The sequence below is a fragment of the Nicotiana tabacum genome, chromosome 24, assembly GCF_000715075.1.
Source record: "Nicotiana tabacum cultivar K326 chromosome 24, ASM71507v2, whole genome shotgun sequence".
NCBI classification, from domain to species: domain Eukaryota; kingdom Viridiplantae; phylum Streptophyta; class Magnoliopsida; order Solanales; family Solanaceae; genus Nicotiana; species Nicotiana tabacum.
In genome coordinates, this window is record NC_134103.1 from 4,942,839 (window position 1) to 5,003,786 (window position 60,948).

The 60,948-nt window shown below is 38.1% G+C and overlaps 2 protein-coding genes and 1 pseudogene across 2 annotated transcripts; 2 read left to right on the forward strand and 1 right to left on the reverse strand.

Annotated features, from left to right (window-relative positions):
* Positions 1 to 31,388: 31,388 nt before the first annotated feature.
* On the reverse strand, positions 31,389 to 31,841 carry LOC142177993 (uncharacterized). The gene has a single exon (XM_075247305.1). It carries the CDS (start codon positions 31,839 to 31,841, stop codon positions 31,389 to 31,391), a length of 453 nt encoding a protein of 150 aa, XP_075103406.1.
* Positions 31,842 to 43,999: 12,158 nt separating this feature from the next.
* On the forward strand, positions 44,000 to 45,664 carry LOC142178432 (rust resistance kinase Lr10-like; annotated as a pseudogene).
* Positions 45,665 to 46,995: 1,331 nt separating this feature from the next.
* On the forward strand, positions 46,996 to 52,044 carry LOC107765997 (rust resistance kinase Lr10-like). Its single transcript, XM_016584706.2, has 3 exons — positions 46,996 to 47,825; positions 50,540 to 50,614; positions 50,809 to 52,044. The coding sequence occupies exons 1-3, from the start codon at positions 47,093 to 47,095 to the stop codon at positions 51,954 to 51,956; spliced, it is 1,956 nt and encodes a 651-aa protein (XP_016440192.1). The 5' UTR covers positions 46,996 to 47,092; the 3' UTR covers positions 51,957 to 52,044.
* Positions 52,045 to 60,948: the final 8,904 nt, after the last annotated feature.

The window sequence follows — 60,948 nt, forward strand, 5'->3', positions numbered from 1 at the left end:
TCCAAACCACTCCCAAAGAACCCGGTTCATCCAAAAAGGTACCAGTGAACAGCAAAGTGCGAGCTTTGGTGCAAGAAATAGGGCTAAGGATGTTGAGATTGATAGGCTGAAGAAAATGTTAGCAGAGGTGGAGACTGAGAGAGATATTCTCAGAGACGAGCTGGCAAAAGAAAAGGAGAAGAATGATGGCATTCTTCAGGATATGCTAAAACTGCTCTAAGTCAAAAACCAAGAACCTGGTCCTTCCCAGCCTTAAGCCTCCTAGCCTAGTATAGATCAACCAGTGACCCAATTCGGGTTTTGTTTTTGCTTCTTTTGCTCATGATCCAGTGTTTTTATTTCTTTTTATGCTTTGTGGTAGGATCTTATCAATCAATAAAATTCATTGCTTTTTCTCTAACTGTTTGTTGATATTTCTTAGATAGCTAATATCCTTAGATTGATCGATGATAATTGACTCCATGATTGCATTTGAAGTAGCCCCAGTGGCCATGAGTAATTTCAATTAAAATCTAGTTATCTAACATTATTATGCAACTTTTCGATGATGCCAAAAGGAGGAATTAGGTTATGCTTTTACTTTCGACTATGATGTTTATAACCTAATGAACTTGGTCCTTGATGATAAGTGACTTTAAAAAGGCAAAATGTTCCAACATTGTGTTGATGTTGAGCTGAGTTAAAACATGGCCTACGCTTATGAAAAGCACAGAGTTTTACATCATCAAAAATGGGGAATTTGTTGGCCCAAGCGAAGTTTATTTTGAAGATTGACAAAGGAACTCAGGCATAAACCAGGTCCTTCCCCTGTGTACACAGACATGGGTAGATTCGAGTATAAGGGATGTACGTGAAGGAGATAAGCTTAACTTGGTATATCTAATAACTCCTGATCGATAAGGTTGCATAATTGATAAGGAGAATGACTCCTTACTCAAAGAGAACATTATCCAAGATAAGGGAGGAGTTAGAAGTTGAGGACAACTAGAACTCTTTCACCAAGGAAGAGTGGAATTAGAACTCTAGTTATTTACCATTATACTAACTCTATATATTGTAGGATGTTCTCATTCTATGGGGATGCACAAACACAGAAGTTAAACGTGAGTTGAGAGAAAAATAGCAAGGCATTTTGCAAGCAATTCTTGTGTGATTCAAGTGTGTGAACCTGAAGCTACATGAACCAGATAGAAGAACCAGTTCCAAGTGTTTGTCTTTTATTCTAGTTCAATTGTAGTAGGTGTTTTCAAGTTATACCTTTCAATTTTATCTAGAAGCAATTATATTAGGTACTTTGAGTATTCAAGTTAGAGTTAACTTGAAGTTGTCGTAACAGTTAGAGGCTGGTTGCTACAATGGGATTAGAGTTAATCCTTAGGTTTACAAAGAGTTTTGTAAATGCTGTTTTGGCTCATTGATTTAGTGTAGTGTTGGAAAAAATCTTATTGAGTAGTAGGTCGTAGTTTCTTTTACCTTTTGAGCCGGGTGTTTTTCACGTAAAAATACTTGTGTTCTTTACTTTTCGTATTTACTATTTCCGCAATAATAGTATAAAGATCACTTAGAAGAACTAGGTCATTCTATAATAAGTGCATGTGAAAATTGGACACCACACAAATCTCTCCACTCTTGTGTGGCATTGAAGTATAAAATATCACTAACATTCCGGAATGTCAAAAGAATGGAACAAAGGTGGTTATTGTTATTATTATTAGACTTGGAATCCAGTATTCTTGACTTTTTGTTCTCACTTTTCCAAGAAGAAAACTTCTATCATTTTATTATCATGTGGATTGCAGATTAAGGAGTGAGGATTCAAATGGTCCATTAATGTCCGGTATCTTCATCTATTCTATTTGCCAGGTTGACCTTGCTGCAAGCGAAGGCATATTAATACATGCATGCAGGTTCAATTTACTCGACGAGCTCAAAGCCTTGCTAAGTGTCGTGACAAGAAGGACGCCATGGAAGGAAACGACCAAGTAGTGTTAAAGTCGCTTAACTCGTGCATCATTGCTAAGTGTGTCAACAATTTTGTTATAATTCTTTCAGATTTCTGCATGATATCTTAGTTAAGATGATTTATTAAACAGTGGCATCAGAGCATACGGTATGTCACCCAATAATGTAAATAGGTTCTATCAAATGGAAAAGTGCGATAGAGGTTATTGGGATGTTATATGATCCTTCTTTCATAGTAGTTATGAGATTCTAAGGGACATTAAATGTGCACAAAAACTACTTATTTTGTACTTAAGATAGTGAATGAAAATGTGCTTGGAATCTCAGTTGGTACTAAAGCAAATTACAAGCTCAAAAAATATCCTATAAGTTGTAATATGTCATATCAGACTAAGAAAATACTACCAAAAAGGGAAATAACATCATTTCAAAGAGTTTGTATCTTCATTAGTCTAGCTTTCCGAGAACATTTCCATATCTACTAACAATCTTGACCCCGAATAAGCAGTGTAAATTGACTGGAAAATAATAATCACAAAAAAGAATTCATGTGAACAATTAAGTCGATATCTACTCCTTCTTCCCTGTCTTGTTTGGGACGAAGGAATATCTTAAAATTAAGTTGTCACGACCCATTTTCTGAACAAGCCGTGACCAGCACCCGATCACTAACTTGACCGAGTGAACCATCTGTGCTTACCAAATCTATTATAACCTCAAACTTTTTATGAAATAAGGCAATACTTTAACCAAATACTTTTAATTAATATGAATATCTAAAATAACCAACTCCCAAACTTTATTCGTAGTAACTACTGAAATAATGCTAAGTTATTATCAAAAACATCTGAATCTTAACCCACCGACTATGTTTATAAATCCTCTACTGATAAATTGATGCACTGATCAGGACATGAGATTGCCTGACTAGTTCTCCAAGTAAACAAAGAAATAACTAAATACAGATGACTCAAAGGAATACTCTACGAACAAAAGCGGAGCTCACCAATACCACTGAAAAAGAGGGAATTCCTAACCTGTAGCCTGCTCGCCTGCAAAATCGGTTCCTACATTGTATCGCAGACCAACATAGGTTCCCAAAAGAGAACGTCACTACCATCCATTGTACTCAGTGGGTCTCAACAATAGGGGACGGAACTTTAATAAAATATACATTACCAATAAAGATTTTGAATGCATGGAAAACATAAAGCTTCTAAGAACAATCCTAAAATAATTGCATAGTAGCAGTTTATGAATATTTTAAAAGAAATTCCTTTATTTTTCTTTCTTATAAAAAAAATAATACTTCACTTTATACTTCGGGAGTTCCAACTATCCTAATTTATTTTTGTCTTAGTCACCGTGTGATCGGCACGGGTTCGATCCCAACCTGATCGAATAGGCCCAATCCACGAGGTGCCACTCGGTTCATGGTTCTCAGCGCTCATGTATCATACCTTAGCATGCTAGGCAAATTCTCAGCAACGAGATCTTCGGCTCGTGTGCTCCCTACTTTGGCACAAGTAGTTTCAGGAAGTCAACGCCTTGGTCAGGACCCTCGGTCTGGACGATGACCTCTTCTCAGAATAGAGGATACTCCCAAAAATCTTTTCTTTCTAAAATTTCTTCTTGTGACTTTTCAAATCTAAATCTTGTTTGAAAGTGATCTATCAATATTCATAATAATATTCTTGAGTGTATACATAGCATAAACATGAAACAAAATTACTCAAAGTATCTTTAGAAGTTCTATCTAAACCTTGAAACTTTAACATGTAAGATCGCGTAATAAAGCAGAAAAATATGAAAAATATATATGCTTTAACTTTAATATACTTAGTTAACATGTATTCACACGTTCCAATTAAGCACATGTTGACTCTTTAAAATATTTTATCAAACCCTTTGTGGGCATGTTTTTGTGAGTAGAACCACTTTAGTAAAGGGTTATATCCACTCACCTCAATTTCTCCTTTCAAGCAACAATGTAAGTTCCAATTCTTGTAATCAACTCAACGATCATATAGTACAATAATAAGTCACAATAAGTATGCAACTTTCCCAAAGTATTAATATTTTCTCAACTCTAAGAACTTTAGGTTCAACTTCTAAATTTCTAAGTTTTGGGGTGAGGTCATCCAATAAAAGTAAAGAATTTATCTTGTAAAACCAAAAACCTAACTCGTACTTGATGAGTGTTCTTGAGGTTTTGTAAAACTTTCCTATGAATTCACCCCATTAGGGTGTTAGATTCTAGTGTATAATAATGTTATAGCTTACAATTCCATAAAAATAATTATCTCAGTGGTGGCCTAAAGAAGGTCCTGCCTGACTACTTCGATGGGAGAAGAAACATTGCCTCTGTTTGTTATAGGCTTTAAGCCTTTTTTGCCTCTGCTAGCGTGACTAAACAGAATCAACGTTCTGTTTTGCTCAAGGCTTTAAGCCTTTTGCTCTTTTGAAAGTTAAATATGCTTCTTGGTATTTCGTCCGAGGCTTTGAGCCTTTTATTACAACAGCCCACTTTGGGCTTTAGGTTAATCATGTGCTCTCTTTATTTGTTTTCTCCCTTTTTTTTTGACTTAACTAGTATTTAATGATATCACTATTTATAATTTATAATATTAAAATTAATAATATTTCCCTAATTTTATATTCAATTATTTATAAATAGAGAAGTAAATTAAAAGTCAATCACAAGGGTTTAAATCCGTAATAAAAGTATAACTTTGTCACGATCCAAAATCTAACCATGGTCGTGATGGCGCCTATCGTGTTACAAGGCAAGCCTACTTCCCAAAATATTACTACTAACCCGATTATAAGGATTTAATAAAACATTTCCAACATTTGAATTTTTTTAAAAACTAAATCAACTCTAAATATAATTATAGAAATACGGAAACAAGCCCCAAACATCGGGGTGTCACTAAGTCATGAGCGTCTAAACTTATAAACTAAGATATATAAACTGTCTAACTGTCCAAAAGAAGAAATGACAAAAGGAGTAACAAGGTCCTAGGGACGCTAGCAGCTACCTTGCAATCTCCACAGATAGCCGGCCTGAAATCAGCGATCACCGCGCTGTAACTCACCTGGATCTGCACATAAAGTGCATGGTGTAGTATGAGTACAACCACCTCAGCAAGTAACAGAAATAACTAAGGAACTGAGCAATAGTGACGAGCTAAGTAAAACAGTCCAATTATTCATTTTCATAATTTAAAAATAAACATAAATAAACAGGTAAATTCCATAACTCAGTAAATACCACAAAGAAGTTTAACAGATAAATGCAGAAACAACACAAATAAATACAACCTCACAGCAATGTCACTCCATCACTCATCACTCGCACTCAGCACTCAACATTCAAAACACTCAACACTCTGCGCTCACTGGGGGTGTGTACAGACTCCGGAGGGGCTCCCAAAGCCCAAGAGCTAAGCACAGACAACTTACGTGCCATCATATCAATACCTAGATCCGCACGGTCAACTAATGTGCTACGCGGACAACTCACGCGCTATGGTATCAACACCTGAACCCGCACGGTCAACTTACGTGCTACGCGGATAACTCACGCGCTATGATATTAATATCCTCACAACCAGGCCCTCGGCCTCACTCAATCCTATACCTCACTAGCCTCACCATCATCAACAATAAGGTAACACAACCCACATCAAGTATCACGGCATATTAGCAATTAAAAGATACTGAGGTAAACATGTACAATAATTTCTATGACTGAGTACAAATAATATGAGCATGAATAAAGCCTAAGCATGATCTCTAACATGAAGGCAAACAAGTTCAACAATAAATAAATACATAACCACAAATAATAGCCATTAGGCCTCACAACCTCACGGAACGGACCAAGTCTCAATCCCCCGCGGTTGACACCCACATGCTCGTCGCCTAGCGTGGGTATCACTTCCAAACAGTCACACAATATCAAATCTAAAACTAAAATTAGGAACAGGTAAAAAGACAGCTGATCACACACAACTCACTCTAGAAGAAAATATAGGAAAAATGAAAGATGAGTTGTATAAAAGGGATGATCAGGTGAGAATATTAAAGGATGATCTAAGCAAGGTCAAGCATGAGCTAGACAGACGGAACTTTTAAATGGAACATGTCCTCCGATGCACTTTCGTGGCTATAGGAACACCATAGTAGCAATAGAAGAGGACTTGGCTTTGGGAATCTGGAACTAAATGGGATCCCAAAAGGAAGTGCCTTACACTTCCTGAGAACAAGATTTGCACACACTGTGGTAAAATAGGTCACTATAAAAGTGAATGCACTGCAAAAGAAAAGTCAAGTCATAAGAACAAAGAATTTGTTCAGGGGAAGAATAGGCTACCAAGTTGGGCTAAAAAGAATTTGATTCACCCTTTTGCCTATAGAAAGGGACCCAAACTAGTTTGGGTTCCTAAGACTAACCCCTGATTTCCTTTTGCAGGTCCAAGTGAAGGGGAGCAGTCAAATATGGTACATAGATAGTGGCTACTTAAAGCACATGATAGGAAAGAAGAACTAGTTCCTTTGACTTGGACCTTAAAGGAGGTAATGTCTCCTTTGGAAATGGGAATAAAGGTGAGATCATTGGGGTTGGAAAGCTAGGTAAGACTGATTCTCACTCTATTGATAACGTCTACTTTATAGATGGACTGAAGTACAGTCTAATAAGTGTATCATAATTGTGTGATAGAGGTAACATGATAGCATTCACCTCTACCAAATGATTTGTGATTAATCTTACCACTGAAAAGATTATTTTGCAGTGAAAAAGAGTGAACAACATGTATGTTGTAGATCTGTCCACCCTTTTAGAAAATGAACTCACTTTCTTAAGTGTGTTGGATAATGATCCCCTCATTTGGCACAAGAGACTTGGACATGCCATTCTAAGTCAACTCAATAAACTAGTCTCCAAGGACTTAGTGATAGGACTACCTAACATTAAGTTCATGGAAGATAAAGTTTGTGAACTTGTGCAAGGGGGAAGCAGGTAAGATCCTCTTTTAAAAGCAAGAAAATGGTAAGCACCACCAGAACGATGGAACTGGTCCATATGGATCTTTGTGGACCAATGAGAACATTAGGCAGAGGTGGTAAGAGATATGTGATGGTGCTTGTTGATGGTTACTCTAGGTTTACTTGGGCATTTTAACATCTAAAGATGAAACATTTGACATGTTCATTTCTTTTGTTAGAAAAACTCAGAAACAACTAGGTAATCAACTTGCATCAATTAGGTCTAATCATGGTACTGAATTTGAGAATGCTAAATTTGTTGAATTTTGTGATGAGCATGGCATAAATCAAACATTTTCTGCTCCTAGGACTCCACAACAAAATGGAGTAGTTGAAATAAAGAATAGGACACTTGAAGATATGGCTAGGACTATGCTTCTTTCTAGTAAACTGCCCCATAGTTTCTTGGCAGAAGCTGTGAATACTGCATGTTATATCATAAATAGATACATGACTAGACCTCTTGTAGAGAAGACTTCCTATGAGCTACTTAAAGGGAGAAAACCAAATATATCCCATCTTAGGGCATTTGGATGCAAGTGCTTTGTGCACAATAATGGCAAAGACTCACTAGGTAAGTTTGGTCCCAGAAGTGATGAGGGAGTATTCTTGGGATATTCTTCACATAGTAAAGCTTATAAGATTTATAACAAAAGAACTATGTGTGTAGAAGAAAGTGTACATGTGGTTTTTGATGAAACTAACATTCTTTCTGAGAGGTGGGAACATGATGATGAAGCAATTGGGTTGGTGAGAAACTCAAATGAAACCGCAGCTCAGACTGAAGCTGCACCAAAAGTAGGAACAAGTGATGGAACATATCCTTCCACTCAGGGCAACTTGACAGGGGAACTGAACAAAGAGGAAGTGACCTCAAACCTTAAGGGAACCGGTCCATGAACCTGCTCCTCAGCAACAAAACATTGAAGGAATATCTAAGGGAAATCAGCTGGTTGTGAAACCTTACAAGTATCAAAGTTCTCATCCCATTGAGAACATAATCACTGATCCAAACTCTGGAATCAAAACCAGATCTTCTTTAAAGAATCTTTGCGCTATTGATACTTTTTTATCTCTAATTGAACCTAAAAATGTTGTTGAGGCTTTGCAGGATGCAGATTGGGTAAATGCAATGCAAGATGAACTCAACCAATTTGAGAGAAGTCAATTTTGGCATCTGGTACCAAGACCCAAGGACAAATCAGTAATTGGTACTACAAAGTGGGTCTTCAGAAACAAACTTGATGAAGATGGAACAGTTACAAGGAACAAGTCAAGATTGGTGGTTCAAGGATATAGACAAGAGGCGGGCATAGACTATGATGAGACCTTTGCTCCAGTTGCAAGATCGAAAGCAATTAAATTCCTTATAGCCTTTGCTTCTTATATGGAATTCACTCTCCATCAGATGGATGTCAAGAGTGCCTTCCTCAATGGCTATCTAAAGGAATAAGTGTTTGTCAAGCAACCTTCAGGCTTTGAAAGCAAGGAATATCCCGATCATATGTACAAGCTTGACAAGGCGGTTTATAGGATAAAGCAGTCTCCAAGAGCATAGTATGAAAGATTATTAAAATTTCTGCTTGAGCATGGCTACAAAAGAGATAAAATTGACAATACGTTATTCTTGAAAGAAAAAGGTAAAGATCTCTTGGTAGTTCATATATATGCTGATGATATAATCTTTGGAACAACTACTGATAAGTTAAGTAAAGAATTTGCTAAACTAATGGGGAGTGAATTTTGAAATGAGTATGATGGGTGAGCTTAATTTATTTTTAGGCTTACAAATTAAACAAAATTCAAACAAAACTATGATCCATCAGCAGAAGTATGTGAAAGAATTGCTTAAAAGGTTTAAAATGGAAGATTCCAAAGAAATTGACACTCCTATAGCAACTGCCACAAAATTAGATGTAGATAAAACCCGGTTCATCTGTTGATCAGAAGTTGTATAGGGGAATGATTGGCTCATTGTTGTATCTCACTGCTAGCAGAGATGATATTGCTTTCAGTGTAGGCCTTTGTGCTAGAGTTCAGGAAAGTCCAAAGGAGTCTCACGAGGATCCTGAGATACCTAAAAGGAACCACTGACCTTCGTCTATGGTATCCAAAAGATAGTAATTTCGACTTAGTGGGATATACTGATGCTGAATATATAGGTTTTCTTGTGGATAGAAAGAGCACCTCATGTATAGCACACTCTCTTGGCTCATGTCTTGTGTCTTGGGCCACCAAAAAGCAAAATTATGTGGCCTTATCTACTGCAGAAGTTGGGTATGTTGTTTATTGCCTCATGTTGTGCTCAATTGTTGTGGATCAAACAAAAATTAATGGATTTTGGAATTGATGTAGGTTGTATCCCCATATTCTATGATAACACTACTGCAATTAGTATGACCAAGAACCTGATTCATCATAAGAGAACTAAGCACATAGATGTTAAGCATCATTTTTTGAGGGACAACTATGAAAAGGGTTTGATCACTGTGGAATTTTGTACTACTGACAAGCAAATAGCTGAAATCTTCACAAAAGATCTAAGTAGAGATCACTTTGAAAGAAACATGTTAGAATTAGGGATGATTAAGATCACCTAAAAGGAACCAGTTCTAACTCAAAAAATTGGTTAGAAAAATTATGATTTTTTGTAAATAATTAGATTAGATTTTGCTCAGTCTTATACTTTCAGCAGTATACTCTTGTGCCATGTGCTAAAATGACTCATTAATATCTAATGATATTATCTTTATTTTCTTAGAAAATTTAGACTTACATAAGAGATTTCTCAGTGAAGAACCCGATTCATCAAGATTACTTGGTACATACTCTCCACTGTGCATATTTTGAAATAATGATATTTGAATTATGATCAAGAGGAGAGGCCCATTCAATTATAAAATCCTCGATTTTATCAGTTACGAAATGGACCGGTTTCATTCAATAGAGTCCAAACCACATTAAGTGCCTAGATTCAAGGGACTTTCTCAAACGTCTTTTCAAATAGAAATTCAGTTTGATTAGACTTCTGAAAGGATGTCGTTACCCAATTAGACACCCCTTCTTAAATTGATTAGGCCTAGTATTTTCTTCACTTCAAATTTTCAAGCCGTCAAAATTTCTCTCTTATATCATTTTCCAAAACACACACAAACCCATTGTCCCCAAAATTCCCAAACACAAAAATGGAAAACCTTCCTAAGAATCCCTCATTACCACCCAAAGAAATCATACCCACACCATCTATCACACCTTCAACCATGCCCATATCTAAGAAAAGAAGAGTCAAGATGCTTGCTCACAAGGTTGTTGCGGGTAAAGAACAACTGAAGAAAATTAATGAAAAATTAGAAGCAAGTCGAGAAGAAGAACCCCAGAAATCTGATGAATTATTCAAGTCTGCTACTGAGGGGGAAGAAACGGTTTCTTCTGAAATAGAGAAGGTAACTTCTGGCCCTAAAGTTACTCCTCAAATTATTTCTGATGTTGCTACATATCTGGAGACTAGGTTTGTTCTGGTAGGAACTGTGGCAGGTGTTGAAACTACTAAGTCTGGAAAGGTTGGTAGTAAAAATAAAAATATAAAAGAAAAAGAGAGTGAGTGTGCTCGAAGTGTTGTGAGGGATATGGGAAAAGGAATGGTTGATTCTTCACCCACTCATGTTGGTTTAACTAAAGAGTCAGGTGTTATGGTAGTTTGGAGTGAGGAATCTGATGGAGAAGAAAAGAGTGTGAGAAAAACTGGGGGAAGTGGGTCTGGAGAAGCTGATGAAGGGTTGGTTCGATTAGGGAAGGATGTTCAAGAACTTGTTCCATCTGAGCAGGAACCCCTTGAAAAATTACTAAAAAAGGTGACTGACAGTTACAATCCCAAAAAGAAAAAGAGTTCAGGAGTCAAATATCCTGGCACTGCTAGGGCAAACAAGAAGAGAAAAGCTACCTCTTCTATCCATATAGAAATTCCTCCTACAAGAGGAAGAGCTACAAGGAGTCAGAAGAAGCAGAGTGGGCCTGAACTGGAAAAGGCCTTAGAAAAAAGTAAGAGAAAAGTTACTGCTAAAGGAAAAAAGAAGGTGGTTGAGCCTATTGAGGATATTCAGATTGACGAGATGGACTTGGTTCTTCAGGATGAAAATAAGATAGAAGAAGTGGAAGTTGTGATTCCAAAGGCTAAGAAAGTCAAGACTTTCACAAAGAAGTCTATTTCAAAAACAAAGTCTACTGAGCCATCTACTTTGGCTAAAAGAACCAGGTCTGCATTGAAATCAAGAAAAGTAAAAATTATGGAGGAAGAAAAATGGAGTGGAGAGGAAGAAGAAGAAAATTCTGATGCTGAGAAGGACAAGATGGTTAAGTTTGGGAAGAGAACCATCTTGAAAGGCAGACTCCTCAGGGACTTGGAGGAGGAAGGTATGTTACTGTTGCTGGAGAAGTTACAATTGTAAGGTTGGAAGGACATGGTCTTTCATATGGATGGAAGGCTGGCCAGAACTGAGATTGTGGAGTTCATGGAAAACTGTGAGATCAAAGATAGTAGGGTCACCAGTGTGGTAAAAGGGGTGATAATGACTTTTGATGATAAAGAACTGGGAAAAATCTTAGGTGTACCTGCTGAAAGGTATAATGATTATTAGAAGCTCAAATGGTCAAGTCTAGAGAATCTCTCTACTGCCCTTGCCATTACTAGGAAGTTTGGTGACAATGACGAGGAGCTTGAGCCCAAAGCTATTTACAAAAGTGAGATGAAGCCACCTCACAAAGTGTTGTTCGAATTTGTTAACAAATGTGTGCTGCCAAGGCAAGAAAGGAGGCACATTTTCACATTCATGGACCTGGTCCTTATGGAATATTTGGATAGTGGGAGGCAAATCAATTGGCCTGGATTCATCATCCAGCTTCTTGATAGAGTTCTGAATAGCACCAATACTCATGCCATACCCTATGGCTTTATTCTCACGGCTGTACTTGCACATTTCAAGGTATCCATCAAGAAATGGGAAGTTGGTACAAACGAGGATCATTTTGGAGAAAACACTCTAACTGCTTGTGACTATGAAGTCCAAACCACTCCCAAAGAACCCGGTTCATCCAAAAAGGTACCAGTGAACAGCAAAGTGCGAGCTTTGGTGCAAGAAATAGGGCTAAGGATGTTGAGATTGATAGGCTGAAGAAAATGTTAGCAGAGGTGGAGACTGAGAGAGATATTCTCAGAGACGAGCTGGCAAAAGAAAAGGAGAAGAATGATGGCATTCTTCAGGATATGCTAAAACTGCTCTAAGTCAAAAACCAAGAATCTGGTCCTTCCCAGCCTTAAGCCTCCTAGCCTAGTATAGATCAACCAGTGACCCAATTCGGGTTTTGTTTTTGCTTCTTTTGCTCATGATCCAGTGTTTTTATTTCTTTTTATGCTTTGTGGTAGGATCTTATCAATCAATAAAATTCATTGCTTTTTCTCTAACTGTTTGTTGATATTTCTTAGATGGCTAATATCCTTAGATTGATCGATGATAATTGACTCCATGATTGCATTTGAAGTAGCCCCAGTGGCCATGAGTAATTTCAATTAAAATCTAGTTATCTAACATTATTATGCAACTTTTCGATGATGCCAAAAGGAGGAATTAGGTTATGCTTTTATTTTCGACTATGATGTTTATAACCTAATGAACTTGGCCCTTGATGATAAGTGACTTTGAAAAGGCAAAATGTTCCAACATTGTGTTGATGTTGAGCTGAGTTAAAACATGGCCTACGCTTATGAAAAGCACAGAGTTTTTCATCATCAAAAATAGGGAATTTGTTGGCCCAAGCGAAGTTTATTTTGAAGATTGACAAAGGAACTCAGGCATGAACCAGGTCCTTCCCCTGTGTACACAGACATGGGTAGATTCGAGTATAAGGGATGTACGTGAAGGAGATAAGCTTAACTTGGTATATCTAATAACTCCTGATCGATAAGGTTGCATAATTGATAAGGAGAATGACTCCTTACTCAAAGAGAACATTATCCAAGATAAGGGAGGAGTTAGAAGTTGAGGACAACTAGAACTCTTTCACCAAGGAAGAGTGGAATTAGAACTCTAGTTATTTACCATTATACTAACTCTATATATTGTAGGATGTTCTCATTCTATGGGGATGCACAAACACAGAAGTTAAACGTGAGTTGAGAGCAAAATAGCAAGGCATTTTGCAAGCAATTCTTGTGTGATTCAAGTGTGCGAACCTGAAGCTACATGAACCAGATAGAAGAACCAGTTCCAAGTGTTTGTCTTTTATTCTAGTTCAATTGTAGTAGGTGTTTTCAAGTTATACCTTTCAATTTTATCTAGAAGCAATTATATTAGGTACTTTGAGTATTCAAGTTAGAGTTAACTTGAAGTTGTCGTAACAGTTAGAGGCTGGTTGCTACAATGGGATTAGAGTTAATCCTTAGGTTTACAAAGAGTTTTGTAAATGCTGTTTTGGCTCATTGATTTAGTGTAGTGTTGGAAAAAATCTTATTGAGTAGTAGGTCGTAGTTTTTTTTACCTTTTGAGCCGGGTGTTTTTCACGTAAAAATACTTGTGTTCTTTACTTTCCGTATTTACTATTTCCGCAACAATAGTATAAAGAACACTTAGAAGAACTAGGTCATTCTATAATAAGTGCATGTGAAAATTGGACACCACACAAATCTCGCCACTCTTGTGTGGCATTGAAGTATAAAATATCACTAACATTCCGGAATGTCAAAAAAATGGAACAAAGGTGGTTATTGTTATTATTATTAGACTTGGAATCCATTATTCTTGACTTTTTGTTCTCACTTTTCCAAGAAGAAAACTTCTATCATTTTATTATCATGTGGATTGCAGATTAAGGAGTGAGGATTCAAATGGTCCATCAATGTCCGGTATCTTCATCTATTCTATTTGCCAAGTTGACCTTGCGGCAAGCGAAGGCATATTAATACATGCATGCAGGTTCAATTTTCTCGACGAGCTCAAAGCCTTGCTAAGTGTCGTGACAAGAAGGACGCCATGGAAGGAAACGACCAAGTAGTGTTAAAGTCGCTTAACTCGTGCATCATTGCTAAGTGTGTCAACAATTTTGTTATAATTCTTTCAGATTTCTGCATGATATCTTAGTTAAGATGATTTATTAAACAGTGGCATCAGAGCATACGGTATGTCACCCAATAATGTAAATAGGTTCAATCAAATGGAAAAGTGCGATAGAGGTTATTGGGATGTTATATGATCCTTCTTTCATAATAGTTATGAGATTCTAAGAGACATTAAATGTGCACAAAAACTACTTATTTTGTACTTAAGATAGTGAATGAAAATGTGCTTGGAATCTCAGTTGGTACTAAAGCAAATTACAAGCTCAAAAAATATCCTATAAGTTGTAATATGTCATATCAGACTAAGAAAATACTACCAAAAAGGGAAATAACATCATTTCAAAGAGTTTGTATCTTCATTAGTCTAGCTTTCCGAGAACATTTCCATATCTACTAACAATCTTGACCCCGAATAAGCAGTGTAAATTGACTGGAAAATAATAATCACAAAAAAGAATTCATGTGAACAATTAAGTCGATATCTACTCCTTCTTCCCTGTCTTGTTTGGGACGAAGGAATATCTTAAAATTAAGTTGTCACGACCCATTTTCTGAACAAGCCGTGACCAGCACCCGATCACTAACTTGACCGAGTGAACCATCTGTGCTTACCAAATCTATTATAACCTCAAACTTTTTATGAAATAAGGCAATACTTTAACCAAATACTTTTAATTAATATGAATATCTAAAATAACCAACTCCCAAACTTTATTCGTAGTAACTACTGAAATAATGCTAAGTTATTATTAAAAACATCTGAATCTTAACCCACCGACTATGTTTATGAATCCTCTACTGATAAATTGATGCACTGATCAGGACATGAGATTGCCTGACTAGTTCTCCAAGTAAACAAAGAAATAACTAAATACAGATGACTCAAAGGAATACTCTACGAACAAAAGCGGAGCTCACCAATACCACTGAAAAAGAGGGAATTCCTAACCTGTAGCCTGCTCGCCTGCAAAATCGGTTCCTATATTGTATCGCAGACCAACATAGGTTCCCAAAAGAGAACGTCACTACCATCCATTGTACTCAGTGAGTCTCAACAATAGGGGACGGAACTTTAATAAAATATACATTACCAATAAAGATTTTGAATGCATGGAAAACATAAAGCTTCTAAGAACAATCCTAAAATAATTGCATTGTAGCAGTTTATGAATATTTTAAAAGAAATTCCTTTATTTTTCTTTCTTATAAAAAAAAATAATACTTCACTTTATACTTCGGGAGTTCCAACTATCCTAATTTATTTTTGTCTTAGTCACCGTGTGATCGGCACGGGTTCGATCCCAACCTGATCGAATAGGCCCAATCCACGAGGTGCCACTCGGTTCATGGTTCTCAGCGCTCATGTATCATACCTTAGCATGCTAGGCAAATTCTCAGCAACGAGATCTTCGGCTCGTGTGCTCCCTACTTTGGCACAAGTAGTTTCAGGAAGTCAGCGCCTTGGTCAGGACCCTCGGTCTGGACGATGACCTCTTCTCAGAATAGAGGATACTCCCAAAAATCTTTTCTTTCTAAAATTTCTTCTTGTGACTTTTCAAATCTAAATCTTGTTTGAAAGTGATCTATCAATATTCATAATAATATTCTTGAGTGTATACATAGCATAAACATGAAACAAAATTACTCAAAGTATCTTTAGAAGTTCTATCTAAACCTTGAAATTTAACATGTAAGATCGCGTAATAAAGCAGAAAAATATGAAAAATATATATGCTTTAACTTTAATATACTTAGTTAACATGAATTCACACGTTCCAATTAAGCACATGTTGACTCTTTAAAATATTTTATCAAACCCTTTGTGGGCATGTTTTTGTGAGTAGAACCACTTTAGTAAAGGGTTATATCCACTCACCTCAATTTCTCCTTTCAAGCAACAATGTAAGTTCCAATTCTTGTAATCAACTCAACGATCATATAGTACAATAATAAGTCACAATAAGTATGCAACTTTCCCAAAGTATTAATATTTTCTCAACTCTAAGAACTTTAGGTTCAACTTCTAAATTTCTAAGTTTTGGGGTGAGGTCATCCAATAAAAGTAAAGAATTTATCTTGTAAAACCAAAAACCTAACTCGTACTTGATGAGTGTTCTTGAGGTTTTGTAAAACTTTCCTACGAATTCACCCCATTAGGGTGTTAGATTCTAGTGTATAATAATGTTATAGCTTACAATTCCATAAAAATAATTATCTCAGTGGTGGCCTAAAGAAGGTCCTGCCTGACTACTTCGATGGGAGAAGCAACATTGCCTCTGTTTGTTATAGGCTTTAAGCCTTTTTTGCCTCTGCTAGCGTGACTAAACAGAACCAACGTTCTGTTTTTCTCAAGGCTTTAAGCCTTTTGCTCTTTTGAAAGTTAAATATGCCTCTCGGTATTTCGTCCGAGGCTTTGAGCCTTTTATTACAACAGCCCACTTTGGGCTTTAGGTTAATCATGTGCTCTCTTTATTTGTTTTCTCCCTTTTTTTTGACTTAACTAGTATTTAATGATATCACTATTTATAATTTATAATATTAAAATTAATAATATTTCCCTAATTTTATATTCAATTATTTATAAATAGAGAAGTAAATTAAAAGTCAATCACAAGGGTTTAAATCCGTAATAAAAGTATAACTTTGTCACGATCCAAAATCTAACCATGGTCGTGATGGCGCCTATCGTGTTACAAGGCAAGCCTACTTCCCAAAATATTACTACTAACCCGATTATAAGGATTTAATAAAACATTTCCAACATTTGAATTTTTTTAAAAACTAAATCAACTCTAAATATAATTATAGAAATACGGAAACAAGCCCCAAACATCGGGGTGTCACTAAGTCATGAGCGTCTAAACTTATAAACTAAGATATATAAACTGTCTAACTGTCCAAAAGAAGAAATGACAAAAGGAGTAACAAGGTCCTACGGACGCTAGCAGCTACCTTGCAATCTCCACAGATAGCCGGCCTGAAATCAGCGATCACCGCGCTGTAACTCACCTGGATCTGCACATAAAGTGCATGACGTAGTATGAGTACAACCACCTCAGCAAGTAACAGAAATAACTAAGGAACTGAGCAATAGTGACGAGCTAAGTAAAACAGTCCAATTATTCATTTTCACAATTTAAAAATAAACATAAATAAACAGGTAAATTCCATAACTCAGTAAATACCACAAAGAAGTTTAACAGATAAATGCAGCAACAACACAAATAAATACAACCTCACAGCAATGTCACTCCATCACTCATCACTCGCACTCAGCACTCAACATTCAAAACACTCAACACTCTGCGCTCACTGGGGGTGTGTACAGACTCCGGAGGGGCTCCCAAAGCCCAAGAGTTAAGCACAGACAACTCACGTGCCATCATATCATTACCTAGATCCGCACGGTCAACTAATGTGCTACGCGGACAACTCACGCGCTATGGTATCAACACCTGAACCCGCACGGTCAACTTACGTGCTACGCGGATAACTCACGCTCTATGATATTAATATCCTCACAACCAGGCCCTCGGCCTCACTCAATCCTGTACCTCACTAGCCTCACCATCATCAACAATAAGGTAACACAACCCACATCAAGTATCACGGCATATTAGCAATTAAAAGATACTGAGGTAAACATGTACAATAATTTCTATGACTGAGTACAAATAATATGAGCATGAATTAAGCCTAAGCATGATCTCTAACATGAAGGCAAACAAGTTCAACAACAAATAAATACATAACCACAAATAATAGCCATTAGGCCTCACAACCTCACGGGACGGACCAAGTCTCAATCCCCCGCGGTTGACACCCACATGCTCGTCATCTAGCGTGGGTATCACTTCCAAACAGTCACACAATATCAAATTCTCCGGGTTTATACCCTCAAAACCAGAGTTAAAACTGTTACTTACCTTAGCAGCGTAAAAAACCTACTCCGGGATGCCCTTGTCTCTGGACTCTGTCTCCAAATGCTCAGAATCTATTCACAATCAGTACAATACCATCAATACGCGCTAATGGAATAAATTCCACAAGAAAAGCTACAAAATTAGACCAAAATCCAAAATTGGCTCAAACCCGGCCCACGTCTCAAAATCCGACAAATTTTACAAAACTAGAAAGCTCATTCAATCACGTGTCTAACCATACCAAATTCATCAAAATCCGACATCGTTTGGTCCTTCAAATCCTTAAATTACTCTCCAAACATTCCAAGCCCTAACCCCTCATTTTCACTAATTACAATGACTAAACAACGGAAAATCACCATATATACAATTATTAGGGCTCAAGCAACTTACCTCACTGATAGCCCTTAAATCGCCCTTCAAATATCACTCCAAAAGCTCCACAAACCGACTTGAAAATGGTGGAAATGAACCAAATTCGCGAAGGGTTCTATTTATGGTTTCTTCCCAGGTTTTCCGCACTTGCGGGCTCTTTTTCCGCGCTTGCAGGACCGCACCTACGGTCAAGGTGGCGCATCTGCGAACTCCACTTAATTCCCCAGCTTCCGTACCTGCGCTCTAGGCCTCGCATATGTGGGCTCGCAGGTGCGGCCAAATCCTTCACGCCTACGCTCCAGCCTGGCCTCACATTTTTCCGCATCTGCACAGAAAATTCTCGCGCCTGCAAAGGTGCACCTGCGCTTTTCCTCTGCTTCTGTGAAGCCTACCCAGCATCTCCCTTTCCGCATCTGCGCCCCAGGTTACACACCTGCGGGCTCGCAGATGCGACCTCCAACTCGCACCGGCGCAACCTGCCTAGCCCAGCATTGCCCGCACCTGCGAACTCCCCACGCGCACCAGCGGCCTCGCACCTGTGACTCTTTCTTCCGCAGGTGCAAAAATAGCAGTAGCAGCAGCTTCAACTGCATTTTCCAACTTCTACAAATCCGTTAACCACCCAGAATCACTCCAAGGCCCTCGGGGCCTCAACCAAAAATACCAACAAGTCATATATCAACATACCAACTTAGTCGAACCTTCGAATCACTCAAAATAATATCAAATCATCAAATTACCCTCGGATTCAAGCCTAAGAACTTTTAAATTTTCAAATTCGGGAACCGATGCTGAAACCAACCAAACCACGTCCGAATGACCTCAAATTTTGCACACACATCACAAAGAATACTACGAACCTACTCCAACTTTCAAAATTCTATTCCGGCCCCGATATCAAATTTTTCCACTGCCGACCGAAATCGCCAAATTTCCAATTTCGCCAATTCAAGCCTAATTCTACCACAGACCTCCAAATCACATTCCGGATGCACTCCTTAGTCCAAAATCACCTAACGGAACTAACAGAACCATCATAATTCAAATTCGAGATCATTTACACATAGGTCAATATCTAGTTGACTTTTCCAACTTAAGTTTCTACTTAAGAGACTAAGTGTCTCAATTCACTCTGAAACCACTCCAGTCCCGAACCAACTAACCCAATATAACATAATATACCTGAATAACACAAAAAGAAGTAAAAATGGGGAAAACGGGGCTATAACTCTCGAAATGATCGGTCGGGTCGTTACATCCTCCCCCTCTTAAACATACGTTCGTCCTCGAACGAGTCTAATAGGAGAACATACTTGAAATCACAGCATCTGAAGCAATAGCGTCTGGCTTGGCTGGGAGAGCATAAAAACAGGCCTGACCACCCCCTGATCTGCCTCCCCCTCTCGGGTGACCCATAGCTGACTTGGCTCCGCCCCTAGATGGCTGAACTCCACCCCTAGCTGGCTGGGCGGGTGGTGGAGGAACTAGTGCTTGCCGTTGGCCGAGTACTCCACTATGGAATCCCACCCAACAGTCTAGGGCAATATCTTGCAATGTGACCAAAATCCCCACACTCGAAACAACCCCTCATCTGACGAAACTGCTGCCCCTAATGCCCAAAAGAATTACCCGATGATACCTGAGCGGGCGGGGCATAATGAGAACCCTGCACTGGCAATGCACTGAATGATGACTGACTCTGCTGAAACTGGTCCTACTGAAACTGACCTCCCTGAGGAGCACCACTGAAACCACCCTGACCACGAGGCCTCTTAGCCTCCCTCTCAGCCCTATCCTGACCTTGAACCATCTCAATCTGTCGAGCAATGTCGACAACCTCATCAAAAGTAACCCTCCTGATCCTCTCTCGGTCTGTGGGAACCAACTAGACCTCATGATGAGCTAACTTAGAGAACCGCATCTCATACTGTGTAACAGATATCTCACCCTGGCGAAGCTGCTCAAACTACCTGCACAGCTCCTCTCTGCGGGACTCAGGTACAAACTTCTCCAGAAAGAGAATGGAGAATTGCTGATAAGTAAGGGGTGTTATGCCAATAGGCCTACGCCTCTCTAAGTCTCCCACCATCTGAGTGCAGCCCCAGAAAACTGAAAGGTAGTGAATGAGACCCCACAAGTCTCCAGAATACCAGCAGTACAGAGTATCCTCTGACACCTGTCCAACAAGTTCTGAGCGTCCTCTCTCTCTGTGCCACTGAAAGGTGGCGACTGGAGTCTCCCAAACCTCTCTAACCCACGCTGATCATCCTCAGGCATAGCAAGAACCACATAATCATGTACAGCTTCAACCGGCTGGGCTGGTGGTGCCTCCGGTGTCTGAAGTCCCTGAACAACCTGCTTGGGTGTGCGAGCGACGGGAGTCTGAGTGCCTCCCCCAGCCTGAGAAGTGGCTGCATCCGTTGAGATAGAGACCGCCTGAGCAAGGCCGGTACATGCTGTTAGAATCTGAGTTAGGGCCTCCTGAAGGCCTGGAATCACAATAGGCACAGGTGGTGCCTGATCTGGTGAATCAACAACTGGAACCTGGTCCTGATCTGGGACAACCGGTGGATCTACAGGTACTGCCCCAGCTGCTGTACGGGCTGCACCTCTGCCCCTACCAGGACCTCTACCGCGGCCTCGGCCTCTCGTAGCCCGAACTGGTGGCTGTCCCTCTTGACCGGCAGCACGAGCCCTCACCATTTGTGAGAGAATGAAATACAGATGTTTAGTTACTAGAATACACAGACACACGACAAGAATCCAAGAATGTGAAATTTTCCTAAAGGTTCTGCAGCCTCTCGAAGATAAGTACAGACGTCTCCGTATCGATCCGCAAGACTCTACTAAACCCGCTCATGACTCGTGACACCTATGTAACATAGGCTCCGATACCAACTTGTCACGACCCAAAATCTAACCATAGTCGTGATGGCGCCTATCGTGTTACAAGGCAAGCCTACTTCCCAAAATATTACTACTAACCCGATTATAAGGATTTAATAAAACATTTCCAACATTTGAATATTTTTATAAACTAAATCAACTCTAAATATAATTATAGAAATATGGAAACGAGCGTCTAAACTTATAAACTAAGATATATAAACTGTCTAAATGTCCAAAATAAGAAATGAGAAAAGGAGTAACAAGATCCTGCAGACGCTAGCAGCCACCTTGCAATCTCCACAGATAGCCAGCCTGAAATCAACGATCGCCGCGCTGTAACTTACCTGGATCTGCACATAAAGTGCAGGGTGTAGTACGGACAACTCACGCGCTATGGTATCAATACTTGGACCCGCACAGTCAACTCACATGTTGCACTATGGTATTAATATCCTCACAACCAGGCCCTCGTCCTCACTCAATCATGTACCTCACTAGCCTCACCATCATCAACAATAAAGGAACACATCCCACATCAAGTATCACAGCATATTAGCAATTAATAGAGACTGAGGTAAACATGTACAACAATTTCTATGATTGAGTACAAATAATGTGAGCATGAATAAAGCCTAAGCATGATCTCTAACATGAAGGCAAACAAGTTCAACAACAAATAAACACATAACCACAGATAATAGCCATTAGGCCTCACAGCCTCACGGGACGGACCAAGTCTCAATCCCTCGCGGTGCACACATACACGCTCGTCACCTAGCGTGGGTATCACTTCCAAACAGTCACACGATATCAAATTCTCCGGGTTTATACACTCAAAACCAGAGTTAAAACTGTTACTTACCTTAGCAGCGTAAATATCCTACTCCGGGATGCCCTCGTCTCTGGACTCGGTCTCCAAATGCTCCGAATCTATTCACAATCAGTACAATACCATCAATATGCGCTAATGGAATGAATTCCACAAGAAAAGCTACAACATTAGACCAAAACCCAAAATTGGCTCAAACCCGGCCCCAGGGCCCACGTTCCGAAATCCGACAAATTTTACAAAACTAGAAAGCTCATTCACTCATGAGTCTAACCATACCAAATTCATCAAAATCCGACATCATTTGGTCCTTCAAATCCTTAAATTACTCTACAAATATTCCAAGTCCTAACCCTCATTTTCACTAATTACAATGACTAAACAACGGAAAATCACCATATATACAACTATTAGGGCTCAAGCAACTTACCTCACTGATAACCCTTGAATCACCCTTCAAATATAACTCCAAAAGCTCCACAAACCGACTTGAAAATGGTGTAAAGGAACCAAACTTGCGAAGGGTTCTATTTATGGTTTCTACCCATGTTTTCCGCACTTGCGGACTTTTTTTCCACGCCTGTGGGACCGCACTTGCGGTCAAGGCGCCGTATCCGTGAACTCCACTTAATTCCCCAGCTTCCGCACCTGTGCTCCAGGCCTCGCACATGCGGGCTCACAGGTGCGGCCAAATCCTTCGCGCCTACGCTCCAGCCTGGCCTCACATTTTTCCGCATCTGCGCAGAAAATTCTCGTGCCTACGAAGGCGCACCTGCGCTTTTCCTCCGCTTCTGTAAAGCCTACCCCGCATCTCCCTTTCCGCATATATGCCCCAGGTTTCGCACCTGCGGGCTCGTAGATGCGACCTCCAACTCGCACATGCGCAACCTGCCTAGCCCAGCATTGCCCGCACCTGGGAACTCCCCACGTGCACCAGTGGCCTCGCACCTGCGACTCTTTCTTCCGCAGGTGCGAAAATAGTAGTAGCAGCAGCTTCAGCTGCATTTTCCAACTTCGACAAATCCGTTAACCACCCGGAATCACCCCGAGGCCCTCGGGGCCTCAACCAAAAATACCAACAAGTCATATATCAATATACCAACTTAGTCGAACCTGCAAATCACTCAAAACAACATCAAATCATCAAATTACCCTCAGATTCAAGCCTAATAACTTTTAAATTTCCAAATTCAGCAACCGATGCCGAAACCAACCAAACCACGTCCGAATGACCTCAAATTTTGCACACACATTACAAATGACAATGTGTGTGTACTCCAACTTCCGGAATTCCATTCCGACCCCGATATCAAAATTTTCCACTGCCGACCGAAATCGCCAAATTTCTAATTTCGCCAATTCAAGCCTAATTCTACCACAGACCTCCAAATCATATTCCGGACGTACTCCTAAGTCCAAAATTATCTAACGGAGCTAACGAAACTATCATAATTCAAATTCGAGATCGTTTACACATAGGTTAATATCCAGTTGACTTTTCCAACTTAAGTTTCTACTTAAGAGACTAAGTATCTCAATTCACTCTGAAATCACTCCGGTTCCGAACCAACTAACCCGATATCATATAATATACCTGAATAACACAAAAAGAAGTAGAAATGGGAAAAATGGGGCTATAACTCTTGAAATGACCGGTCGGGTCATTACAAACTTTTATGCACTTAAGGCAAGATTAAAAAGAGAAATTAAATTTTATATTTAGCGTGTCTTGAAACTTTTATAGATTTGAGGAGCATTACAATCTTCCTTCCTTAAAAACATTCGTCCTCGAATGTTGCTAGGGACTTATTCTTAAGCTAACAATCATTCCTTAAGTCCTTGAACTTCTTAAATGTTCTTAGCACTACTCACTTTCCCAAGGTACTCAAAATATTAGCTACTCCCTAAATTTTCAAAAATTTCGGCAGAGTCTCCCCTGTAAATTGGACTATCCAAAAAATATATCCATGTCACCAATACCACAACTACACCAACAACAACCAAATATACCATAACATGCCATTCATAGGCACTATACACAACTCATAAACTAATTACTTACACTCCAGCAAGGAGGTACTATAATAGCTAACTAAATTCTAAAGCACAACACTTTAGCAAAAAATAAATAGCTTTAATGAATTAAATGTACTCTGGCATTAAACTTAATTATTTAATAACTAAATATACTCTGACAAAAACTAAATTACTTCAACAACTATGTATAATCTAGCAAGGACATAAACACATGCTAACTTGTATTTAATAAATAAAATATAAATACCAAGCCAAACCTAGGTTCGCATACCTTGTTCCTCAAATAAATAAGGATACGTCTTCCTCATATATTCCTCGACCTCCTATGTAGCCTCTTTTGAATCATGATTATTCCACAAAACTTTTAACGATGCTTTAGTCAAGCCTTCTTTAATTTCTATGGTGTCGGCAGGTATTATATGCGACTCATCATGAATGTATTTTCTAACCATAGATACATGAAATACAGGATGAACAGAGGAGAACTCAACGGGCAACGCTAGCTCATAAGTCATATTTTCCTTCTTTTCTATAATCTCATAAGGTCCGATAAATCTTGGACCACTGTTTTAAAAGGCATTTTCGGGGCGAGGCGCACCAAAAATGCCTCGGGGCGATGTTGTGGGGCGAAAGTCTCAAGAGGCGTATGCCCAGCAATTCGGGGCGTACGTCTGGGCATTTGAGGCGAGTTTTTTTAGTGAGGCGTAATCCCCAGAGAGTTTTTCAAATTAAAACAAAATTTGTTGAATAAATCCTTCATATAATACCCAAATGTTCAAAATTCAACTTGGTAATTACTCAAAAGTTTTAAAAAGGAACTGAAATGTATTAAATTTAAAAGTCAAGACCTTTTTTATTGATTGAAGCCCCAATTCATGATCTTTTCCAATTCTTTATCTAGTCCTCTAGTCTTCTAACATCTCCCAAAAGCAACGAATATTCAATTCTTTTTTTACAAATACAAAGAGAACTCCATTCTCCTTCATAGCAGCAAATTCAAAGTTCAAATTGAAGGTTAGTTATCCTTTTTGTTCCTCCATGTAGAAAACTTTATTCTTTTCGACTCAAGTTACTTGAACTTCTAAGTAGTGTATAATAGATTGTTTTGACTACCTTTTTGTCGGGATGAAGAACATCTATATATATATTTTTTCACATATTTATAGTTTTCTTCATTTTTATGCAATTTTACCTATTTATAAATATTTACTGTAATTATATTATTTTATAAAATATTAAAAATTAAATACCTATGGGGCTTATGTCCCGTGCCTCGGGGCTTACTCCTCGCCGAGGCATATGTAAAACGCCTCGCCTTATGCCCACGCCATTTAAAATACTCTTTAGGACTAAGTTTCCCCTTCTTACCCAACCTCATAACTCCCTTCATTAGTGAAACTTTTAAAAACACCTTGTCACCAACCATGAACTCTAAGTCACGATGCCTCTTGTTAGAATAGGACTTTTGACGACTCTAAGCCGCTTTTAGTCTTTCTCTAATTAGCTGGACTTTCTCTAAGGCCTCATAAACAAACTCTGGACCAATCAATGACACCTCTGTTGGTTCAAACCAACTCACTTGAGACCTACATCTTCGCCCTTACAACGTTTCATAAGGAGCCATACCATGCTGGCCTGATAACTGTTATTGTAAGCAAATTATATAAGTGGCAAGCGATCATCCCAATTACCTCCAAAATCTATAACACATGCTCGCAGCATATCTTCGAAAGTCTAAATGGTCCTTTCTGCCTGGCCATCAGTCTGTGGATGGAAAGCGGTGCTCAAATTGGCCTTGGTACCTAATCTTTTCTGAAATGCCTGCCAAAAATGCGTCGTGAGGGCCTCTGTCAGATATGATTAAAACTAGAGTACCATGTAATTGGAATATTTCTTTGATGTACAATTGCGCATGCTGCTCTGCGGAATCTGTCATCTTTACTGGTAGGAAATGCGCGAACATTGCCAATCGGTCTACAATAACCCAAATTGAATCATGCTTACGGTATGTGTGAGGCAGGACTACTACGAAATCCATATTAATCATCTCCAATTTCCACTATGGTATCTCTATATCTTGAGCTAGGCCACCAGGCCTCTGATGCTCGGCTTTGACTTGTTGGCAATTCAAACATTTGGCCACACGATCTGATACTTGCTTCTTCATGCCTTTCCACCAATACAACTCTTTCAAGTCTAGATACATTTTGGTAGAACCTGGGTCAAGTCTAGATACTCTTTCAAGTCTAAGACCATCTACATCAGGAACACATAACTGATCATTCAACTTCAAAACTCCATCACTTCCTAGAGTGAAAGCAGTGATTTCTTTCTTTTCTGACTCATTCTTTTAACTTTACTAAGTACGGATCTTCGTCTTGTTTAGACTTAACATGTGCAACAAGAGAAGATTGCGCTAAGTCATAAGTAGTTATAACTCCTTCTTAGGTCTCATCCAATCTAGTTCCATCATTTGCCAGTTTTTGAATTTTTCGACCCAAAGTTCGCCTTTGTACTGTAAGATGGGCCATGAAACTCATTGACTTCCTACTAAGTGCATATACTATCTCATTATCTTTGCCCGCATGATAAAGGATATTGATGTCATAATCCTTCAATAGCTCGAGCCACCTTCTCAGTCTCAAATGTAATTCTTTCTGCTTGAAAATGTATTGGAGGCTTTTGTGATCTGTAAACACTTCAGAATGCTCGCCATAAAGGTAGTGTCGCCATATCATTAATGCAAACACTACTGCTGCAACCTCCAAGTCGTGTGTGGGGTAGTTCTTCTCATGATTCTTTAACAGCCTGGAAGCATAAGCAATAACTTTTCCATCTTGCATAAGAACACACTCAAGACCAACTCCAGAGGCATCACAATACACTGTGAAATCACCCGAACATGTCAGCAAGGTTAACGCAGGTGCAGTGGTTAACCTCTTCTTTTAACTCTTGAAAACTCTGCTCACAAGCGTCTGACCACTGGAATTTAACTGCTTTTTAGGTCAAATTATTTAATGGAGCTGCAAGTGAGGAAAATCCATCTACAAACCTTCTATAGTAGCCAGCTAATCCCAAGAAACTCCTGATTTTGGTTGGCGTTGTCGGCCTTGGCCAGTTCTTGACTGCTTCTATCTTCTGAGGGTCTACTTTTATGCCTTCACTAGATACCACGTGGCCTAAGAATGACACTGACTGTAACCAAAACTCGCATTTTGAAAACTTGGCATAAAGCTCATTCTCCTTCAAGGTCTGCAAGGCTATCCTGAGGTGTTCTGCATGCTCATCCTTGCTCTTAGAGTATACCAAAATATCATCTATAAACACGATAATAAAGGTATCAAGGAATGGCTTGAAAACTTTGTTCATGAGGTCCATGAATGCAGGTGGAGCATTTGTCAACCCGAAAGACATTACTAGAAATTCATAGTGCCCGTAGCGAGTTCTAAAGGTTGTTTTAGATATATCTTCTTCTCTGATTCTCAACTTGTGATACCCCGAGCTCAAGTCTATCTTTGAAAAGTTCTTTGCACCTTGAATTTGATCAAATAAATTATTAATCCTTGGCAGTGGGTACTTGTTCTTAATGGTAACTTTATTCAACTGCGGATAGTCGATGCACATTCTGAGAGACCCATCTTTTTTCTTGACAAACAGGAACGGGGCACCCCACGGTGAAACACTCAGCCTGATTAAGCCCTTGTCAAGGAGGTCTTTTAATTGTTCTCTCAACTCATTAAGTTCTGCTGGAGCCATCCTATAAGGAGGTATAGATATGGGCTGAGTGTCTGGGATGAGATCGGTGCCAAAGTTTATGATTCTTTCAGGAGGAAGTCCGGGAAGGTCATCTAGGAAAACTTCTGGAAATTCTCTAACAACTGGCACGGACTGAAGAGCTTGTGGTTCTGATTCTGGATTATTGATGTGAGCCAAATAAGCAAGACACCCCTTGCCGATCATTCGTTGTGCCTTAAGGTAAGAAATAAACTTACCTACAAGCGATGTTGAACTACCCTTCCACTCTAAGACTTCTTCATTTGGAAATTGGAACTTGACTATCTTGGCACGACAATCTAACATGGCACAGCAGGAAGACAACCAATCCATACCCATGATCACATCGAAATCCACCATTTTTAACTCTATGAGATTGGCCTCAGTGCTGCGACCTTGGACTGAAACTATACAACCTCTATAGACTCTTGTGGCTTCCACTGACTCGCCAACTGGAGTAGACACTAGGAATGACTCACTAAGTTGTTCAAGTTCTAGCCCGAGGTTAATTGCAAAGTATGGAGTCACGTACGAGAACGTTGAACCTGGATCAATTATGGCATAAGCATTATGTGAGCAGACTAGAAGTATACCTGTAATAACTTCTGCAGATGCATCTGCACTCTGACGATCAAGTATAGCAAACAAACGGGGTTGTGCCCCTCCCTGAGTAACTCGATCTGCACCTCTGCCTGCTCCATGCCCGGCCTGATTATGATAACCACGAGCCTGAGGTGGTGCAACTGTAGTAGTTGAGGAACTAGAAGTACGAGTTGATCCCCCACTAAAATTACGTTGCAACTTTAGGAAGTTTGCCTTTATATGATAAATGTCTTCGCAATGATAGCAATCGTGAAAACCGAGCTTGCACTGATCTGAATGTTGCCGCTTACATGTTCCACAAAGGGCTTGTTGTTGTGAATGTTGCTCAGCATGACTCTGGATATGTGAGGATGATGTCCTAAAATTCTGATTCTGGCGAGACTGGTTTCCATAACTCTGAGTACGTCTGAAGGAAGACCCACCACCTGACTGATGACTGGACTAGCTGGTGCTAATGAATCCTTATTGGAGGAACCCCTTTCACCTCCGCTGGATGTACCATTAAACCCGCCCGCTGTCCGGGCTTTCTTGTTATGCTCTTTTTCTTCTATCCTTTATTGTCTTTCGTTTTCTAAGTGCTTGGCGAATCCCATAACAGAGGAGAAAGTTATCATTCCTACCACAGCAACTGATGTCGTATCCTTAATGTGGTAAGCCAAACCGCCAACAAACCTGCAGATCTTTGCTTTTTCTGTCTTAACCATGTGAGGCGCATGCTTAGCCAAACTTATAAATTCCATGTAGTACTCTTGCACACTTTTATTCCCTTGCTTTAGCTGCTTGAACTCTGTAGCCTTAGCTTCCCTATCCTCTTCTGGTATAAAATTAGCCATGAAGGCCTCTTCAAATTCTTCCCAAGTAGGAGGACCATCATCTTTATCTCTTTCCTTTTCCCACATCTCAAACCAAGAGTCGGCCACATCTTTAAGCTAGTAAGCAGCCAGCTCCACAGCTTCATCATCAAATGTCTTCAATGCTCTGAGGGATTTCTTGACACCCTCCAGTCACAACATTGGATCTTCATTAACTATAGTACCATGGAACAATGAAGGACTCAGCTTTAAAAATTCATTCACTCTTGAGGACTCGAAATTGTTCTATCTATTTGATTGAGGTGGAATCCTATCTCCTCTCTCGTTCTGGTTGGCCATGAAGGTTTTAAAAATCTCCATAGCATTATTAACAGCATTAAACATATGACCCAACTCTGGAGATATAGTTGTCTGAGCCGGAACTATTATTTGGGGCGGCACTGGGTCCTGAGGTACTGGCTCATCATGCTCCACCCCTTCTTTATGTCCAACCCGGGGTACTTGAACCCCCTTTGTGGATTTACTCATCCTTTTCTGAGTTGAAGCTTTCTTAGTTCTACCTTGAGCCACAATAGTAGCAACAATTTCTTGAGTAACATCCTGAGTGTCGGTGTCAGAGTTACAAGTACGAGCCATTTCTGCGAGTTTTGGAGAAACGAATACATTAGATAATTTCTTAGAGGTAGGCTCTACTGCACGATCTAAAGTACGAAAAAAAATGAGATTTTTCCTAAATTCTTATAGCCTCCTATTTATAAGTATGGCGCATTTCATACCCATAAACAATACTCTACTAACACGGCTTCATAGACCCCTAGGACTCCATAAACCCGAGGCTTAGATGCCTTAGTTTCTCAACCTTAGCTTCACAAAATACCAGTGAATCGTCAGCATACAACAAATGTATGATCTCCAAGCTACTATCCTCCCTATTTGATGCAAAGAAACCCTTGATTCACCCATTCCTTTTGGCTTTTTGCAGCATCTGATCCAGCCCTTCCATGGCTATTAGAAATAAGAAAGGTGATAATGGATCTCCTTGTCTAAGACCTCTCTCTGATGCAAAAAATTCTTCTGGGGAGCGATTGACAAGAATGGAAAATTTCACAGTTTTAATAAAAAAGAGATCCACTTAATCCATTTTGCACAAAAACCCATATGCTTTAGCATTTTTAGAAGAAAGTTCTAATTAACATGATCATATACCTTCTCAATATCTAGCTTGCAAATGATCCCTGGATACTGCCCTTTCAATCTAGAGTCCACACACTCATTAGTTATCAATGCATTGTCCATGATTTGTCTCCCTCTTATAAATGCCATTTGATGACCATCAACCAATTTAGTTACTACTCTCTTCAATCTTTCTATCAACAGCTTGGAGATGATCTTATACACATTTCCAATTAGGCTAATTGGTCTAAAATCTCCCAGCTCCTTTGCTCAATTTTTCGTAGGTATTAGTGTTATGTATGAGCCATTGAAATTCCTTTTAAAGTATTCATTATTATGAAAATTCTTAATGGTTTTCATGAGATCCTCCCTGACTATCTCCCAATACTTATGAAAAAAATCCTATAGTGTATCCATCAGGCCCTGGGGCCTTATCAGCTGCACATAGTTTAAGATTTTCCAGTACCTCATGTTCGTTAAAGTCCCTTTGCAGCCACTCCGTTTCATCCTCTGAAATGCAAGACCCATCCATTAAATTATAGTTTGGCCTCCATGTTTCTGTTTCAGTATATAGGTTCTGGTAAAAGTCTACTATCTCCTTTTTAATACCTTCTGGATCAGTAATAGCTTCTCCTTCAACCTCCATATTATCTATGTAACTGAACCTTCTACGAGAATTGGCCATTTTCTGGAAATATTTTCTGTTTTATCTCCTTCCTTTAGCCAAAGTCGTCTAGATTTCTGTCTCCGTGAGATCTCTTCATATTTTGCTATCTCCTCAAACTCCATATGTAAGTTCGCCTTTTGAAGAAATTCATCTTCAGTAAGTAGTCTCTGCTCCTGTAAAATATCTATTGCTGAATCTGATCAAGAATGCCAATTTTCTTTATCTTCAGGCTCCCATAGTTATTAGCATACCATTGTTTCAGCTTTGTCTTCAAATATTTAAGTTTGCAGGCCAAAACATAGTCTGGTCTACCATGTATTTGAAAAGAATTCCACCAGCCTTCCACTCTTTCTTTGAAGCCATCTATCTCCATCCACCAATTCTCAAATTTAAAGTAAGACTTCGAGAATTCCCAGTCCCTGTATATCAGTAAAATGGGACAATGGTCAGAGTTAATCCTTGGAAGTAAGGATTGCTTGATGTTACTAAACTCCTCATCCCATTCAACATAGAACAAAAATCTATCAATTATAGAGGAACAATCATGATTTTCCCCCTTTGACCAAGTGTACATTCCCCCCGTTAGTGGAGGGTCAACAACCTCCAGTTCCCCTATGATATCAAAAACATTCCCCATAGCCCTAGTAGAAACTCCATTTACCCTTGTTTCATTGGCAAATCTAGTAGTATTGAAATCCCCACAAACCACCCAAGGCCCTTTGCATACCCCTCTAGTAGTGTCACCACCCGAAATTCCCACCTTCGAGACCGTGATGGCGCCTAATATTTCACTTGCTAGACAAGCCAGTGTTACAATAATTTTAATCATTTTAACAATTCATCTTAATTAAATGGTAAATAAATCAACAACTGGAATAATATCTGAATTTAGGTGAACAAACCAAAGCAAATACGATGTCTAAATACCATTCTAGAACTAGAGTCACAAGTGCAGGAGCTTCTAGAATAATACACACAAGGGTCTAAATAAAAATAAAGTTGTCTGAAAGAAAGCACACAACTAGGATAAGGTATAAGGGGACTTTAGAGCTGCGAACGTCGTGCAGCTATACCTAAAGTCTCCTCTGATAGCTGAATCCGAGCAAATCTACAGTACGCCGCTGGGACCAACTCCGGTATCTGCACAAGAAGTGCAGAGTGTAGTATGAGTACAACCGACCCCATGTACTCTGTAAGTGCCGAGCCTAACCTCGACGAAATAGTGACGAGGCTAAGGCGGGTCGCTTACATTAACCTGTACGCAATAATAATAATAATAATAATAATAATAATAATAATAATAATAATAATAATAATAATAATAATAATAATAATAATAATAATAATAATAATAATAATAATAATAATAATAATAATAATAATAATAATAATAATAATAATAATAATAATAATAATAATAATAATAATAATAATAATAATAATAATAATAATAATAATAATAATAATAATAATAATAATAATAATAATAATAATAATAATAATAATAATAATAATAATAATAATAATAATAATAATAATAATAATAATAATAATAATAATAATAATAATAATAATAATAATAATAATAATAATAATAATAATAATAATAATAATAATAATAATAATAATAATAATAATAATAATAAACAATATAAACTTAAATTAAATCTGTTGCGGCATGCAAACCGCTCCATCAATATAATTAAACAACTCTTAAATATAAAACAATACTCCAATAAATACCATATTTAATAAGGAATTATTAGGAAACAAAGCATACAATAATTATGATTTATTTAGGAAACAAGAAATGACAAGTAGCAATTAATTATGAAAATCATGAAAAAAATAGGCAATTTAATATTTAATATGCTAAATGTCTAGTAACAATTAAGACACATAATTCAAATAAGCATGTAGCAATTATAGCCTGAACTCAAGACATAATATTGGACAAGGAATATGAGAGAAATAATTAATATAATAATTAATTCATGATTTAAAATAATTTATGATTTTCAGATAAATATGCAAACAATAAATTTGACGACGTATATGCACTCGTTACCTCGCATATCATAAAACACACACTTAAATTATACTCGCTAGTCAAAGATAGTATAGTATAATTATCATCTCCACAAGGATTGGATTTAAATAGTATTCTCGTAGTTCGTAGCTCGATTGCTATCCAGGAAGATCAACGATGGATATTTATACAATTAAGAATTGAAACTAAATAAGAACCTAAACTATTGACTAATGACTATCTCAACAAAGGTAAGCAAAGAAGTTATCAATGGGAGAAAATATGGGTTGATAGGATAGGTGCAAGATAATTGTTCGGGATCTAACTCTAGATAATTCACTTCTAATGTTCAAGTGAGCCTCTCGAATTCACTTAATTATCAGTACAAATGTTAAGTAGAAACTCCTCTCTCGATTAAGTTTCAACCTCACAATATGAACCAATTTAAGCACGGTGAAGATATGCAAGAATTCGTAATGGATTGGACTTTAGGAGAACCTCTTTCGATTATCCTCCTAACTAGGTTTAATCAAGGATTCAACTAGCCTCTTTTGATTACTTAGAAGAATCAATGAACTCAACCAACAACATAGTGCAAATATATCACATGTTATGCCCCTTTCGATTACAAGAACAAGTTAACATAGATGTAACAGTTAAATCTTCCAAATGTGATTCAAATATATAAACATAGAGTTATAATCCACAAACAACCATCAATATACCAAATCCATCAAAACCCAAATGGTTCTACTCCATAGACATGGAGGAGTTCTTCACAAATGAAACAAAAATAGAGGAAAACATAAATACAATCCAAACAGGATTTGAGTGAGGAAGGAAGAATGAAATCCTTGTGCTCTTGCTTCTCCTTGACGCACATGCTAGGTGACAGGTGTGTGGGCGTGCATCGAGGGGATTGTGAATTGGTCCGTCCCGTGGAAACTGTAAAGCTAAATAACTTGTTGATAGTTATGTGCTCTCTATGTGTTGTGGAAACTTGACTATAAGTCATGCTAGAAACAATGTTTAGTCTATATGTTGGTACTGTTGGGACCCACAGAGGTCGTGTACATGTGAATTATCTGCTTAAATTATTGTTTTGTACTCAGTCATAACTTACTTGATTATTTTATCTCAATCTCTATTGTTCATTATTGATGTATCATATCATTGTTGTTTGGGCTAATTTTATGATTGTGGAGAGCCTGGGAGTCTGGAGAGCTTTATGACTGAGTGAGGCCGAGGGCTTGATTGTGAGACATTATACTATAGCACGTGAGTTGGCCGTGCAGCACGTGAGTTGGCCGTGCAGCACGTGAGTTGGCCGTGCGGATCCTTATATTATACTATAGCACGTGAGTTGGTAGTGCAGCATGTGAGTTGGCCGTGCGGATCCTTATATTATACTATAGCACGTGAGTTGGCCGTGCAGCACGTGAGTTGGCCGTGCAGCACGTGAGTTGGCCGTGCGGATCCAGATATTTATATTATGGCATGTGAGTTGTCCGTGTAGCACGTGAGTTATCCGTGCAGATTATAGCGCTTGGGTTGTAGGAGCCCCTCCGGAGTCTGTACACCCCCAGTGAGCGTGGGTACCCATTGAGTGTGAGTGCTGAGGGCTGAGAGCCGAGTGGTTGAGTTGTTGTGACGAGTGGAGTGTCTGTTGCCCTGAGAGGTTGTACTTGCTTTTCATTTGTTATTGCACTTAGTTGCTATTTGTCATTGTTGTGAAATTCTCTGAAAGATTTTATATTCGGATTACATGAACTTGAATTGTATAAATTGATTTGACTTAAACTGTTGGATTTGAAAGCATGTCTATTCTCTGTTGGAATTACTAAAAATGAACTATAACTGTGTAGCTCGTCACTATCTTCAATTTCTTATTTATTATTGTTACTTGCTGAGTTGGTTGTACTCATACTACACCTTGCACTTCGTGTGCAGATTCAGGTGCTTCCAAACATAGCGGGTGTTGATTTTCTTGCACGGTTGATTTTCCGGAGATTTATAGGTAGCTGCCATATTTTGCAGACCTTATCTCTTTTTCCCTATCTCCTTGTTTACTATATTTGGTCTTAGACTATTATAGATTGTTTTCTTTTGACTTGTATCCATATTAGATGCTCAAGTACTCAGTGACACCAGGTTTTGGGGAGTGTTCGTATCAGTATTTGTGGGATCTTGTATTGTATTTCAATATTATATTTTCAAACTTAAAGAAAATTGTGGTTTATTGAGATTATCGGCTTGCCTAGTAACGAGATAGGCGCCATCACGACAGGTTAGGATTTTGGGTCGTGACAAATTGGTATTAGAGCTTTAGGTGACATAGGTCTCACGAGTCATGAGCAGGTTTAGTAGAGTCTTGCGGATCGGTACGGAGACGTCTATACTTATCTTCGAGAGGCTGTAGAACCCTTAGGAAAATTTCACTTTCTTGTATTTTGTCGTGCGAATTTGTTGATTCTGGAAACTAAATTTCTGTTAATCTATTCTCTCACAGATGGTGAGGACACGTACTACCGGATCGGACTGTCAGCCACCAGTGTCACCAGTTAGGGCCGCGAGAGGCCGGGGCCGTGGTAGAGGTCGGGATCGAGGTAGAGGTTGAGGTGTAGCTCGTACCACAGTTGGCCAGCACCTATAGCACCACCAGTTGCTCCAGCTCAGGAGCAGATTCCAGATATAGCTAAGCCGACAAGATCAGCTCAGGCACCAGCTGTGCCCATTGAGGTTCCAAGCCTTTAGGAGACTTTGGCCCAGATATTGGCAGCTTGCACTGGTCTAGTTCATGTGGTTTCGGCTCAGCCGCACCTGCCACTTCTTAGTCCGGGAGAGGTACTCATACCCCTGTTGCCCGTACTCCAAACCAGGTAGTACAGGGACTTCGGATACCGAGGGCGCTACTAGCCCAGCCGGCTGCAGCTGCTCAGGCCCTGGTAGTTCCTGTTATGGCAGATGATGAGCAGAGGAGACTTGAGAGATTTGACAGGCTTCGACCTCCATCTTTTAGAAGTGCGGAGTTAGAGGATGCTCAGGGTTTTCTGGATAGGTGTCAATGGATTCTTTGGACAATGTTTATTCTAGAGACCAGTGGGGTCTCATTCACTACTTTTTAGTTTTCTGGGGCTGCACTCAGATGGTGGGAGACTTGCGAGAGGTGTAGGTCTGTTGGCGTAGCACCCCTTACTTGGCAGCAGTTCTCCATGGTCTTTTTGGAGAAGTTCGTGCATCAGTCCCGCAAAGAGGAGCTGCGCAGACATTTTGAGAAGCTTCGCCAAGGTGATATGCCCATGACAGAGTACGAGATGAGATTTTCTGAGTTAGCTCATCATGCAGTCTGATTGGTTCCCACTGATAGGGAGAGGATTAGGAGGTTCATTGATGGCCTCATATATCAGCTGTGGTTACTTATGACTAGGGAGAGAGTATCTGATGCTACTTTTGATGAGGTAGTGGACATTGCTCGACAGATAAAGATGGTTTATATCTAGGAATGTGGAGAGAGAGAGAGGCTAAGAGGCCTCGTGGTCTCGGTGATTACAACGGTGTTCCTTCAGGGGGTCAATTTTACCGCGGTAGGGGTCGTTCTTACAAACACGCTCTGACGGGTCGTCTAGCTCATCGTCGTTCATCAGCTAGCCACGGTTATTATAGTTCTCACTCAGGCAAGTATTCATTCAGTGCACTAACAGCGTAGAGTTCTCATCATGACTTGTCCGCTCAGGCTTCTGCAGGTAATTCCTCGGGTTATCAGGAGCAGCAGTTCCGTTAGAGGAGGGGTTGTTTCGAGTGCGGAGAATTTGATCATTTCAAGAGAGAGTGTCCTAGGTTGTTGAGTGGGGCTCCACAGCAGAGTCCTCGACTGACGGCACTAGCACCAGCAGTTCCACCACCCGCCCAGCCAGCTCGGGTAGGGGTCAGGCAGCTAGGGGTCACCCAAGAGGGGGAGGCCAATCAGGTGGCGGGCAGGCTCGATTCTATGCTTTTCCTGCCAGGCCAAATATTGTTGCCTCAGATGCAGTGATCACAGGTATTGTTTCAGTATGACACATGGAGGTTTCTATATTATTTGACTCTGGTTCCACTTATTCATATGTATCATCGTATTTTGCTCATTATCTGGATATGCCCTGTGAGGCCTTAGTTTCACTTGTTTGTGTATCTACACCGGTGGGCAATATTATTATTGTGAATCGTGTGTATCAGTTGTGTGTGATAACTATTGGGGATCTGGAGACTAGAGTTGATCTCTTATTACTCGGTATGGTTTATTTTGATGTAATCCTGGGTATGGATTGGTTGTCTCCATGTCATGCTATTCTGGACTGTCACGCAAAAATCGTGACGTTAACGATGCCGGGGTTGCCAAAGGTTGAATGGAGGGGTTCTCTAGATTTTGTTCCTAGCAGGGTAATTTCTTATTTGAAGGCCCAACGTATGGTTGGAAAGGGATGCTTGTCATATTTGTCCTTTATGAGAGATGTTGATGCAGATACTCCTATTATTGATTCATTACCGGTCGTGTGAGACTTTACGGATGTATTTCCTGCAGACCCGCCGAGTATGCCGCCCGACAGGGATATTGATTTCGGTATTGACTTGGTGCAGGGGACTCGGCCCATTTCTATTCCTACGTATCGTATGGCACCAGCTGAGTCAAAAGAATTAAAAGAGCAACTTTAGGAACTCCTTGAAAAGGGGTTTATTAGGCCTAGTGTGTCACCTTGGGGTGCACCGGTTCTGTTTGTGAAACAAAATAGTACTATGCGGATGCGTATTGATTATAGGCAGTTGAACAAAGTTACAATCAAGAATAAATATCCATTTCCGCGTATTGATGACTTATTTGACCAGCTTCAAGGAGCGATGGTGTTCTCCAAAATTGATTTGAGATTTGGGTATCACCAGTTGAAAATTTGGGATTCGGATATTCTAAAGACGACATTCAGAACTCGTTATGGCCACTGCAAATTTCTTGTGATGTCTTTTGGGCTAACCAATTCCCCAGCAGCATTTATGCATTTGATGAATAGTGTGTTCCAGCCATATCTTGATTTATTTGTCGTAGTATTTATTGATGATATTCTGGTGTACTCACGTAGCCAGGAGGAGCATGAACAACACTTAGGTATTATATTACAGAGGTTGAGAGAGGAGAGACTTTATGCCAAATTCTCTAAGTATGAGTTCTGGCTTAGTTCGGTGGCATTCTTGGGACATTTAGTGTCCAGTGAAGGAATTAAGGTAGATCCGAAGAAAATAGAAGTAGTTCAGAATTGGCCCACGACATCCTCAGTACTGAAATTCAGAGTTTTCTAGGCTTGGCCGGTTATTATCGTCGCTTCGTGGAGGTTTTCTCGTCTATTGCATCTCCTATGACTAAATTGACCCAGAAAGGTGCTCCGTTCAGGTGGTCGGATGAGTGTGAAGAGAGCTTTCAAAAGCTCAAAATAGCTTTGACTACGGCTCCACTATTGGTGTTGCCTACAGGTTCAAAGTCTTATACTGTGTATTATAACGTGTCGCGTATTAGTCTCGGCGCAGTGCTGATGCAAGACGGTAGGGTGATCGCCTATGCGTCCAGACAGTTAAAGGTACATGAGAAGCATTATCCAGTCCACGATCTTGAGTTAGCAGCTATTGTTCATGCCTTGAAAATTTGGCGGAATTACTTGTACGGTGTCCAGTGTGAGGTATATACCGATCATCGGAGTCTACAACATCTGTTCAAATAGAAAGATCTTAATTTGCGGTAGCGGAGGTGGTTAGAGTTGCTTAAGGATTATGACATTACCATTCTCTATCATCCTGGAAAGGCCAATGTAGTGGCCGATGCCTTGAGTCGTAAGGAAGAGAGTTTGGGCAGCTTAGCATACTTACCGGTAGTAGAGAGGCCTTTAGCATTGGATGTTCAGGCCTTGGCCAACCAGTTTGTTAGATTGTATGTTTCCGAGATGAATCGAGTTTTGGCTTGTGTGGTTTCTCGGTCTTCTTTATATGATCGCATCAGAGAGCGCCAGTATGATGATCCACATTTGCATGTCCTTAAGGACACGGTTCAGCACAGTGATGCCAAGGAAGTCACTATTGGAGATGATGGTGTATTACGGATGCAGGGCAGGCTATGTGTGTCTAATGTAGATGGTTTGTGTGAGCTGATTCTCCAGTAAGCTCACAGTTTGCGGTACTCTATTCATCCAGGCGCCACGAAGATGTATCAGGATTTGAGGCAACACTATTGGTGGAGGCGGATGAAGAAAGATATAGTTGGGTTTGTAGCTCGGTATCTAAATTATCAACAGGTAAAGTATGAACATCAGAGGCCGGGAGGATTGCTTCAGAGACTTGAAATTCCGGAGTGGAAATGGGAGCGTATTACCATGGATTTCGTAATTGGGCTTCCACGTACTTTGAGAAAGTTTGATGTTGTTTGGGTGATAGTAGATCGGTTGACCAAATATGCGCATTTTATTCCAGTTGGTACTAATTATTCTTTGGAGCGGTTGGCTGGGATTTATATTCGCGAGATTGTTCGCCTACACGGTGTGCCAGAGTCCATCATTTCAGATCAGGGCACGCAGTTTACATCATAGTTTTGGAGAGCAGTGTAACGAGAATTAGGCACACAGGTTCAGTTGAGTATAACATTTCACCCTCAGATAGACGGACAGTCCGAGTGCACTATTCAAATATTGGAGGATATGTTACGCGCTTGTGTCATTGATTTTAGGGGTTCTTGGGATCGATTTCTGCCACTCGCGGAGTTTGCTTACAATAATAGCTACCAGTCAAGCATTCAGATGGCTCCGTATGAAAATTTATATGGGAGACAGTGTCGGTCTCCGGTGGGTTGGTTTGAGCCGGGTGAGGTTAGAATATTGGATACTGACTTGGTTCAGGATGCTTTAGAGAAGGTCAAAGTGATTCAGGAGCGACTTTACATGGTGCAGTCTAGACAGAAGAGTTATGCCGACAGGAAGGTCCGTGATGTTGCTTACATGGTTGGGGAGAAGGTTCTGCTCAAGATTTCACCAATGAAAGGTGTGTTGAGGTTCGGGAAGAAGGGCAAGTTGAACCCTCGGTATATTGGGCCTTTTGAGATACTTAAAACAATTGGAGAGGTGGCTTATGAACTTGCTTTTCCACCTAGTCTATTAGGTGTTCATCCAGTGCTCCATGTATCCATGATCCGAAAATATGTCGGAGATCTGTCTCATATTCTGGATTTTAGTATAGTACAATTGGACGGTAATTTGACTTATGATGTGGAGTCGATGGCTATTTTAGATCGGCAGGTTCAAAAGATGAGGTCAAAAAGCATAGCATCAGTGAAGGTGCAGTGGAGAGGCCATCCAGTCGGAGAAGCTACTTGGGAGATTGAGCAGGAGATGCGGAGCAAATATTCACACTTATTTGAGACTCCAGGTATTATTCTAAACTCGTTCGAGTACGAACGTTTGTTTAAGAGGGGAGAATATAACGACCCGACCGGTCGTTTTGAGTGTTATAACCTCGTTCCCCTATTTACTGCTCAATTTATGTTTTATAATTATTTTATGACTTACCGGGCTAGTTGGTTCGGGTCAAAAAGGAATTCAGAATGAAATGAGACACTTAGTCTCATAATTAAAGATTTAAGTTAGAAAAGTTGACTGGATATGGCTATATGTAAACGACCTAGGATTTGAATTTTGATGATTCCAGCAGCTCCGTATGGTGATGTTGGACTTAGGAGCGTGTCCGAAAAAATATTTGGAGGTCTGTGGTGGAATTAGGCTTGAAATGCCGAAAAATTAATTTTTGGGAAGTTTGACCGGGGATTGACTTTTTGATATCCGGGTTGGAATTCGATTCTGAAAATTGGAATACCTCTATTATGTCATTTATGACTTGTGTGCAAAATTTGAGGTCAATCGGACTTGATTTGATAGGTTCCGGAATCATTTGTAGAAATTAGAAATTTCAAAGTTCATTAGGCTTGAATTGGAGTGTAATTCATGGTTTTAGCATTGTTTGAGGTGATTTGAGGATTCGACTAAGTTCGTATGATGTTTTAGGACTTGTTGGTATATTTGGTTGAGGTTCCGAGGGGCTCGGATGAGTTTTGGATGGTTAACAGATCAAAAATTTGGACTTGAACAGCTGCTGGAATATTCTGATATCTGATGTTGTTTTCCTTCTACGCGATCGCGTGAATGCGTCTGCGATCGCGTAGGCTTAGTTGGTCAGTGGGGGTTTTGTTCTACGTGATCGCGTGGGGATATCTACGATCGTGTAGGGTTAATTTAAGGCAGTAACATTTTATGCTTCGCGATCGTGTGAAGCAGGACGTGATCGCGTAGCTATGTGAGTTTGTTATTCGCGAACGCGTGAAGAAGGTCGTGTTCGCATAGAGGAAATGGGGCAGAAATGGAAATCATGCATTTGTGCTTCGGATCACGTGGTTAGGTCTGCGATCACGTAAGTCTGTGATGTTGTGCATCACGATCGCGTGGGGAAATCCGCGATCGCGTAGAGTTAAATCTGGGCGATGGAAAATTGTTCTTCGCGATCGCGTGGGAATGTTCGCGATCGCGTAGAGCAAATGTCTGGGCAGAGAGTTTAAGTTCTGAACAGTTTTTGACGGATTGGAGCTCGGGAAGAGGCGATTTTCGGGAATCTTTCAAGGAAAACAACGGGGTAAGTATTCTTAACTCAATATTGGTTAAATTACCCGAATCTATGGTCGTTTTTAACATTTAATCGGTGAATTAAGTTGGAAAATTGTGAAAACCATCTTGGTTTAATTTGGAGATTTGAGGGTTGAGTTGATGTCGGATTTGAGTAAAAACTATATGGTTGGACTCGTGGTTGAATGGGCTTACGGATTTTATAACTTTTGTCGAGTTCCGAGACATGGGCCCCACAGGCGATTTTTGAGCTAAATTTTGGACTTTTATGGAAAATTAGTATTTTCTAATGGAATTAATTGCAATAAATTTTATTGATTGAAACGAATTAATTGTGACTAGTTTCGAGGCACTCGGAGGCCGATTTGCGAGGCAAAAGCATAGCAGAGTAAAGAATTTCACGTTTTGAGGTAAGTAACAGTTTTAAATCTGGTTCTGAGGGTATGAAACCCTGGGATTTTGTGTCATGTGACTATTTTGGAGGTGACGCACATGCTAGGTGACGGGCGTGTGGGCGTGCACCGAGGGGATTGTGACTTGGTCCGTCCCGTGGAAACTGTAAAGCTGAATAACTTGTTGATAGTTATGTGCTCTCTATGTGTTGTGGAAACTTGACTATAAGTCACGCTATAAACCATGTTTAGGCTATATGTTGGTATTGTTGGGACCACAGAGGTCGTGTACATGTGAATTATCTGCTTAAATTGTTATTTTGTACTCAGTCACAGCTTACTTGATTATTTTATCTCAGTCTCTATGGTTCAATATTGATGTATCATATCATTGTTGTTTGGGTTGATTTTATGATTGTGGAGAGACCGGGAGACTGGAGAGCTTTATGACTGAGTGAGGCCGAGGGCCTGATTGTGAGATATTATACCATAGCATGTGAGTTGGTCGTGCAGCACGTGAGTTGTCCGTGCGGATCTTTATATTATACTATAGCATGTGATTATACTATAGCACGTGAGTTGGCCGTGCGGATCCAGATATTTATATTATGGCACGTGAGTTGTCCGTGCAGATTATAGCGCTTGGGTTGTAGGAGCCCCTCCGGAGTCTGTACACCCCCAGTGAGCGCGGGTACCCATTGAGTGTGAGTGCTGAGGGCTGAGAGCCGAGTGGTTGAGTTATTGTGACGAGTGGAGTGACTGTTGCCCTGAGAGGCTGTACTTGTTTTTCATCTGTTGTTGCACTTAGTTGCTATTTGTCATTGTTGTAAAATTCTATGAAAGATTTTATATCCGGATTACATGAACTTGAACTGTATAAATTGATTTGACTTAAACTGCTGGATTTGAAAGCATGTCTATTCTCTGTTGGAATTACTGAAAATGAACTATAACTGTGTAGCTCGTCACTATCTTCAATTTCTTATTTATTATTGTTACTTGCTGAGTTGGTTGTACTCATACTACACTTTGCACTTCGTGTGCAGATCCAGGTGCTTCCGAACATAGCAGGTGTTGATTTTCTCGCACAGTTGATTTTCTGGAGATTTAGAGGTAGCTGCTGTATTTCGCAGACTTTATCTCTTTTTTCCCTATCTCCTTGTTTACTGTATTTGGTCTTAGACTATTATAGACCGTTTTCTTTTGACTTGTATCCATATTAGATGCTCATGTACTCGGTGACACCAGGTTTTGGGGAGTGTTCGTATCAGTATTTGTGGGATCTTGTATTGTATTTCAATATTATATTTTCAAACTTAAAGGAAATTGTGGTTTATTGAAATTATCGGCTTGCCGAGTAACGAGATAGGCGTCATCACGACAGGTTAGGATTTTGGGTCGTGACACGTTGCTGCGAAGGCATATCAGTACATGCTGGTTCAATTTTCTCGACGAGCTCAAAGACTTGGCAAAGTCCGTTCCTATGTGCTGACTGTCGTGATAAGAAGGACGCCATGAAAGGAAAACAGCCAAGTGGGTATTAAAGTCGCTTAACTCATGCATTATTGCCAAGTATGTCAACAATTTTGTTATAATTCTTTCAGATTTCTGCCTGATATCTTAGTTAAGATAATTTATTGAACATTGGCATCAGAGCATACTGTATAACAGCCAATAATGTAAATAGGTTCTATCAAATGGAAAAGTGTGATAGAGATTATTGGGATGTTATATGATCCTTCTTTCATAGTAGTTATGAGATTCTAAGAGACATTAAATGTTCACAAGAACTACTTATTTTGTACTTAAGATAGTGAATGAAAATGTGCTTGGAATCTCAGTTGGTACTGAAGCAAATTACAAGCTCAATAAATATACTACAAGTTGTAATATGTCATATCAGACTGAGAAAATACTATCAGAAAGGAAGATAACATCATTTCACAGTGTTTTGAGTTTGTATCTTCATTAGTCTAGCTTTCTGAGATCATTTCCATATATACTAACAACCTTGACCCCGAATAAGCAGCCTAAATTGACTGGAAAATAATAATCACAAAAAAGAATTCCAGATATCTACTTCTTCATCCCTGTTAGCTTGTCTTGTTTGCGATGAAGGAATATCTAGAAATGAAGTCGTCCCAGAAATATCAAGTCAGCCTCTTCACTAGGCTTGACAATGAAGTCTATTATTGATGGAAGACTGCCAAGTCTTTCAATTGAAAATTAGATGCTTTGAAAAGTAGTCTGCCAAGTCATTTTCATGTGGGAATCTTACTGTTTCCTTTCACTCTTTCCACACAATCTGACTGTGGATTTGTGTCCATGTCTGGTTGTGATGCTAAACCATTTCCAAGAATCCAACTGCTTCCTGGAGTTGAGCTCCATGACACCAAGCCGTTTAAAGAGTGCTGTAGGACTTTCAGAATGAATTTATATTCTCTGATGGTGCATGGCTTCATTTTTCTTCACAGGTGCAGTTTTGTTGACTGTTGTACTGTTGGTTTTACTCTTCTGCTTCAGAAAAAAGATTTTCTGGCACAAATACCTCAGGTTTTGGGTATCCAAAGCTGAGGATCACCGAAATATTGAAGCGTTTCTGAAGAACTATGGGTCATACGCTCCAAAGAGATACAACTACTCAGAGGTCAAAAGAATCACCAGCTGCTTCAAAACGAAACTAGGTCAAGGAGGGTTTGGTTCTGTATACAAAGGAACTCTTCCCAATGGAAGTCATGTGGCAGTGAAGGTCCTGAATGAACTAAAAGGAAGTGGTGAAGAATTCATTAACGAGGTGTCAAGTATTAGCAGGACATCACATGTTAACATCGTGAGCCTTGTGGGATTTTGTTTTGAGGGTCACAAAAGAGCTCTCATTTATGAATTCATGCCAAATGGATCTTTTGAAAAGTTTATCTATGAGGAAAGACCCGACAGAGTTGCCAATTGGGTTGGCCAATACTATACAAAATAACTCTAGGCATTGCTCGAGGATTGGAGTACTTGCATCGTGGTTGTAACACTGGGATTTTGCATATTTTGATATAAAGCCTCATAATATCTTACTTGATGACGATTTTTGTCCTAAGATCTCTGACTTTGGACTTGCCAAACTCTGCGTGAAAAAGGAGAGTGTTGTGTCAATGCTAGGTGCACGAGGGACTGTCGGTTATATAGCTCCAGAAATAGTTTGCAGAAACTTGGGAGGTGTCTCTCACAAGTCTGATGTCTATATATATGTGATCATGTTAAAACATAACAAAGCTCAAACAGAAAGGAAATGCTCACGTTTGATCAACTGATATGCCACGCTCATTGTCTTGCGTACTGAAACATACATAGGTGATATAGGCATGGGCGGATGTAGAGTAGAAGTTCATCTGAATCCATAACTTTCGACATGAGGGATAGATATATATATATATATATATTAAGCTACTAAAATTTTAATAAATATTATATTTGAGCTCATAATTTAAATTCTAGAACCGTCTCCGAATACAGGGCAGGCGGTAGCTGGTTGCGCTGCTCGATTTTGTACTGTATTCAATTGAAGCTCCACGAATCAAGTACGGCAGTCGTCCCATTTGTTTACTACTTCTTTGCATTTTCAGAGGTGATATTATAATATAAAGAATTCAATAAATATACTGCAACTCTGCAAGTTGATAAGTGTGTCACAAGTTGTAAGTGTGTCATATCAAACAGAGAAGAGAAAAGACTACCAGAAAGGGTAATATAACCATCATTTTGGATCAAAGAAAATATATTTTTATGGGTTGAATATAAGCTATTGCTATAATGACTTCTACTTCCAACATACATAGAAGTTCCTGATTTGGAAAATTCCCTCAAAAGTGTTTTGAATGCTTTTTTCTCTTAGTCTTGCCTTCTGAGAAATTTCCAAAATCCACCAACAACATTATAGGTCAAATATATGGAAAAAGAATTCCCTGGACAATGAAGTCCTTAGACTAAGAAAGACGGTAAATGCAGAAAATAATTGGTTGAGGAAATGGGTTGTGGTGTTCAAATTTGTCGTAGAAGAGGTACCTCGATTTACTATTTGTATCTGTTATTATGTTATTATATAAATAAAGATATATTGTAATAATTATAATTAAATTAAGAATTTGAATTCTAATTAATAATTAAAAATTAGATAATATTTAGTAGGTAAATTAACACCCCACGTCGTGAAAGAATCGGCGTATGTCGGCTCCCCTGTCATCAGGTCTCCAACTTCCTTAACCTTCCGGCACTGGACAAGCGTCAGCCCCCATACATGATCGTAATATCTTCACATCGTATCAGAACCAGACACATTGGTCCCTATCGTTGCGTTTGTCAATGTCAGGCCACCGTTACTCACGCATTAAGTCCTGAGTGTGTGGGGGAGACTTCTCCAATGTCATGGACTCTAAATCTTGGGGATTAACCTTTATGTAGGTGACATTCTCTGTTTTGTACTGTATCCAATTGAAGTTCCAAGAATCAAGACCATCCTTCATCCCAATTAGCTTGTTACTTAATTTATTGAGTCTGATTAGCTATATAAGTTGCAATTAATCTCATATTAAATAGAAGGGACATCAAAACAGTCTCTTCACAAGACTTGACAATGAAGTCTAATTATTGCTGCAAGACTTTAAGTCTTTCCATTAACAAGAAGGTGCTTTGAAAATTCACCTCACCGCACTTAATATACGTTTATCACAATTTTTCCAACTCCACTAACAATTAAAAGCAGTGAACAACTGAGTTCATATCTTGTCTTCATCTTCTTGAGATGGGAATTTGTTTGTTTGATCAGTGGCCAGTGGGAGGATATAATATGACTTTCACTTCTTTTGTATGCTTTCTTCTGATCTGTTACTTAGTTCAGACAAAGGGCAGAAGTGATTCAACTTGTCCAAAGTCATTTTCATGTGGAAATCTTACTGACCTGAGCTTTCCTTTCTCTCTTTCCACACAATCTGACTGTGGATTTCTGTCCATGTCTGGTTGTAATGCTAAACCATTTCCAATAATCCAACTACTTCCTGGAGGAGATTGGTACTATGCTTTAGAGAAGCATAATTCATCAGTTTTGCTTGGCGACCCGAAGCTTCAAATGACGTTGAGGCAACGCGATTGCGAAGCTTTTAACAAGAATTTCTCCCTTCCAAACTCTCCTTCTATTTCTTTCACTACTCTTTCACTTCAAAATATCTTCAAATGTAATAGTACCAATCATAATATTACGCAGAAGATGAAATATCATTATGAAATGTATGATGGATGTGATGGCTTCACCATATACTACAAGATTGATGATGAAGACGTTTTAGCAGGCAATCTTCCTGCTAACTGTTCACTTATCAAATTGCCATTTGACAAGTTATCAAATGATGGTGATTTGTTCAACTTGTTAGGTCCTGAATTTCTAGTAGAATGGAAGCTGTCTGATGACTGTTACCAATGTCACTATAGTGGAGGTCAATGCCAGACTGATATTACCAACAAATTTCTTTGTCACACAGGTAGATATCTCCATATATATAATGTGCTCCATTCTCAAGATCAAGTTAAAAATTTCTTAAGGACCTTTCTTATTCCATTTCAGAAATTCACAATATGTAATAACATAATCCGGCCCTCTTCATGCCACAGGATACAATACTGTAAATTTCATGCGTGGTCATTCAACTTTGTGTTCATTACCCAAAAGTCACTTTTCTTTTTTTTTTTTGTTATGTAAAAGTCATTCAAATTTGTGTTTATTACCCAAAATTTATTTTTCTTTCTTTGGTTACACAAAAATTATTTTATTATGTTCTAGTTATCACAATAATCACTTTGACTATATTTTACAAACCTTTCACCTGAAAAATCTATTATGCCCTTGACATTAAAAATCCTCTTATTTATGTAATACCTTCTATATTATATGTTATATAATGGAGTATATTTTTACCCACGGATTTTTCTTATAATTAAAATAATTTCCTATTTATTTAATATACTCGTACATTTAATTTTTTCTTAATATTAAATTTTAAGATATATAAGTAGCATTATTAAATTTGTCAATAACATTACCGGGAACAAATCTCAAGCCCACGTTCTTAATCATGCTTAATAAAATATGTTTAATAAAAATTAAAAATTCATAGCCCATTGATTTATCAGCCAAGTCATACCCAATATTAAAGACAAATATCTTTGAAACTTCTTTTAAAATTTCTATTGACTATAAAAGAACTATGATTTGTTAAACAAATATGTTTCTATTATTTTAAATAAATATTAAAAATAAATATTTTTTAATCATTTTTATACTTAAAATATGTTCATGTTTGAATATGATTAAATAAGTGTCATGAGAAAAAACTTAGATGTATGGATATATTATAAAAATAATAAATAAAATAATTTAAAGTATTTTTAATTATAAGTAAAATACCTAGGTAAAAATATATTATACAATATATAATATAGAAGGTATTACATAAATGAGAAGATTTACAATGTCAAGGGCATAATAGACTTTTCAAGTAAAAGTATTATAAAATCTGGCCAAGGTGACTTTTGTGATAAATTAAGCAAAGCAAAATAATTTTTGTGTAAGGTCATGTCCAACCCTTGCCCCATTTTGGAGTAAACTCCAAAATGGAGTAAAGTCACTCCAACCATTACTCCATTTTTTACTCCAAAAAAGAATATTTCATTTTATATTCTTCTCTATCTTCAATGTTATATTATTATTTTTATTTAAATTTTATTTTCTTATTTCTATTAAAGAAATTCTATCTTTTTTTCTTTTTTACATATTCATCACATATAATTTAATATAAAATTATTTTATATCATAAATTTTTAAATAATATCATTTGTAAGCAAATATTATAGATTATATATATTAACGGATAATTCAAATAAAAGTGAAATCATTGAGATACAAGATAATTAAATACATATTACATTATGGTAAAATTCATATTAAATATTACATAAATATTTAACTTCCATTTCTAGTATGCTCCGATAAATGATCTATTAATGCATTACGAAGTGCAAAATGAGCATCTTTGTCCTTAATTCTTTTGTGTCGAGCTAAATATTGCTCAAATCGATGATTTTCATCTACTACCATTTCTACCGTTGGAGGTGAACATTCCCAATCATCTTGAATTGGTGCATTAAGATCACGTTCATTCTCTATTATAATAAAATTAACTTACAATTTTACATAAAAATAATAAATGCACGAAAATTAATTTATCAAAATTATACACCAAAGTTAAGATATAAAATTAATATTATAAAGATATTACATAAACATAATTAGGTATATATAAAGAGATAAATTATAACAAATAACAACAATCCAGTATAATCCCACTAGTGGGGTCTGGGGAAGGTAGTGTGTACGCAGACCTTACCCCTACCCTGAGGTAGAGAGGCTGTTTCTGATAGACCCTCGGCTCCCTCCCTCAAAGAACTCCCCACATTGCTCTTGGGGTGACTCGAACTCACAACCTCTTGGATGGAGTTCAATAATAAAAATAATAATAAAATAAGGATGAATAGTAATTGAGGAGATAAATAGTGTCACTCCATATTTGAGGTAACAATATTCATCCCCCATTTGGGGGGCAAAAATGGGGAGCTTTGGAGCCCATTATGGCAAAAATGCCCCCATTATAGAGAAACGGGGAGGGTCGGAGATGACATAACAAAAGAAAAAAAAGTGACTTTTGAGTAAAGAACACAAAATTGAATTATTTTTACGTAACAAAAGGAAGAAAAATGACTTTTGCGTAAAGAACACAAAGTTGAATGATTTTTACGTAACAAAAAGAAGAAAAGTGACTTTTGCGTAATGAACACAAAGTTGAATTACCACCCATGAAATTTACGCGAATACAATATGACTTTGTTTTTTCTTCTATTTGCATCATTCTCTGTCATATTCTCATCTTAGTTCAGGCCAGAGTCTTTTGTATGTGGAAATCTTACTGACCTGAGCTTTCTTTCCACACAATCTGACCGTGCACTGAAACTGATGTCCATGCTTGATTACAACTGCATAGGAACCGAAGCTTCAACCACTGTTGTTGGATCAAATATACTTCCATACTTCAAACTATCTCAGTTCCAATTAAATTCTCATTCTCGTTCTATCATTAATTAACTTTTCGCTTAACCAGATAGAAGTTTAATAATCTGAGACTCACAAGTGTTAGTAGTGCAGATGTTAGCAATATAACAGCGGCAGGTACATCAAAAAGGGGTCATCTCCGGACATCCTGGTTCATTGTAGCCACAGGTAACTCATCTTCTTTTTTCTTCTCTCGAACAGTGGCCGCGAAATTTTCTTAGATACCTTTTTCTCCCTTTCCCCCTTTTGCTGTTTTGAATCTTTTTTCTGTATATAACACAAACTATTTCCCAAAGAGTGCTATAGGAGTTAATGAATGAATTTATATTCTCTTATGGTCATGACTTTATTTTTGTCCACAGGTACATTCTTCTCTTGTATTGGACTGCTGGTTTTACTCTTCTACTTCAGAGAAAAGATTTTGTGGTACAAATACCTAAAATTTTGGGAATCTAATGCTGAGGATCACCAAAATATCGAAACATTTCTAATGAATTATGGGTCATATTCTCCAAAGAGATACAGCTATTCAGAAGTCAAAAGAATCACCGGTCACTTCAAAAACAAACTAGGCCAAGGAGGATGTGGTAATGTATACAAAGGAAGATTGCATAACGGGAAGCATGTGGCAGTGAAGCTTGCGAATGGAAAAGGCAGTGCTGAAGTATTCATTAACGAGGTTGCAAGTATTAGCAAGACATCACATGTTAACATCGTGAGCCTTGTGGGATTTTGTTTTGAGGGTCGCAGAAGAGCTCTTGTTTATGAATTCATGCCAAATGGATCTCTTGAAAAGTTTATCTATGAGGAAAGATCCAACAGAGTTCGCCAATTGAGTTGGCCAATATTATACAAAATTGCACTAGGCATTGCTCGTGGATTGGAGTACTTACATCGTGGTTGTACCACTCGGATTTTGCATTTTGATATAAAGCCTCACAATATCCTGCTTGATGACGATTTTTGTCCTAAGATTTCCGACTTTGGACTTGCCAAACTTTGCATGAAAAAGGAGAGCGTTGTGTCAATGTTAGGTGCACGAGGGACTATTGGTTATATAGCTCCGGAAATAGTTTGCAGAAACTTAGGAGGTGTCTCTCACAAGTCTGATGTCTATAGCTACGGAATGATGGTGCTAGAGATGGTTGGAGGAAGAAAAAATGTTGATGTTGAAGTTGACCGTACAAGTGAAATCTACTTCCCACACTGGCTCTATCGACGAATTGAACTAGACGAAGAGCTCCAACTAATCGGGATAATGAATGAATCGGAGAAAGAATGCGCAAGAAAGATGGTGTTAGTGAGTTTATGGTGTTTACAGACTGATCCCTCAAATCGACCATCTATGACTAAAGTTGTGGAAATGTTAGAAGGGAACCAAGTCTATTTGAAAATACCTCCCAAGCCTTACCTATATCCTGCCTCAAGATCAGAGGTAGATTCATCAGTAGTAGAACCGACCCAATCTTTATTTGTTGATATGTCAGCTAATATTTTGTATGAAATTTAAGTAAAAGTTGATAGTATCTTTGAACTTGATGTACAACCAGTCCTGTTGTTTATGTACTTTGATTCAATACCAGCTTGGTGCTGTTTATAACTAACTTTACCTTTTTAGAAAAAACTTAAGCTTTTAGAAAGACGTTCTAAATTAACGTACTTTGACGATTTAGGATCATCTCATGCAACTGATGTAAAGTCTACTGCATAGTGCCATTAAGAAAATCTAAGAACTGATTGATCAAGAAGCAAGTCTTCACAGATCACAAAATTATAAGGGCAATTCAACCCCCTCCCCAGAATAATTAATATGGTTTTCTTAACCCGCGGCCGAAACTATTTACATCTGTTAGCTAAAAAAGTATATAAAATTGTATATTTTTGTATAAAAGTATATATATATATATATATATATAAACATACATTTTTCGGCTATTATTTTGATAGCAGCTATATAATGTCATTTTTCCTAATAAATAAATATGAAAAGGACAAAATATTCACATCTAGGTGATTTGTTTTCATATACCTAAGTCTTGGTGAGTAGAGTTATCCGATACTTGTGTTAAAAAAATAATAATTTTAATATCTCAAAAAAAATATTTAAATTGATGTCTAGGTTCATTCTTTTAACGGGTCTTTATTAGAATATTAAAAGAATAATTTTGATATCTCAAAAAGAATATTTAACTGAAATATATAACATATTCTTTATACTTTACTAGCCATGATTAATAATCATTATTATAATTTGAATGGCTTTGAAAAGTTACAAAACGTTGAAGAATTTTATTTGTAACAGTCATTAGCATCTCATTATTCGTTAGTTCTTTAATGTTATATACGTTGGAGCTTTATTGCTTTAAGCTAGCCAGCCATCAGGGGCGGCTCAATCTCATAGGAGGCCTAAAACAAAATCTTAATAAGAGACCTATATATATATATATATATATATATATATATATATATATATATATTATTTAATGAACATCGTTTTTAAAAAAATTAGACAAGTGAGAATGTAGAATTAAAAAAATAAGAACTTAGTTTTATAAAATACAGAAAATTAAATGAATTTAACGTATATTGCATCATAACTGAAATGGGAGAACCCAGAAAACATAAGTGACTCCTTTTTTTTAGTAAGTCCCTTTCTATATTTGGTAACAATTCAACTTTAGATTTTTTTTTTTACCATTAATGAGATGATTTCTAGCCCAAAAGCTTCTAAGATTTATTTAAGATTACAAGTTTCAAAAGTCTTCCTTTATTTCATAAAATTCATGTCCAGTTAAACACTTTCATATAAATTGGGACGGAGAGAGTATAATTTATGTAAGAAAAATAAATAATAAGTTAGATTATTAGATATAGTTACGTGACCAACTAATGAATAGAGAAATATAATTAAGTAAAAAAGTAAAATAAGATTGACAGAAAACTATTTTAGTTATATTAATTAGAGGAAGAAATCGAGTTATTAAAAATTAATATGACAATAAAGAAATAAATTTATCAATAATAAAAGATAATTATATAAATAATATACTACTATATATAGAGAATACTAGTAATTTTGGGGCCTTTAAATTTTTGGGGCCTAAAGCAAGTGTTTCACTTGCTTTAGGGTTGGACCGCCCCTGTGTGTTACGGGTTCGAGCCGTTTAAAATTTGAGGGGTGGAAAAAACTAAGAGTATAAATTTTTCCTATATATATATTTTTCAGTGATGTATTTTATTTTATTAATCTTTGTTGTTTTTGCTCCTAGTTATACTAGAAGAGTTTGTTGAATCCTGGGGGATATGCCTAATTTTATTTATCACGGTGTGAACGAAATATCCTTAAGGACAGTGTCCTTGACACGCCTCAAGCTAAATCTTATTCTCCATAATCAAATATTTTTTCAACAATCTTAAGGATATTTTCACGTTGTTATTATGGAGAATAACGCTGCTAATGTTGTTGTTGATGCTACTATACCCGCTGCACCAACTGTTTTTGTTGTTGTTCCATCACCAATTACCTATGCCAAACCTTTTTCTGATGTTTCGAAAATTGAGATTTTTGGTGGAGATAATTTTAAGCGCTTGCAGGAACGTGTGTATTCTATTTTGGATATGCATGGAGTTGCTTTCGCACTTACTAATCCTAAGCCAATTGAAGCATCTTCCATTCAAATGGATCAGTGGGTTCATGCTAATAAGGTATGTAGACATACTATAATTTCTACTCTTTCAAACGAATTGTTCGATGTCTACGTTTCCTAGAAGGAGGCAAAAGAAATTTGGGAGTCAATGATATCAAAGCACACTGATGAAGACGCTACTAAACAAAAGTTTGTAATTGGAAACTACTACAAGTGAGAGATGACGGAGGACAAGGAAATAACTGTACAAAACAACGAATATCACAAGCTAATTGAAGATCTTAAATCTGAGGATATCTCTCTGCCCGAACAGTTTGTTGCTGGTATGCTTATAGAAAAACTTTCCAAATCTTGGAGTGGCTACAAACAACAATTGAAGCACAAAGGAAAGGGGATTGCTACAAGAGCCAACCTTGTGGAGGACAACAAGCGGCAGAACAAATCAAACAACAGGTACGATAAAAGAAATAGTTATAAACTCAAAACCAACAATCAAACCTTCAAGAAAAAAGGTAACTGTTTTGTGTGTGAAAAACCTAGACACCATGCTGGTCAATGTCGGAAAAGGGCTAGGAATGACAATTCCGCTAAGGCTAAAGTAAATTTAGCTGAAGCCAAAGCGGATGACATAATTGCTGCGGTTGTTTCCCAAGTGAACCTTGTGGCCAATGTGAAAGACTGGGTGTTAGATTCTGGTGCCACTAGGCACATATGTGATAACAAAAAAAGACTTTGTGTCTTACACCCAAGTTGAGGAAGGACAAGAGTTTGTATATCTTGGCGACTCAAGGACTACTTCAGTTCTTGAAAAAGGCAAAGTTCTTCTCAAACTCACATCTGGCAAAACTTTCGCATTGAATGATGTGTTACATGTTCCTAGTATCTGAGCCAATATGGTCTCTATGGGATTATTAGGAAAAGTAGGGGTGAAGGTTTCTTTTGAATCTGATAAGGTCGTGTTGACCAAGAATAATAATTTTGTTGGCAAGGGTTATTATAACCATGGCTTGTTTGTACTCAATGTTATTAATGAAAATGCTAATACTTTTGCTTACTTGATTAACTCTTTCAATTTATGGCATGCTAGATTATGACATGTTAGTTTATCTTATATTAAAAAAATAAATTCTAAAGGTATCATTTCAAATATTAATTATTCAAATATTGATAAGTGTGAAGTTTGTGCCGAAGCTAAACAAACTAAGAAATCGTGTGCTTCTGTATTTAGAGAATCTGAATTGTTAAGTTTAATCCATATTGATTAAGGAGACTTGAAACAAACTATGACTAGAGGAGGGAAAAAATATTACTATGTGACTTTTATAGACGATTTTTCTCGATATACAAAAGTTTATTTGTTGAGAAATAAATATGAAGCTTTTGATAAGTTTTTAATTTATAATTCTGAAGTAGAAAATCAATTGGATAAGAAAATCAAAAGAGCTAGATCCGATAGAGGTGGTGAATTTATTTTATTGAATAATTATTGTGAGAAAAAAGGCATAATTCACGAGGTAACTCCGCCATATTCTCCACAATCAAATGGTGTAGCGGAAAGAAAAAATAGGACCTGAAAGGAAATGATGAATAGCATGCTTGTTAGTTCTTGTGCCCCGGATTATCTTTAGGGTGAAGCCATTTTATCTGCTTGTCATTTACAAAATAGGATTCCCTATAAGAAAACGGGTAAAACGCCTTATGAGTTGTGGAAAGGCTATCCCCCTAACTTGAAATATTTGAAAGTGTGGGGGTGCCTTGCTAAAGTTATGTTACCCGATCCTAAGAAAAGAAAAATAGGATCTAAAACATCTTATTGTATGTTTATTGGGTATGCTGAAAGTAGTGCACATATAAATTTTTAGTAGTCAAAAGTGATGTGTTTGAACACAATACTATTGTTGAAACAAAAAATGCTGAATTTTTTGAAAATATGTTTCCTTTAAAATTTGAGAATATTTCTGATGCTCCTATTATTCGATGTGATTGTATTACTCATGTTCCTATTATTCAAAATGATTTTGAAAGTGAGGAATTAAGAAAAAGTAAAAGACCAAGGAAAGAAAAATCTTTTGGTAATGATTTTTATACTTATCTTGTGGATAATGATCCTTTAACATATTCTGAGACAATTTCTTCGTTTGATGCATCATTTTGGAAAGAAGTTATTGATGTAGAATTAAACTTAATTTTACAAAATAAAACTTGAATTTTAGTTGATTTACCTCCAGGAGCTAAACACATTGGTTGTAAATGAATTTTTAAGAAGAAACTAAATTTGGATGGTTCTATTAATAAATACAAAGCTAGACTTGTTGCAAAAGGTTTTACTCAAAAGCAAAATATTGATTATTTGATACTTATGCTCCTGTAACTAGAATTTTCTCAATTCGTATTTTACTTGCCTTAGCTTCTATTTATAAACTTTTTATTTACCAAATGGATGTTAAAACTATATTTTTAAATAGTGATTTAGAAGAAAAAATTTATGTGGAGAAACCTGAGAGTTGTATAGTGTCTGGCCAAGAAAATAAAGTATGTAAATTGCTAAAATTTATGTATGGTCTAAAGCAAGCACCTAAACAGTGGCATGAAAAATTTGATCAAGTATTGATTAATGATGTTTTTTCATCAATTGAAATAGATAAATGTATTTATACAAAATGTGTAGATGGTACATGTATTATAATTTGTCTTTATATAGATGACATGTTTATTTTTAGTTCTAGCCTTGATTTGGTACATAAAACTAATTTTTTCTTATCTTCTAATTTTGAGATGAAAGACATGGGAGAAGCTAGTGTTATTTTAGGCATGAAAATTATAAGAGATAGCAATAGCTTGATGTTAACTCAAGAACATTGTGTTGAAAGAATTCTTTAAAAAATTAATAATTTTGATGTGGTACCTGTAAGCACTCCTTATGATGTTAGTAGTCAATTAAAAAAGAATAAGGGAGATGTTGTTGATCAAGATAAATATGCTCAAATTATTGGTAGTCTAATACATATGATAAATTTTACTAGACCTGATATTGCGTATGTTGTGCGTAGATTGAGTAGATATACTCATAACCCGAGTCATGATCATGGGATGCATTATAAGAGTAATGAAATATTTGAGAGGTACCATGAACTATGGTATTAAATATAATGGATTTTCCACTGTATTAGAAGGATATAATGATACTAACTGGATCTCTGATTCAGATGAGACAAAATTCACTAGTGGTTATGTGTTCACCCTTGGTGGGGGTATTGTGGCATGAAAATCAGCTAAACAAACAATAATAGCTAGATCTACCATGGAATCTGAGTTTGTGGTATTGGAATTAGCTGGCAACGAAGCTGAGTGGTTAAAAATCTTTTTGGCAAGTATTCCACTAGGAATAAAACCGACACCTTCTGTGTCGATGCATTATGATTGCCAAGCTGCAATAGCCATTGCTAAAAATAAATCCTTCAATGGGAAGAGTAGACACATTCGATTGAGACATAATGTGATAAAGCATTTGCTGAAAGATGAAATTATTTCCATAGATTATGTGAAGTCATAAGTGAATTTGGCCGATCCTTTGACTAAATCTTTGGGAAGAAAATTAATATCTGAAACATCGAGGGGAATGAGACTTTTGCCAATTTGAGTTATATCAACTATGACGGTAACCCAACCTATATGATTGGAGATCCAATAAATTAGGTTCATATGGGTAATAACAAGTCATTAGTTGATCAAATATGCACTATTAAATTATGTCCCTTCCTATGGTGTGTGTGTATATAGTGCTAGACTGCAAGAAATGGGAGGTTGAGTTATTAAACTCTTAATTCAATAATCCATAGCTTTTTATAGGTGGTGTATTGCGCTGCAGAATATACTTGATGGATGGACCTATATGAGTGTAGAGTGGGGTCGCTCCTATGAAATTTATGGCAAAAACTTTCTAGAGCACTCTTGAAAACCAGGCGCGCGCATGGCCTATTAGCGCAAAATTGCGATAAACAACAATGTGTGTGGGGGTATAATGTGATAGATAAGACACTAAACTTACAAAAGAATTCTTGGTTCATAGAAGTTTTGAACTTCACCAATTGTTCTGTAAGTTTAATCTTATTTTATCTAGGTCTGGTTCATAGTCCAAGAGACACCAGATTCGATGCATTATGCTCATTTGTGAAAACTCAACAAAATCTTTATTTCATTATAATATTCTTTTTGAGCTATGTGGGGGATTGTTAAAAAAAGTATCTCAAAAATAATATTTAAATTGATGTCTAGGTTCATTCTTTTAATGAGTCTTTATTAGACCAATCAAAAGAATATATTTTAATATCGGTAACTGAAATTTATAACATATTCTTTATACTTTACTAGCCATGATTAATAATTATTATTATTATAATATTATAACAAACCTTTGATTAGCATTCATAGTCTTTAAAGTTGTATAGGGTAAAATATGATATGACACGTGGCTGACTAAAAGCAGGACACGTGGAATCCAAGATGGAATAGCTGAGGACCGAACGCAACCACTGCGCCTGTCACCAGAACGGAAAACATTCAAAAAAGTATATTAAATGCTCTGCGTCCGGTAGCATTTACTAAGGAATATTCTACAGCATTAAAAGTGACGGTCTGCTACAAAGAATTTGGTATTTACACTCAACGTTACATCTTCATCAATGACCCTCATAATTGGCATTAAAGGAGGGCATGATCCTAGGACCTTTTTCCCTAGGTATAGCTATAAATAGTGAGCTCAGTTACCATTGTAAAGGACACGAATTTTCTCACAAGAACATATTCTATATTCTATACAAAGCTTTATACAATTTTACTTTCTTGCTTTTTGATCTCATCATAGCTGGGTTCGAAAATCATTTTCACAGAATCACCATCTTTGCTTTTTCATCTACATTCTAAGGCTAAGTATTGTGTATTTCTTCGATTATTATATTATTTCAGGATCAAATTAGTTTACTTGTCTAGAAATCACGTATAAATTTAACTATACCATTTTACGGGTAAACCGTTTGGCGCCCACCGTGGGGCCTAGACTGTCGTGCAATTAAGTTAATCCTTGCCTTTTTTACTAACATGTTTTGACTATTTTGTCTTAGAAAAAATCGCAAAAAATGGCAGATAATACTGTTAACGATGTACACAACCCTGAAATTCGAAGGGATCAGCCTCATTTCGAGGACTCAATTAGTGACACCCGCAATGAGGGGAATGACGCCACGTCGGTGCATGACAAACGGTACCCTCAACAGCTTCTGAAGACAACTCCCGATGATGCTGACGAGGGACAAGTAGTGGATAATGTGAGGATCCTGCAAGAGCAACAGGCAATCATTCTAGGCTATCTCACGCGGCAGGATCAGGTTATGATGGAACTAAAGCAAGCGCTATCAGGTGCTTCGAATAATGCAAACAAGCGCGATCAACTTCCCCCCGTTGTTCCCGCAGACCAAACAATGTAGAGAGTCGATAACAACACTCCCAGGGGTAAAGTTGGCTTTGATGGGGCTGGGGGGAGCAGATCAGGTCTTAACAACGAGAACGATTCATTCAAAGATGAGTTTTTACGGTTCATGAGGGAAGTAAATGCCCGCATGGATCAAATCCCGGGCGCACCACCAGTATTGAAAGGCCCGAACTCGAAGAAGTACGTTCAATTACCGTACAAGCCAAGTGCGGCACCAGAACTAATTCCTAAGCATTTCAAACGCCTCAAGTTTCAAAGTATGATGGAACTTTAGACCCACAGGAACATATTACCACCTACACAACGGCGGTGAAAGGAAATGATCTAGCTCCTCCCGAAATTGAATCTGTGTTGCTAAAGAAATTCGGCGAAACTCTCATGATGGGAGCCCTAACGTGGTATTCATTATTGCTCGAGCATTCCATAGATTCCTTTGAGATGATCGCGGATTCTTTCATTAAAGATCATGTCGAGGCCAGAAAGTTACAAGCCCGGAAGACTAACATATTCAGAATCGCACAAGGAGAATCTGAATTGTTATGAGAGTTTGTTACCCGATTCCAGAAAGAAAGAATGTTGCTCCCGGCCGTCCCGGATGAATGGGAAGCTCAAGCATTCACTAAAGGATTGAATCCGAGAAGTTCAGACTCTTCCCAGAAGCTGAAGGAGAGCCTGCTTGAGTTTCAAACAACAACCTGGGCAGATATTCACAACCAGTACGAGTCAAAGATAAGGATCGAAGATGACCAGGTCGGTGCTACATCAACGGCCAAAGGACGGGAGAAGAACAAGTAAACATCAAAGAATGACTACGATGCGGGTAGGCGGACTTCGAGGGGTCGGGTTTTGCCCTACGAGCGTACCGAAAGCCGTGGCAGAAATTTCTGAGCAGCAAACAAGTTCACCCCTGACGGAGGGGCTGATCGTAGTCGAAACAATAGATCACTTCAAAATAAACAAACATCGGGGCCTCGAGACCTTTCTTACCCCCAGGTTGTCAGAATATAACTTCAACGTCAGTATAGTGGAACTGGTGTCAGCCATGAGGAACATTAAAGAAGCATAATTCCTGAGACCGATGAGGTCCGATCCTAGCCAGAGGGATCCCAATTTATGGTGCGAATACCACGGGACGAACGGTCACCGGACAGGGGACTGCTGACATCTTCGGGAGGAAGTAGCAACGCTATAGAAGAATGGTCATCTCCGATAATTCTTGAGTGATCGAGCTAAGAACAATTACGGTCACAACAGAGACAATGCAGAATCATTGAAAGCAAGAGAAGAAGCCCCACGCTAGACGATCAACATGATCTTTGGGGGGAACAAAATTAACGGGGTCACCTTTTCGGCGACAAAGAAGACTA

Coding starts and splice junctions, on each gene's coding strand:
- LOC142177993 (XM_075247305.1), bottom strand. CDS start 31,841: ATGGGGAATGTTTTTGATATCATAGGGGAACTGGAGGTTGTTGACCCT.
- LOC107765997 (XM_016584706.2), top strand. CDS start 47,093: ATGGGAATTTGTTTGTTTGATCAGTGGCCAGTGGGAGGATATAATATG. Junction 47,826..50,539: donor CAAATTTCTTTGTCACACAG/GTAGATATCTCC, acceptor TTAGTAGTGCAG/ATGTTAGCAATATAACAGCG. Junction 50,615..50,808: donor CTGGTTCATTGTAGCCACAG/GTAACTCATCTT, acceptor TTTTGTCCACAG/GTACATTCTTCTCTTGTATT.